This window comes from Anthonomus grandis, chromosome 11 (assembly GCF_022605725.1).
Source record: "Anthonomus grandis grandis chromosome 11, icAntGran1.3, whole genome shotgun sequence".
Taxonomy (NCBI): domain Eukaryota; kingdom Metazoa; phylum Arthropoda; class Insecta; order Coleoptera; family Curculionidae; genus Anthonomus; species Anthonomus grandis.
Window position 1 is genome coordinate 18,274,553 of NC_065556.1, and position 51,813 is coordinate 18,326,365.

The 51,813-nt window shown below is 32.7% G+C and overlaps 4 protein-coding genes across 4 annotated transcripts; 2 read left to right on the forward strand and 2 right to left on the reverse strand.

Annotated features, from left to right (window-relative positions):
* Window positions 1–13,015: 13,015 nt before the first annotated feature.
* Window positions 13,016–15,379, reverse strand: LOC126742172 (polycomb group RING finger protein 3-like). Its single transcript, XM_050448746.1, has one exon. The coding sequence runs from the start codon at window positions 15,377–15,379 to the stop codon at window positions 14,696–14,698; it is 684 nt and encodes a 227-aa protein (XP_050304703.1). The 3' UTR covers window positions 13,016–14,695.
* Window positions 15,380–15,388: 9 nt separating this feature from the next.
* On the reverse strand, window positions 15,389–29,565 carry LOC126742171 (ras-related protein Rab-37-like). The gene is made up of 7 exons (XM_050448745.1): window positions 29,296–29,565; window positions 16,371–16,587; window positions 16,109–16,219; window positions 15,947–16,055; window positions 15,785–15,895; window positions 15,590–15,731; window positions 15,389–15,536 (listed from the first exon to the last, which is right to left on the reverse strand). The coding sequence occupies exons 2-7, from the start codon at window positions 16,575–16,577 to the stop codon at window positions 15,419–15,421; spliced, it is 798 nt and encodes a 265-aa protein (XP_050304702.1). The 5' UTR covers window positions 16,578–16,587; window positions 29,296–29,565; the 3' UTR covers window positions 15,389–15,418.
* A 264-nt stretch (window positions 29,566–29,829) lies between these two features.
* LOC126742479 (E3 SUMO-protein ligase ZBED1-like) lies at window positions 29,830–32,584 on the forward strand. Its single transcript, XM_050449121.1, has 3 exons — window positions 29,830–29,841; window positions 31,145–31,589; window positions 31,638–32,584. Exons 1-3 carry the CDS (start codon window positions 29,830–29,832, stop codon window positions 32,582–32,584), a joined length of 1,404 nt encoding a protein of 467 aa, XP_050305078.1.
* A 3,853-nt stretch (window positions 32,585–36,437) lies between these two features.
* On the forward strand, window positions 36,438–50,622 carry LOC126742170 (27 kDa glycoprotein-like). Its single transcript, XM_050448744.1, has 5 exons — window positions 36,438–36,638; window positions 47,057–47,259; window positions 47,311–47,587; window positions 49,811–49,964; window positions 50,028–50,622. The coding sequence occupies exons 1-5, from the start codon at window positions 36,593–36,595 to the stop codon at window positions 50,260–50,262; spliced, it is 915 nt and encodes a 304-aa protein (XP_050304701.1). The 5' UTR covers window positions 36,438–36,592; the 3' UTR covers window positions 50,263–50,622.
* The last annotated feature ends 1,191 nt before the right edge of the window (window positions 50,623–51,813 follow it).

The window sequence follows — 51,813 nt, forward strand, 5'->3', positions numbered from 1 at the left end:
CACTTTCAATTTCACCAAAAATGTAGGACTATTTTGAAAAATTTGCAAAAAGCCTGCTTTTTTTGAAAAATGCTTAAAAAATTGAGATTGTGTTTTATTGAAATTTGTAAAAAGTAAATACTACTTTGTCCAAGCCTCTGGAAAAGTAGGCGATTCTATACAGAAGGTAATAAAATGCCCAATAAATGGAAGAATAAATGAAAAACAGTGTAGCAGCATAGCGAAGATTATTCCATCTGTGCCAACGGTTTCAGATTTTATAGAAAATAAAGTCTCTCTAACTTCCTCGAGAGATACAAGTTGAAAATCAAAATTTCCAACTCCTTCCTTTTTATTTTCGAAATAAAATGCTAAAGTTTCTGGATTTAAAGTATCTGAGCTTGCAGCATTTACGACAACATTAATAATGGTCTCGGGATCAGCTAAATGGCTAGGAATTGCATTAAGAGGTTTTGAGTGAATATTAAGCCTACCTAGAACGTTCCAGTTTTTTTTTACCTGAGTTACCTTAACACAGTACTTCTTCTCTCGGTCTATAGCTATAGTAACTTTATTCCAAAACTATCTGGCGATAGTTTTCCCAACTATTTTCTGGTTTTTATATATTAATTATGAAAAATCTGGTCTGCAGTTTCAAAACATTTGATTAAAATGTTTTTTAAAAAAAAATTGTCTTAAAATGTATCTTTTACTTACAATCTTGTTCACCAAAATTTAATATTTTGTGATAATTTTGAAATTTTTGATTTAGAAGTTGCCCAGGTCTGTTTCTGTTAGTTGTACTGAAAATGTATGTCTAATTCTTTTTTAAATCCGAAGTTTTGTGCACGGCCATTATATCAAAATTTATTGCAGTACATTTTCTTAAAATTCATTAAAAAAAAATAATATTTTTTACTCGAAATTTTATCAGAATTTTATGTATATTTATTAGAAGTTATTGCGCTAAAAATGTTCTTAGACCCAAGTTTTGTTCAGTGAAGTTTCTTAACATTGATTGAGCTAATTTTGGTCCAAATAATGTTTTTTGTGAGAAATATCTTTTTCTGTAAGTTTACTAAAGTTTCATGTCGAATTCTGAATAAAACATTTGTTTTCTTTTCATCTACAATGTTTTCAAAATTTGGTTTAAAAATTATCCTTTAACCCAAAATTTGTTTAATAGAGTTTTATCAAAATTTGACTTTTGTAGTAAAATTCAGCTAAAAAAATATGATTTTTCAGATTTCCTTCTTGGAGTTCTGATTTTGAAAAATGTGCATTATAAATTTTTTTTTCATAATTTTGCACACTGCAGTTTACAAAACTATTTATATTTCTTGAAAATTAGTCTAAAAAAACGTTTTTCACGGATTTTGTTTTTTTTTTTGGCAACATTTGATGTATATTTACTAATTTTGGAAAATTTGGCTCTACAAGTGTGAACTGTTTCGACTTTTGTCCAAGTGTAATTAAAATTTACCACTTATCTAACATTGACAATTTGCACAAAAATTTTGTTTCTTGTATATAATTTTTTCTATAAGTTTTTCAAGTATTTTACGGCCACTCTCAAGTGAAAATTGTGGTCTTAGAAATTTTTGCTATTTTAGGTTGCTTTATTACTATATCTATACTCATATTAAATTTAATAAATTTTATTTCAATCCACTTAAAAAACTTTAGAGAAGTTACTTAATGGAAATAATGTCTTGAGGTAAAAATTGTTACACTGTGTGCGTCTGGCGAGCATGACATTAATTATTGATGTTCTTGTCATGGTCATATTCATTAAGTTTAATCTTGCATTTTTTCTCTTTCAGCTTCTCATTCAGGATCGCCACCATATATTTCAGTTTTATTTTCATCTTAACATCTCTGTATCTTTTTATGGCTTCTCTTTGATTCTTATGCAGTTAACGTTGACTGATATCACTGTTTATGTGCACCATATGATAAACACCTTAATAGAGCATTTCTGGATGGAATCTTGTGCTAGTGAAGACATTTTCATTTCTTTGTTTACTACACAGTATTAATCTTGAAACATATATAATCAACAAGAAGAAAAATACAACCAAGTTGGTCATACGACCCATTTTTCTATTCCAAGAAAACTCTTAACATTAAATAACCGCTCCAAAAAGTCTCTCATTAAGAAAACTGAAAAACAATATTTTGGAGGTGTGTACCATACGTCACACTCCAACCTAGTCAGACACCCAAACAAACCTTCTGTAAGCTTTTGTAAATATTGCATCAGCTTTTTCTTCATTGGATTCACTTACAAGTTATGAATGAACCTTTTTAGCTTATTTTACTATATGATATTGTAGTACTACTTGGATGATGCAATGTTTGGTTCATTGATATGTGTTCTTTAGCTAGTATTAATTATACAGGGTATAATTGGGTTATTACAAAGGTTAATATTTGATTTTTATAGATAGTAGCGCTAATAGGGAAGTAGAGAGCGATACTTGTGAAGATGTGTTTCTGGTTATTGACTTCTTCAAGGTAAGGTAATTAGAAAATGTAAGGATGAAAAATTAAAAGAAATCATAGATCAAACCACCAACTTGTGTATTCACCTTTAGTACCTCTTGTTCTGGAGGAAAAGTAAAGTACCAGAGTAAGAAACCTCGATTTGCCACTTTATAGTATAGATTTTATTCAGTACCTACAATATTATTCTGCTTCCACATTCAGTTTATTAGTATCTTGAAAAATCCTCTCTGCTTTTTATAAGTCTTTTGCTACATTATTTTTTGTATATAAAGTGAAATAATGGTGATTTTCCATGAATCCCTTTTAATACTAGAACGTGTTTATTCTAAACATTTTCCTTTTGCAACTTTTGAACTACAGGCTAGTATATCACATCAAATCAACCAAATAATAATAATTTCGCATTATTTTATTAAAAATACGAAATCTACACATTTTTTAATATAATCGTCATTACACATAGATCGCGTCGAGATTTAGCATAAAATTTGCATTAGTAATAATAAAAATTCCTTTCGTAAACAAGATTCTCATGAATATGTATTGGAACTTAAAAACTGGACTTTCAGGAATAACAACGCTAACAATGCCCCGCGGGCCCAACAATATCGTGGCGTGTTCAGTATGCATTCTAATATTACAAGGTGGAAAACATTTCTCAATAAAATGTTAAGTAAATATTGCTTAAATTTGAATCTAATTAAAAAGTTATTAATTATTCTTATAATGGATATATTATTTTATATTTTTAGTACCCCTGTAGTTTAGGACAAGCAAATAGCTTATAATTGGAGCAACGAATGTTGGTTAAAAATTTTTCACTTAATTTATTGAAATAAGTGTATTTTAATCATGAGATCAATTTTAAACCAAGTTTGTGGTATTTACAGCGTGTCCATTTATTACTACCTTCCTCTAAAGCTACATTTTAAATTGTTTTGACTTATACAGGGTGTTGACAAAATGCGTGACAGTAGAAATTTATGTTTTTTCATGCAAAACTTTACATATTATATAATTTTTACATTCTTCGTAAAATTCTAAGAAATTTGATGTCATGCATCTCATACTAAATCAAGTAGTTTTTAAATTAGATACAGTTGATTTTTTTTAGTTTAAGAGGCTACAGAGCTATAGCTACTATCTTAAGTTTTTACGATATGGATATGTTTAAAAAAAAATGCTACTGTCACTGGTTTTTTCTTAGATGGGATGTGAAAATCATTTTATCCTTTAACTACTAGTTATAGATCTATAGCCTTTTAAAGTTGAAAAATGCTGATTTTCAACTGTCTCTAATTCAAAAACTACTTAATGAAAGTATAACATGTAATACATGAAATTATTTGAATTTTGACGCATAATCAGAATATCAAATATTATATAGGATGTTCCATTTAAAAAAACATAAAGTTCTTTACTGTATTTACTGGATATCTGCCTTTATACATTACTTGAATGGAATAGTTAGATATTTTGTGAATATGCTTTGCTACGTTATTTATCAGTGTCTTATCACTTTAGTTGTTTAAAAGTTTAAACAAGTGTAACAGTCAGTATTCCTGTGTGAAAGATTCTGCATATTACATATATTGTGAATGTACCCTAGAGTTACTTTTACGTACTGGAAGCATTTATTTATATTTAAATATCGTTAAAAATATTGCAATCTGCAGTTAATAAAAAATAATCTGCTTGTGTTTAGAACAAGACTTCTAATTTCTGAGAGATTAAAATTACTAAGCAATTAAGACATTTGTTAATTGATTTAGAATCTTTTTAACAAAGTCAACGTCAGGGCATTGAATTTTTGTCTTACAATATTTTCTTGTAAGATAGTTCTTGAATATTGTCCAGTGGTTTAGCACTTCATATAATACACTCTATATTACATAATCCATTAGTATAATTGAACAGGTGCTAAATACCTATAGATAATTAGTCTCACAGACAAGGGCGTCGCCAGCCGGTAAGCTAGGAAAGGGCAGCATGAAAGAACTAAAGACAAAAAACAAAAATTTTATTAAAAAAAAAATAAAAACCGAACAAAATATTTACATGAAAATCAATTGAAACATAATCTTCTAGGGTTCTTTGCGAATACGTCAGTCACTTTGTTAACAAAATCGTCCAAGTTTTTAAAAATGTGTTGCCTGTGTACACTCATCATAGCGAGGCCATTAAGTCGAGTTTCAGACATGGTGCTCCTCAACCAGGTTTTGATTCTCCTAAGGGAGAGCGCCCACCAAAGGGGCGTGACAAGTGACAAGTAGCAAGTAACGCGCGTCTAGCATGTTACTTTAAATGAAACCAATGACAACGAATGATTTAGAGCACACCAAAATGACAGTGGCAGTGGCATCATGCAGCTTGCTACGCCACGTCGTTAAAAATAGAGCTTGTTCTACTTTTTGCCACGTGCTACTTGCATTTTGTATGTGTGTTTGTTGACAAATTTAAATATGGAAGACAGTCCAGAATTTAATATTCATTTTGTTTCATTCATTGAGAAATTTCCAGGCATCTATGACAACACAAGTCCGGAATATTCAAACAGAAATGTCCAAGAACTTGCATGGGAAAAAATTGCGAGAGAAATTAAGGCAACAGGTAAAGAAATCATTATTTATTTATCAATAACTTTTTTGATTAGACGATCTGTTTAAATTCTTCAATGGCTAAAAACATGACATATTTTTATTGGCATGTCCAACACAATACTTGTATTGAATTATTATTGGCTATAATATGTTCTTTCAATTGGAATGCCGGATTAGTAAAAACTCCATCATGAATACGTAGAAAATTGTGTAACACACAAATAGCTTAAATGATGCTATCAATTTTATCAATATTGCAACATATTGGAGTGTCCAATACTCTGAACTTTGAAGTTAGCAAACCAAATGCACACTCAATAGATCTTCGCCCTCTAGAAAGTCTGTAATTAAATATTCGTTTGTCATTTGTTAAATGTCTTCTGGGATATGGTTTCATGACACGATCTAAGAGGGCAAAAGCTTCGTCTACTACAAAATAGTAAGGAAAACTTGCATTATCAAACATTTTCTCCTGGCAACGGTTTAGATTCGGGAAGATCAAGTTCGCCAACTACTGCTTTTCCAAATGCGCTTTCTTTGAATACTTTGCCATCACTATTTCGTCCATATTCCCCAATATCAACCGACAATAATAGCCCGTCTGCATCAGCCACAGCTAACAATACAATAGAAAAATATCCTTTGTAGTTGAAGTATGCTGACTCAGATTTCAAGGGGGCTTTAATCCTGATATGCTTTCCATAGAGCCACAGCAATTAGGCAAATTCCAAAGTTCCCAGTATCTACTCGCTGTTTTAAGCCTTAATTGTCTTGATGGTTTGGGCAGATACTCTGGCTGGAGTACTGTCCAAACTGCTATAGATGTTTCGTACACAATTTTGCGTACAGTAGTATGTCCTCTTAAAAAATAGTAGGATAATGCTTCAAACGAACTACCAGTAGCAAAATATCTGAAAAAAAAACAATGCTTGTATAAAAATATTTCAAGAAAGTATTGTTTCAACCAATAATATGTATTTGTTGTAGTTGTGGTTTGCAAAGAACGGTGGAAGAACTTGCGAGGATATTACACATGATATTTGAAAAAATTTACGCCTTCTGGTTCTGCCGCCAAAAAAACGCGATCTTACTACCTCGCTGAATACATGTAATTTCTCACGCCATTTACCAAATCCAGGCCAATGAAGAGTAATCTAGAACCTTCATCGCAACCATCTGACTATTCCTGTGCGAGCAATAGCGACGATAACGAGTCGCAATGTAAAAATGAGGAAGATAATGAATCCCAGCATGTAATGGCTTTAGAAAATGAGTCGCCTCTTCTGTCACCGGCCGAGAGCAATTATTCGACTGGCAATACTTCATCCAGTGTGCATAATTCCCAACAAATCTTACTAGCCAAAAAACCTCGGTATAATCCATAAAACTGCAGTATCGTCAGAAGAAGTGAATAAATCCGCGCTGGAATACTTTCGGTCTAAAAAGACGTCTGTAGGAAAAGCATCGACTATAACACCATTATGAAGACATTTCCCTCCTAATGAGCATGGTACCTGACATGAAAAAAATGAACGAAAACCAAAAAAGACGGTTTAAAATTCACATGTTGTCAACTGCTGGCAATATTTTGGAAGAAAATATAAGTAGTTCCAGCACCACGTGTAATAACGATGGACTGTTAACCTGAGGACAGTAACTGAGCCCACAACATCAGTCCAACAAAATTTATTGGAGTTTTTGGACTTCCAGCGACCAGAGTATAATGAATAAACGTTTCTGTTATTAATAAAGAACATATCTTTTATGTTACGATGAATAATGATTATATGATTTAATAATAAAAAATAGATCGATACCTTATTGTTATTAATAAACGTTCTGCAGGTGATATTGCATATCTATAATTTGTATCCTTTTTCGAAATTATTGGACTAATTTTTGTCAGTAATAGCTCAAAAGTTTCTCTTCTCATTCTGTAGAAGTATGTCCTTGCATCTCTTTCCAATAAGGGTGTACCCAAACTGACATTGCGGACTAGTTTTGTTCATATTGTTCACGTTTAAAAGCGTTAGCATAACTTCATCCTCAGAGGGCGACATTTTGAATTTAACTAACCTTTTTAATGTCATGCTACTTTAGTGTGCGCTACCTGCCACGCCAGTGCCACAGCATAAAGAAACTTTTTTTCGAAACTTTTTTTTATGCTGTGCCAGTGCCATGCCCGTGCTATGTCACTGCCATGTTACATGCCACGCCACTTTGGTGGGCGCTCTCCCTTAGGCTACTAAATGACCTTTCGACTGTACAAGTCGTACAAGGTAATGCAACAAGGATCTGTAAAGCCTTCTTAATATCAGAAAAGAAATCATCAGTTTCCTTGAGGATGTCCACAACACTCATTTTGACCGATTCTGGTTTTTCCTCCCATATTTTTTTCCAAAGCTCTATCTCATTTTGGATATTTGTAACACCGTAAAAATTTTTAAATTCCTTGCAAGCCTCTTCAAGTTCTTCCAAATAAAATGTTTTTCATTTGCGCAGGATGTAGTTTTGACAAAGTAAATGATGGTCTATTTTCTTCAGAAAACCTTATTTCTAGGGAATTTATAATTGAGTCCAAATAAGGAATTGTTATGGACTTGCGCCAAAATTCTAAGGGGCTTTTTGATGGGTGGTTGCTACGGTGTTGTTGTCTTTCAGCAGTACGCGGTATTGATTTCATATCCAATCCAATTTTTTCCGCAATAACAAAAGCATCTTTGAAAATTTCTTCTATTATTTTTTCGGGATTCTCACGGTGGTTTTTGATCAGTTTTAAAATACGACCAATATGCTGTGATGCCTGAACTGCATCCAAGGAGACTGATTGGAGCACGTTTACTGTTGGTTCTAAAAGAGCGGAATATTTGGCTATCAATCCAAAGCTAAAAATAAACGAAACTTTGGAAGCTGCAGCATGGAGCTGATATGCATGTTTCCTTGTCGCAATATTGCCATCTCGAGACAGGGTTTCTAGTGCCTCCATTATATCACAAAAGTTCTCTTTAAAAACTCTGATGCTCTTGTATTTCTCGCTCCACCTTGTTTCGCACAGCTTGGGAATATTGGGTATTAATTTTCTTCTTAGAACCGATTCACGAAAAAATGTAATTATATCTTTGATGGCCCCAACTGTATTTCGGATCTCCGGCAGAGCATTCAGATCATTGATTACCAGGTTGAGTTTATGTGACGAGCAATGAAAAAATAGTGCTTTCTTGTATTTTTTACGCAAAATAGCCTGAACGCCACCTTCTTTTCCAGACATCGTGGAACAATCTCAAACCAACGCATCTATCTGGATCGAGATCCTCTTTCGTCAGGAATTCATTTATTGCCGTAGCAATTGATTTAGCGTCCAAGGCTGTAAGCTCAGCAAATCCGAGGAATACTTCTTCAATGTTGCTGGTTTCCTCATCAAAATATCTTATGCCAACTGAGAGCTGTTCCTTTCCAGAGATATCCGCTGTTTCGTCTAAAATGCTCCATGCTTGCGATATCTTCACATTTTTGATGCAATCGGTCTTAATAACATCCCCACAAATACTGATAATCTCATTCTGGATGTGAACCGATTGATAACTTGAATTTTTCTTTCCATGCTCAAGATGGTTTTTTAAAATAGTGTCTCCTGCGTCAATTCGCATCTTATACAGCCCTTCCAGAATTCCATCACCATAGCTTGCCCCTCTTAATGCTAGGTCGTGGGATCCGCAAAACGCAATACAGGAAATAATCGATCTTATAATTTTCCTGTTTTTTTCAAGACTTTACTGGCACATTATCAAGAAAAGATTTAGCTGCTTCCAATGCCGTCTTATGAAAGTGAGTATCTGCGTATTTTCTGCAGTATTCATGAACATCTTTGAACTTACAAAACGGCCTTATAATGAACGAACCTAAAACACCTCTAACGGAGCTCAGATTGGGTGGAAATAGTGTACAGAATTTACAGAAGGCTCCTTTTTGTTGGCGGGAGTATGCTAACCATGGTGAGTACATTTCCAACCAGGAATGATTGAATTTTCTTTTCAGATACTGGGCGTCTTTGGCAAAGTCGTACGTTTTCCGTAGTATCCGTAGGTTCTTGGCTCAAAGTGAGCGTAATCGTTTCAATTCGCTTTTTACTTGCGAGCGCTTCGAGCCCCCGAAATGTAAATATGTATAGGTATAGTAAAGCCTTATCTTAGATTGAAGTTACCTAATAGCCTAATTATTAAGTGAAATTAGAAATTAATAAGTGATAAGTTACGAAATATACGTTTTCAAAAGTAAAGTTTCAAGTTCAATTTTAAAGTTCATAGCGTTAACCTCTAGGCCTCTAGGGGGGGGGGGCAGCTGCCTACCAAGCTTAAAGACAAAAATAAAGCATTAATAGACAGTTGATCCTCATTTCATATCTTGGATGTGACGGTTTTAGTCTTAACAATTTCTCATTTACTTAGTTATTGGAGAATTTTGTTGATGACAGTGATCTGATTAATGTTTAAAATATATTTTAACCTGTCGTGTAGAATTCATATAAAACTAATTTTATCATTTCAGCAACATGGATTTTCTATAAAATTTCGCTAACAATTTTAGAATCATTAATGGGACTTAAAATAACTGAGATGCTATTCTTTTATAAGATCTCTTATTTAATGATTAGCACACCTATTAATCCAGATATATTTAAAGCAATTCTAAATAAATACATGAGAGTTATGGAATGCACGATTATGAGCTCCTCTTGTAAAAGAGAACGTTTATTTCTACGAGAAGAAAATTTATGTATAGATGAAAGTTTTGGCCTGTAAACATTGCAAGTTTATATTCTCTCATGGTATTATTCCTGGTTAAATTAATATTCAGAAATCCTTCAATTTATAATAGCAGTCATATATGCCACTGAAAATTTATCACCGGCATCAAACCACCATCCTGCTTATGAAACAAGTATTTCTATTAATTGTGATTTTACTCTTAAGTATGATGTTTATTATTATGATTTTCTAAACTGTGATTTTATTGCCATTAATAATTACCTTGCTTGCATGAATTGGAATACTGCTTTTAATCAGAAGGATATTAATAAATGCATTGAGATGTTTGTTCCAATTAAACATTTTAAATCATCTAATTTTCCCACTTGGTTTGGTAGAAAATTACAGAATCTTGTTATTCAAAAAAAGATTGTTCATACAAAATTTAAAAATAGTAAGGATCCCATGGATTATGTTAATTTTTCAAATTTGGGGAATAAATGTGATGAATGATTTAGGTTATATATTGAAAGATTAAATACTGAAATTTCACACGATCCTTCTTCATTTTGGAAACACATCAGTAGATTACGTAGGTCTGATTCATACATAGCATGCATATGGAAGCCGAGGTTGCTGGTAATGGTCAAGATATTGTAAACTTATTTGCTAGGTATTTTGAAACTACATACAGGCAACCTGTCCGCAAGGCTCCTGACTATAAATTTGATTACAGTCTGGATTTAAATCGCATTTCTTTTTCTTTATTGGACATATTTGATGAAATCTTACGCCTCCCTGACAAACATTCTTTTGGCCCTGATGGTATCCAATCTGTTTTTCTTAAAAACTGTGTGTGCACTCTTGAGCAAGATTCTGCATCACCTTTTCAATCTTTGCTTGACATCAGGCAAATTTCCTGATTATTGGAAGGTAAGCTTTTTAACACCAATTCATAGAAATGGCGATAGAACTGATATTTGTAACTATAGAGGTGTGTGTATTCAGTCTGTAGTTCCTAAGCTGTTTGACAGGCTGTTTTCTGTGCGATTTTCGTGGCAATGTAGGCAATTGCTTAGTGATCATCAGCATGGTTTTTGTCAGGGTAGATCTACGGTGACTAACCTGTTGACTTACCAATATGATTTGATTGGTGCTTTTGAGAGGTCTGTACAGGTCGATAGTGTGTACACAGACTTCTCGAAGGCCTTTGATAGGGTTGGTCATGAACATCTAGTTCGGAAGTTTGGGGCTATGCGCCTTGGTAGGACTTTGGTCGAATTTTGTCACAGTTTTTTGACTGGTCGCACACAGTTGGTCAGTTCGCATATTGGACCGGTCTTTTTTAACTTGTTCATAAGAGATTTGAGTGATGTAATTGTTCATTCAAAACATCTTGCTTTTGCTGATGATTTTAAACTGTATTAAGCCATTGAGTCATATCTTAATGCTGAGCTACTTCAATTGGATTTAAATAGTGTTGCTGAGTTGTGCAATAGCAATAGTCTGGAATTGAATGTAAAGAAGTGTGTATGTATTTCGTTTGGTCGTTCTAATAAAATTATTAATTATTAATACACAATCAACAATAACGAACTCAAGTTAGTTAATACAGTTAAAGATTTAGGTGTTCTTTTCGATACCAAGTTAGCTTTTTTGCAGCACATTTTGGATATTACTAACAGAAGTATGCGTAGTCTTGGTTTTATCACTAGAAATAGTGTACATCTTTCTTGAAAAATAGTTACACCTTATTGTTTCAAATTACTTTATTACTCTTTGGTACGTTCCTTGCTTGAGTATGCGTCTGTCATTTGGTCCCCTTATTATGATTCTCATATTGAACGCCTTGAGGCTGTACAAAGAAGTTCTTAAGATCCCTTGCTTATAGAGCTGAAGTTAATATTTTTGGTAATTATTACATCGACTATAATGCTATGCAGTGTCCAACTTAATATCCCTAATCTTGAAGTCAGACGGCATTATTCTGATGCTTTAATGTTTTATAAGATCTTAAATGGTTTATATCATTGGCCTACCATCTCGGAAGCAATTCCTTTTAACACCTATCAAAAAAGGATCAATTCTTCTATGTTTCGTTTACCCTTTTATTCGGCCAATTATGGGTTTTTTTCTTCACTGACTAGGACTTTGCGTTTCTTTAATGAAAATAGTTTGGATCCATTTTCCGGCGGCTTACGGTCATTCAAATCAAAAATAAATAATCTTACACTTTAACCTACGTTCCTTCGATAGTGTTAAGTTTTTAGTTAAGTTTTTAGCCCTGTCGATGATTGTTTTTTCAGAGGTTTTATCTTGGTATATTTTTTTTTGTAATTCTAGTATTGTATTTACATTGTTATATTATCTATTTTGTTTTTGTAAACTGGCTCTGCCGTATATTGAAATGAATAAATAAATAAATAAATAATTCTTAAGGCACGAATAAAATATAACACTTAAATAAATTTGAAACTGAAATGGTCAAATTTTCAAAGTCTGACATGTTGCAAATTGCTTTTAAACTTTCTTAAGTTTCTAAACTTTCCTTAAGTCGGTTCAATTCATATACTATGACTATATTATAGCAATAAATTTTATCGTTACCACTGGGACCCTTGAAGATCTTACACTCTTACAAACAGGTGATGCCATCATATTACTAATTCATAAACATTTTTAGTGGGTTATTAGCTTGATAGTCATCCAATTATTAACTTATGTTCCTAAGGTGGATGTGCAAATATTTATTTGGCTTTACTTTGCCGATCATATTTAAAACATTGTTGATCAGAGTAATAACATCTAAGTTCATCTAGATTAAACATTTTTACAGCAAGCACTATGGTTGTACGAAAATCATTAAACTATCAATAATTTCCCTAGATATAAGCATTTTATAACTATAGTTCTTCAAAAGGTGACAAGTCAAGACCTTTGTTTGACTGATGAGCTACATGACTTTATATTGACCCATAGTGATTAGATAATTCTATTTTGGCTTAGGTAGAGTAGAACTCTTCTACTCCTTGGCTCATGTAAAAGTATCTTCTGAGAAAATAGTTAATACACCTGGTGTTCCAACGGTCACATCTACAGAGTGATTAATATAGTAAATCCAAATAAGATAATTATTTTATTAATTTTTCTGAATGATAAAAGGAAAATAAAACACACTTTTTTACTATCTGTACAAACAAAATAATTACATAGTGTATATTTATAAAATTTGGTGTACATCTATATTGTCAGTTATAATACAGTACTAGGTCCCTCCTGGTGTATTTTCTAGTTATATTATATACATTTTTTATCTATTAAGCCATATTTTAGGTAACTATGAATGTTTCTTTATTAGTTTAGAAAAAATATTGCACTAATGTTGTCTTTGTTTAAATCTTGAAATTTAATAAACTCTTAGCTGTCAAACACGATAATGTTATCCTGCAACTACTACGATAAATCTTAATTCTATATAGTTAATGCACTTTTTCACACATATTTTTTGATATGTTGTATATTGATGTTTCACGCCTCATATTGTATTATTTTATATAATTTGTCTATATTATAAATATTATTTTATATTTCTAAAGTATTGCATCAAAATTATAATAGAGATACATATATGTATATTAAATATATTCGTAAAATATTTTACAATTATGCCACTTTTCTTGTTCAGAAGAACCATCTGAGTCATGTTGTGTAAATTTAAATCTATAGAAGTATCGGAGTCTGAATTACACTAGATCCTTTATTTTGATAATATGGCAGTTTCCCTTTATTATTAGTTTAACTATTTCTTCTTAGTCTCATGTTTTATATTCTCTCTTATCATTTGATTTAAAAATGACCTACTAAATTAAAATGAGAAGAGGAAAGGTTAGACTAGGAAGCATTACATCAGAATGCTTTATGATCTACACATCTCAACTTTTTGCTAAATGTCATTTCTTCAGACAATATACAATATTTCAATTTGGAACACTTTGCAGATGACACTGCAATACATGCAAAATCAAGATCAGAAGAAGCAGCCAGGGTAGGAGGTTAACAGCAGGTCTATGAAATACATAATAATATATCCCAGAATCCCATGAACTTCCTTAATCAATAAAGAAACATTGGGAGTTCAACAAGATTAAGAATCAGCAATACAGAGAATTAGGACCAAGACCAACATTTTGAAGAACCGGATTAGAAGCTAAAGATAAATCCCAAAGGTATATATAGACCAATATTGGAATCCAAGTTAATATTTATAGCTACGCTTAATAACCACAACTTATATTAAGGAAATAGGAACAATAGACTGACAAATAATCAGAGTCACAGAAGAGAATTATCACACACTCTACTAGAAAGTCAAGGATCATCCCATTAATGATGGGTCAGACATAGTTTCATTACCAATATAATCTACTATATTGGTCACCGTGATACAGAGGCAGAAACATGTTTCTGTAGCTATAGAGATACATCATTGAACGACAAAGGAGAGTAATTTTATCAATAATTAAATTTTACCAATAATCAAATGATTAAGATTCCAGGATCTGTATGCATCAAGATCTGATAAAAAACGAAAAAAGCTGCTCACTATGGCAATATGTAGTTTTTATAAAGTAAGCAATGAAGTCTTTGGTGCTCTTAAGATCAACTTTTGCAAATATATGGTCTATCCATGAGAAAAACGAAACACTAGTTAAATTGAAATTTATTTCCGTCCTTGGAAATATGATTAATATGAACGTTTTATGTACCGCTTTTATAAAAAACTGCTAGCATATCATGCCTAGCAACCAAAGCTAGCAAAAGAAAACTAAAATTTGTAACGTAGTTTCTATTCTCCCTAAAATTCTAAATGTCAATCTTGGGACGATATTGCAATATTATAGGAGGATTCTGAAATCTCCATCTAGTAACCACGACAAACTTCAAAGTGTGATCTTTCCCTAGAAGTTCGTCGTTGCAAAGTATATCAACCTCTCTATACTTCTCTGTTCCATTCAAGATTTTCATCGCAATAAATTTCTTTAAGTGTAAAATAGTTGCCTGAGCGGAACACCTTATGTATCTCCTTTTAAGCGATTTTAAATTCGGACTTATGCATTCTAAGCATACGTTAACCTGTTCGTCTTGCCTGTGATAATCCGATGCTGCATGCGGATCGTTCTGATCTTCTGAGTTCAAGTCTAAATTCTGTAAAGGTATGTCTTTGGGGTTAGGCAGACCTCTCACTTTATAAAACTCTCTTTCTTTACTAGTTTCATCTTCCAACAAATTTGGTACCAATTTATAAACAATATCTTGCATAGTTCGGTCAAAACTAATGTACTGCAAAGGGTGGGACTGGTGTATGACAATATTGCATGTAGGGCAAGTATTATTTTCCTCTAAATGCTTCACCAAACAGTTCTTGCAGAAAGTATGTAGGCATTCCGTTACTGTAGTAGCATCTATAAGATAACCTTTGCATATTTTGCAAGTTATGTAACTGTTTATAGTTCGGAGTTTAATGCGCCTTTCTGCTAACTGAGCCATGACTCTAAACTTTTCTTTAATAAAATAAATTAAGATTGTTTAATAACTACAAGGCGGACACTGTTGAGCTGAAGAGGTCTCTGCTTGTTCTCGAATGTAATCTTGTACGTTGAATCTCTGAGGATCGCGTTCTCCATCTTGTCGGTATTTCAGTTCCCTGGAAAGCAGTTAGTAAATAGAGAGGGTAAAAATGTTTTTGGTTATACTCACTTGGCAATAGCATGAAACGCAAGCTCAACATTCTGTCCACTTTTGGCAGAAGTTTCCATAAAAGTCACGCAGTATTCTCTAGCCAATCGTTCTCCTTCTTCTCTCCTCACTGCTCGTTGAGTACCACAGTCTGCTTTATTACCTGGAAATATGAAAGTTATTATATATTTACAAGACATGGATTACTGAGGTTACCTAAAAGCATAATAGCAACGTCATCTTGAGCATATTCTTTTATCTCGCCCAACCACGCTCTTATGTTATCAAAACTGTTTTTGTTGGTAACGTCATAAAGTAGCAATAAGGCTAAAAATGCGCATGCTGTTAATTGAGACCCAAACTAAGCAAAAAAGTTACCATGTGCGTCTCTGTAATAAGCATGCGTTACACTTCTAAACCTCTCTTGCCCGGCAGTGTCCCAAATTTGGAGTTTTACTTTAGTATTGTCAACGTCTACTACTTTGCTCTAGAATAAATCATATTTAAGATAATGTTGTTAGATAACATATTTAAACTCACAGTAAATCCGATGCCTACAGTAGCAGAAAATTTTCCAGATTCAAACTTTCCAGTATCAAACTTGACTAACAGCGAAGTTTTTCCGACTCCACTATCTCCTAGCAGTATAGTCTATAAAATAAAGGTTTTATTAATTACTGAGTAAATTAGGTCACGGAGTTTGTTAATGAGCAAAATGATCGTCTTATGATTCAATTCTGAGATTTTACATTAAAATTTGAGCAAATTTTCATCTATTATTCTGTGCTGATATGGGTATCACCTTATGTATGGGTATCTCAACGTCATCTAATAAGTTAGTTCGGCACAAATTTAGGACCTCAGGTGGCGGCTGGTATCCTTTGTATCCCGTGGGAGATTTGGTGTTTGCCTTTCTGTCAATATTCTCTTCCAGATATTTTATTTTTGCGTCTACGTCTTCTTGCGTTTCAAATACGTCATCGTCCATAGAGTCATCCGTTGAGGTCATATTTTATTTGCTGAAAGAGAAAATACAGTGAGGACATTATAGCTACAGTGAAATTATAACTTCACGTCACAATGAGAGTTTTATATAATATAATATATATTTTATATAATATATAATATTTTATATACTATGAATCGAATACTCTTGGTACCAAATAGTAGTGGGGATGCGCCACACTTGCCACAAATTGCGTTAGGATTTGTGACGTGTAAAGGCGCGTTTCCACCGGAATCGGCTGATCGGCAGAGCCGATTCGCAAAGCCGAATCTGTGGAAACGTGTTGCCGATCGTCATAAAAAGGCGATCGGCTTACCGAACGGCGAACCACTAAAAGTCGGTCCGGATCAAAGGAAGCCGAGCCCAATCGAAGTGGTGGAAACGCGAATCCCATCGGCACAGAGATTTTGGTGCGTTGTCAAATTATTATTTTCCAGTTCTCTGGCGGAAGTCACGGATGTATGTACTGCGCTGCGAAAATAAGTAATTTTTGAATAATGAACTGGAGTAACGAACAAGTTTTGGCCTTGATAGAGCTCTATCATTCTCGAAATGTACTGTGGGATTCCAAAAGCCCATTTTACAAAGATAAAAATAAGAGACATGACGTCTTCATGGAAATTGCTCAGGAGTTGAATGCAGATAAGACCGAGATTGAGAAAAAAATTCGCTATTTGCAGAGTCACTTCAGCAGAGAATTAAAAAAAAGTAAAAAAATGTAAATCCGGCGATGGATTAGAGGATGTTTATACAAGTAAATCGTTTGTATTTAAATCCATGATGTTTCTAGCAGACAAAAATAAGCTTAGGGAAACACAGGAGACGGAGGTAAGTAGAAATACAAACAGCTTTATTTTTAAACGATTTTATTTAACTCCACAGAACCTGTCTAACTTATTTATTTTATTATTATTATAATTTTGAAATCAACAAAATAATAGTTTATTGTATTTGAAGTTCTTCTAATAATATTTCATATATATGATGGATTTTTTTTGGACTGCCCATGTCGTCGACTTAGTCTTTAACACAATTGATATTGCCAGGGAACCTCACCTTCTGGTGTTACAAAATAATCTTTAAACTTGTCCTTCACGCGTTGAGCATGTAGTGCACTTCTTCTTGATATGCTACGTAAATTAATAAAGGAGGTTTGTTCTGACGCATCACGTCTCCAAATTCCTGGGATAATCATTCCCGAGTCTAAGCATTAAATGTCGAATGACCCGGGGGATTATATATATTGGACGATTCTTTCCTGAGAAAATTATGTAAATAAACTATTGCCATCGCTATACTTTTCTTGTTGTTTCTGGCTGTAATAACATAGGTTTCCGCAATGATCTGAATATACTACACATGATTCCAAACACATTTTTCGACACTCTTCTGGCTCGGCTCAGACGATAATTGAAAATTCTCGTTTGTGATCCTTTTTTCTGGATTCCTGGATAAAGCTTCATTATATTTACTGTGAGTGGAAATGCATCGTCGCCCATGAAAACATAAGGTGCAGTTTGATTACTTCTTGGAAGCTCAACGAAAAGCTGTCAGGGGGAAGGTTCAATTTTCCACCTTCAAGTAGTTTGCTTATTCTAGTGTCACTAAAAACACCTCCATCAGATATGCGCCCTTGACATCCCACCTTGGCGTAAATGAAATTATAATTTGCGTCGACCACAGCAAAAAGCACTAAGCTAAAGTAATGTTTATAATTAAAAAATTCGCTGCCACTATTTATTGGAGCTTGGATGGCTATGTGTTTCCCGTCCATTGCACCTACGCAATTTGGAAAATTCCATCTCTTGTAATAGTCCTGGGCGATTCTTTTTCATTCCAACTCGTTTCGAGGCATCTGAAAAAAAGTAAAATTGTATAAACATATTGAAAAGTCTAATGTTTTAAAATTTTGTTACAGGAGCAGAACATTACACAGCAAACTACCAACAGAACATTCCAAGATCATAGTACAACAAATTATAAACATTACTCTTTTCGAGGCCAAACTAGGAAAATACAACGCGCGAACATTCTCCTTTTCACCTACGCCATCTGTTCCAAATTTGAATATATCCACGACCCAGTGGCCCCAAAATCACTTACCCTCTTCTGAACCATCTGTACCTTTTCAGAGCTCACATATTTCAGCACAGCCAATTAAGACCTCATATTTCTTGGGCCAGACATCATGTTCTTCATATTCAGTATCTTCTGCTTCACCGCAGTATGTCGCCACTCCTCTCTCATCATCCTCAACAACAGAAAACGAAGTAACCAATGATTCCCTACTGCTTGACTTATAGTTTAAGCTATTAAAACTGTTATTATTAATATTTTGTAAAAAATGTTAAATATTATAAATAAAGTACTTGTTCCATTTCAACAAATTATAACTTTTTTCTCAGCACACTTTAGGAAATCTATTTAATCTAAAAAATCAGTTTTCTGCAGCTAATAATTATAACTGTACAAGATAATATATGATAATAATCGTATCTATTGAAAGGAATAATACGGAGGAGTAAACCGCTGGGGAAGTCTGGTGCACAAACTTATGAATTTCCAGGATATCCAAGGAATGTCCGGAGATATACTTTAATACACAGGTTTTGCGCAGCGGTCTACCTCCCGATTAGGTAATACTTTAATGAAACAAAAAACTTACCTTTACATATTCCTGAAGCACTTCAAAAAGTGCTGTACATAATGGTTCTTGAAATAACTGCGGTTAATGTTTTAAAAAGATACATGATGAGTGAGTGAAGAATCACCAGTCGCTAAAAACGTAAAGTTATAGCTAGATGATCTTGAGCAGAGATGGCTTTTCGATAATTTGTGTCCTGCTTACTAATCATAGGTCCTATATCATTTGAAGTGGGTGTTCAAAGGCACTGCTAGACATTCGGAAAAAGTTTTTGAAACCACCGTTACTTCTGTATTCTAAATTTAACACATTTGTATCGGTAAGTTCTTTATTAAATCACTTGCACTGTATTTTTTTCAGCTTTGAAGACTTGGTCTAACCCAAAATCTTGGTCGTCGACGACGCTTTTTTTGAGCTGCAATAATTATGAATGCTGCAGAGGCAAGAATGGCGTCGTCGTCATCGAACATTTCGATGTCGAATGGCTAAATAATGTCAATTGGTGGAAACAGTAAAGAGGGTTGTAGGCTTTGCAGATCGGCTTGGCGATCGGCCCCGATCGGCTTTGCCGATTCCGGTGGAAACGCGCCTTATCGAATCATATGGAATACTTTTGATTAACTTTCCGGAGTTCGCACGCGGACTCTCACTCCGCAACTATTTTATTTTGTCGTTAATTTCGACAATCGACAACCCGCAGCGCTGTAATATTAAGTAACTTTCTATCCCGGGTTCTCCTACAGTCAGTGCTCATTTGTGCGTTGGTGTGTGCGTTTATTGCCAAATTATAGCCACTGCAGACTGTGAGTCCGCGCGCGAGTGTTCAATTTAAATATTTTTATGCGTTTTTTTTTTGTTAAACTTGTTGTGCAATGGTGAGTGTTAGCTTTTATTATTAAAATTTAAGATAGATTATTATTATTTGTACACTTTTATAGATGGCGTGCTCCTGGAGTCGAGAGGAGGCTCGTTTGCAAAAGCTCATGCAAGAATGTTTGGAAGATGATGAGGAGCCAAAGAGTGATTTTGAGGACCAAGAAGTGATGGAGAAGAAGACAATTTAGAAAGGCAAGATTTAGATAGTGATACCGAACAAGAAACTTCGGAGACGGAAGCCACTGATGAAGTCGCTAGGGGAAATTACCCTGTGTTTATTGGCAAAGATGGAACTGAGTGGACCAAACATATGACGAAAAGAAATGTGAAAACCAGGGCGGAGAACTTGATAAAGCATCTTCCAGGGGTAGAAAGACCTGCGAAAGACCTAAAAATAGAAATTGACATTTGGAAGCTTTTTTTTACAGAGTACTGTAAGTACTGAATTCGATAGTCGAAAATAAAAACAGACATATTGCCATGAGTAGAGGCAATTACCAACGTGAAAGAGATGCAAAAGACACGGACATATTAGAAATACAAGCACTGATTGGATTGCTTTATTTATCTGGGGTATTGAAATCTAATTGACTTAATATTGAGGAGATATGGAGACAGAATGGTACTGGCGTCGAGCTTTTTCGACTAACGATGTCCCAATGTCGGTTTCGATTTCTGCTAGATCAGTTACGTTTTGATGATTTGGCAACTAGAGACGAACGAAAACAAACTGACAAGCTAGCCGCCATCCGGACAGTGTTTGATACAGTTGTTGGTAACTTTGATTCAGCCTATACACTTTTTGAATGGCTAACAATAGACGAGAAGCTAGAAGCATTTCGGGGGCGTTGCAACTTTAGGCAGTATATACCTAGCAAACCCAATAAATATGGGCTAAAAATATTTGCTATGGTAGACGCCAAGATTTTCTACACCTGCAACATGGAGGTTTACGTAGGAAAGCAACCTGATGGTCCATTCCAAGCGAGTAATTCTCCCACTGCAGTGGTGCAGAGATTGTGCCAATCAATAAAAGGAACCTGTCGTAATATTACAGTTGACAACTGGTTTACCAGTATGGAGCTACTTAATTCCCTTCAGTCCGATTTCAAGCTAACTTTATTAGGTACAGTTAGAAAAAACAAAAGGGAATTACCACCTGAATTTTCAAAACCTTTGGGTCGTCCACTTTTATCGTCCATGTTCGCCTTTCGTCATAACTGTACTTTAGTATCATATACACCAAAAAGGAACAAAACCGTGCTGCTTTTAGCAAGTATGAATTTTGACGATAAAATAGATGCTTCTACTGGAAAACCAGATATGATATTGGACAACAACTCATCTAAAGGAGGTGTTGACTGTGTGGACAAGCTATGTGCGTCTTATAACTGTGCACGTAATACAAGAGGATGGCCCATGGTTGTGTTCTATTAGTTACTCAATGTATCGGGAATAAACTCTTTTGTTGTTCATTCAATGAATAATAATGAAAGTATACGACGAAGAAAGTTTTTGCGATCTTTGTCATTTCTATTAGTGGAGGGCTATATTCGGCGTCGAATGACGCAAACTATTCCTAAGGCTACGCAGTTGAGAATAAAAGAACTTTTCGGATTGGAAACACCTACACCTGAGCCCCTACCAGCAGGACAACGTGGACGTTGTTCATACTGCGATACAAAAAATATAGACCAATCAATGTATTCGATGAATAAAATCTTAAAATAAATAAAAATTAACTTTTATTGCCAATATTTTTTAGAAATATGGACATTTGAAGACTGCGGACTCTGAGTCCGCATGCGAGCGTCCTTTCCAAAATACTTAGCGCGAGCTCCGGAAGGTTAAGAGTGGTCGAGATAGTTGTAAGACCTACAGGAATTGTGTTGAATAAACACATATTAAAAAAATAGAGTAATATGGAAAAATATTGAAAATCTTATTTAGATAGAAAAGGCGTCTATTGGATCTGCTTCAGGGTTAAATTACAATCTGCCAAGAGTTTAAAAAGAAGATTCTGAAGGTGAATCTTTTATTCTAATATTTTATCTTCTTTCGTATCTTTCAATCTTTAGTTCTCTATTCCAGAGAATTGATGTAAATTAGTGAAATGGGGAACCACAGAATATCTGCAATGTGAAATAATGTATTAGAAAACAGTTACAAAACGAAAAAACAACTTCCTGCCCTTAATTATTCCTCAAACTGCTGAACAGAAAAACCTTGAGTACAGCACTATTATTCAAAGTAATTATTTAGTTTTTAACCCTATGTTTCACCTAAAGCCAATGCTAGAATAAGGATCTTTCACGCGAGAAAAAGAGAGCAAAAAAAACCCGAGTGGACTTAAAAGATGTTAAGAAAAAGAAGGAAAACTGTTTAAAAAGATTACTGGTACAATTCTTTTAAGCATCTGTCAGAAGTTCTTAAAGTTTACAACGACCAAAAACTGAGAGAGAATGGAGTTGGTATTTGTTGAAATGATATCAACAGTGTCTATCAATATTTTCTTGACATGTATTGCTTGAGCCCAAGGTGAAGACCATTCCATAGCATGAGATATAGTAGCTAAACTTTTAGTTTCAGATTTAAACAGTAAACTTAGAAGAACATATTTTGTGGGGGTATTGTAGGAGACCAACTGATCGAACCATTTTTTATGAATCAAATCAGAATTTAAATAGGGCAACTTTTCAAGGAACTATTAAAAAATATTATTAATCCTTTAATAATTAATTTTCAGAATAGCTTCAATAATTATCATGCTGTCTGAAAATCAACTTAATGGAAACCTCTTGCTTGATGAGTTTCTCCTCATTATATTCTTTCAGGCTGGTAATAGTTAAAGTTAATTGAATAAGAAGTAAAGAGTGGCCCGATAGATCACCTGATTTGATTTAATTAAAGAGTGTTTCTATTTATAAGAGGATCTAATTTAAAAAACTAAAAGTCAAGTACTCTAAGCTACATATATAAACTAGCATTATTAACGTTTTATTTATCATATTTAATAAAATTTCATTTTTTTTTCATAAAATTAGTTACTCTACAACTATAGATACCTGTAATCAATTTGGCATGATGTGCACAGGCTTATCAATATAATTTTATTATTTTGATAAATATTATATCTGACACGCTAACTCACTGAACATGATAACGCTATTAATTTAAAACTATTTGTGTATTCGCATTTAATTAACTTTGTTTATTTCATGGTAGCTATAGCTGTTTTAATGATACAGTTATTAAATGGTTAAAAGCATGAAATTTGGTTTTTAAATTACTACTAATTTTTTAAAATATTACTTAGCAAATAAAGTAAATAGAACAAAAAACACTATATAGAAACATAGGACCGCGTACTAGGCGCCAAATTGAGGGTATTGAGGGTACCAGATAAATGTCGATGTCACACCATGTCACCCTCAACTTTTTTGGTAGCAACTAAAATTTTATTTTGGCGGTAGATTTGATTCGAATTTTTTGAAATTGGGGTTAAGATAGCCCTGAATTATAGTAAATCAGTTTATTTCAATAGACTCAAAAGTAATCGATAACATTTTTGTTGTTTCATAGTATTTAGGCGTACGATTCTGAATAAGATGTCTATTATTACGCCTTAGTTTATTTAATTCTGGTTTATTTTTACCAGAAAGTTTTTTAGTCTGATACGTTTATATTTGCTAGATTGGCAGGATCATTGCGTATTTTAAGTACTCATAGGCGATTTCTTTAAGTTGCTTGTCGATAAATGTTACAGTCGATCTCGCCTACCGAAGAATTGAAATACAAAAAACTTACCAATTTTTACCGACAAAGCTGGAGTATAGCAACTTACATAATAAAAAATAAAATACAAGTACCTAGCGAAAATGCTTAAATATATTAGAGCAAATCCTTATTTTATAAACAAAGAAAACCAAAGAGATATTATAAAGTCAAATGCAATGTATCAAACGACAACAGCAGGAAGACTTAGGAGTACCTCATAGTGTGTCTCAGTAGAACTCTTTTCAGCTGTAGTATGCTTTACTGAACAGTAATTTTCTGAGTCTAAAGACGAAAACGGTTTTAAGATATTTATGGATTTAAGGCTACTAAGCCTGTAGTACATTTTACATTTGACGTAGTAGTAGTACATTTTACGACTCTCATATAAGAGATTTCTTAACCTTTGGTTTTAACCAAGGTAGTATTTTGACGAATATTATCAAGAGGAGTAGGAGTCTGAATCTTGCAGCGATTTCTAAAAAGGTAAGTAGATGTCTTTAGAATAAAAAAAAACATGTTAAGGTTATAATTTTTTGAGTTACGAAATGTGGCTAACAGGAATTTTTCTGATTTATGTTGACAATAAATCGCAGTGCTTTCTTCTGGAGAACAAAAAACAAGTCCCTGATTGAAAACACCCAAAAAATGGGATACCATATTTAAGATAGATCATTTCGCCTTAATTCTGGTGCTAATTCCTCCCTATCAAGTCTAATAGCAAAACAGCCAGATGGGAGTTTCTTACTTAAGGTTAAAATATGGTCTTCAAAATTAAAAATTGAGCTCACCATCAATTAGCACATCAATAGCACACTGAAGTGTTCGGAAAACCATCTTCGTACATCAGCTCTCAAGTGAGTTTTACTCAAGTTTAAGCAAATGCAAGTAGCATTGAACCATTCTTTAATAAGTTTCAAATCGTTTACTATAACGTCCTAAGCTTTGCCAGATCACTGTTTTTCCAGAATATTGAGGTATCGTCAGCAAAAATGGTGAAGAGTCAGGGTTGGCAAAAATCTGGGTTTTTGTATGCTCTGGGTGGGGTTTTGGGTAGTTGTGCTGGGTTTTTGTGTTTTTCTTGGGTATTTGGGTATTTGTTGGGTATTTGTCATTTTCCGGAACTCTGACCTCAAATTATAGAAAAATAACATTAATTTTGAAGTTTTGACTAGACTGGTTGTTTTTTGGTGTTGTGTTAAAACTTTACACAACACTAGTAAAGTGTTGTTATAGTAATAAAACAAAATGTTTTAGTGTGTTTCTTTTTGATGGGTAAACTAAAAATTAAAAGGTGAGTTTTACTTTTTTTAAACTATAAATATTTTCAACATGGGTTTTTCTTGCTTTTATGGTAGAAAAATATGGATGGTAACACAATAAAAACAAACCTAGTTGAAGTTATCCTTGAAGATATACAACTTGAAGAAGTGGTAAACTCAGGAAACGATATGAATAAAAATGACAAGATGGAAAACGGATGGAAGACTGTAACACCATCACAACAGTCTTTTGATAGTCTTTCATCAATACCATCCACATCAATACAAGGGAATTTTGTGTCTAGAAATTTGGATCAGCCTGATCACGAGGTCGTCAACATCTTGGATGGATCGTCGGAGATTTCAGACAGTGAGATTGAAATGGAGCAAAACTTGGAGAAAGAAGAAAACGAAGTTACGACAAGTGCAAAGGTAGCTAAAAAGCAAGACAATAAAGGAAGGGTTAAAAAAGGTGGGGACTATTACGGAGGGGATCGTCACAAATCTGTGGAGTGGGAATATGTGATTCGATTGACAGATGGTACACTCAAGTGCAAATTTTGTCCTCAAAAACTGACGGGAAAAATAGAGAGGATTAAAGCACATCTTGGAAAGTGTTCGTTGTATCTGGAGAGCCAGGTAGTTCCTTTGCGATTATCAGATGATGACAATAGTTCTTTTTTCCCGTGCCCTACAACAGAGAGCACAAAAAAAAAACAGGAAAATGCCAGAACAAGATAGAGAATCCCCCCAATTGAGTGACAGTGACGGTGTTACAGCTACAATGACTCCTAAAAGAAGAAAACAAACAGTTTTGGACAAAGTAGTCGTGAAAACATCAAAGGAAGAAAAACATAAGTTGGACCTCAAAATTGCAGAATGTTTTTATACATGCAATCTCTCATTTTTCACTGTGAACATCCATCTTTTATTAAGATGATCCAATCCCTTCGACCAAGTTATACACCCCCTAACAGGAGACAAATTGCCGAAAACTTGCCGGATGAAGTTTACGAGGTATATGAAAAAGAAATAAGGGAAGTTCTAATGCAGACCGAGGGAAATAGACCAGTTACTCTGATGTTCGATGGATGGTCTAGTGTTAGAAACGATCCAATTATATCGACAAGCATTCACACCGGAAATATAGTTCTTTTTTGTTATCTTCATTAGATTGCGTCGATGACAAAAAACATCTAAATATCATTTTGAAATCGCTGAAGGTGCGATTAAACAATGTAAGGAATTATACAATAAAGACGTTTTTGCAATAGTAACCGACAATGAAAATAAAATAAAGAAATTTAGAAAAATGATTGCAGAGAAATATCCCTCTATACTAACCTATGGATGTAATGCACATTATTTAAATCTATTGGAAAAAATTGTTTCGCCACAAACTGTCCTCAAACACTTGGTAGAAATACAGACATATATCAGAAACCACCATAAACCTCACGGAATTCTTAAACTTAAAGGGGGTTAATGCCTCAAATTCCTAATGATACCCGTTGGAATTTGCAGTTGGCCTGTGTAAGTACCTTTAATGCTAACTACCTATGTACCGAGAAATTTCAAAAGAACATCCAGAGTCTCTTGATCAGCATATTATAAGAAAAATTGACGACATTAATTTATACAAAAATGCACTTGACTTAGAGCAACAACTACAGGCAGTTGGTACTGCCTTAGATAAATTCCAGAGTGACCAAACTACTCTCGCCGATGCCGTCAACATCTGGCTAGATTTATTAAACAAACCATGTCCAAGCCCCTACATTGAAGACATAAAAAAAATTTGAGGAGGCAATACAACCCTTCCACTTTCTATGTTTTTTAACTGATCCTAAATATATAGACAAAAACTTAGAAAAAAAATACCAGGATGAGGCAGAGGCTTGGTTACTTGAGAATCACGAAGATTTTTTCGAAGGTTATCTATTATTCCGAATAAAGGATGAAGATATTTATCAATCATCACTGTTTAAGGAAAGCGTGATAAAAAACATGTCTGCATTCAAATGGTGGTCAATTGTAAAAACTAAGATTACTTCTACAGCTCAAAATTCAGATTCAGATCGTATTTTGATGAACATGGCCACATTTTTTGCAAACTTACATTCTTGCCCTGCTAGTTCTGCAGCTCTGGAAAGAATCTTTAGGAATAAGAATATTAAAGACTGGTCTATTAGTACCTTTCTGTTCTGTTTCCAATTGAAATTATTTATTTAATTTTGTTCCTTACGAAAAAGTGAGAAACCCGATTTGTTGATAAAACTTAGGAATAAGAATGTCATTATATTTTGATATTTTGTTATTAAATACTATATAAAAAGTATCTCAATTTTGTCTCATTTTTCATTTTTTTTAAACATCTCAAATTCTTTGGGCTTTTGTATGGGTTTTTGTATAGGTCGTTGGGTAACCTGTGGGTTTTTTAAATGGGTTTTTCGTTTTGCCAACCCTGTAAAGAGTTCAGAGATTTTAAGAGAGACAAGATCATTAATATAAAGTAGTAATAGAATTGGACCCAAAGCAGAGCCTGCGAAATTCTACAGTCAATTTCCAAGACAAGGAATATCTCTCACCTGAAGACACCACAGCCTGAAAGTACCCCTTAAGATACGATTTAAGCCAGAAGTGAGCCACATCCCGAAAGGCATATCTTTTAAGCATTGCGAACAGGTGATCTACATAGTCAAAAGCCTTGGACATATAGAATACCGCTGCGTCTGTCTTACTCCGATAAAACCCAAATTAAACTTCGCCAAGGAAATTGTAAATGGCTTCATTGGTCCCTTTCGATCTTGGAAATTGTTGTTAAAAAATTCAAATGTCTTATTAGTTACTAAGTTAAAAGACCGAAGGTAATGCAAGTTTCTCTACAACTTTACATAAAGTTGGGAATAGAGAGAGTGGCGGCCTGGCATTACCAAAGATGACTTCAGGCAAGCAGGAAACACTCCCCCTTGATCAAGACTCATTGACACAATAAAAAAGGACATCTAGAGCCCTCTGAAGCAGCTGCAGTTGCAAAGGCAACTGCAGCTGCTTCAGCAGGGATTTTATGGTGTCCGAGAAGGTTTCAAAATTCTTAGTCTTTCCAGACTTTTTCTTTCATTTTCCTTTTAATCAAAATCATTACCTTTTTTTTTTGGCTTAAAAAAAGTCAGTAAAGTGCGTATTTTAAGAGGTCAGTTAAGGTTTTTTTAATAATTTTTCCACGTAATAAAAGTTTTTTTTTATTATTGGAAGTTAAATCAATAGTAATGATAAAGCCTCCATGAATTTAAACTAATTCTACTTAGCCATTCTTTAATTATCAACGGTTAGCACCAGGTTTAGGTCTTATCTAAATGCTTTTTTTAGTTTTTTTGCTTAGTGATTGTGAAGTGTTTGTTTGCGTTCTAGATACTTCTATTTAACCAATGGAAAAATAAAAATTGATTTGGATTGGATTGGCAACTTTCAAAAGTAATTATTGCACATATTTCCAAAAAATTGGCTTTTTGGAAATGAACTGTGTGAACAAAATAATAATATATTATCTGGAAGAATGAAAAATTACCTTCAATTGAAAATTTAATTTTAAATGCTGGAAGAACAAATTAAAAATATAAATCAAATGCCTGGAAAAACTAAAACAGTTCTTCAAATGTTTTGGAAAATAAGATATTGGGTCTAACTGCCTAGAAAGAATATACGAGTATATGACTACTTTAAATGGCTAAAACCTGGAAAAAAATAGGAAAGTCATGAAGGTATTTTTTAATTATAGGACATTTTTGCCTCACTTGGTTACTTGGTAATACAAATATGAAAATTTACATGGAAACTAAAAACAAAATTTTTGTATGGAAATGAAATTAAGTTTCGTCTTCCTGAAACTGACGACGTTTGGTGAATTTTCTTAAGATTACTTCTTCAGTTTATAAAAAAAAAATATGTAGAGCTCTAATTGACAAAACCCGGCTTTAGTTAAAAGCTATTATTAATATAATCTTTGAGTTATTTATAATTAGGGTGACTTATTTAAGCCTAAAGGTCACAGAATAACTTTTATGACTTGTTGCTTTGCCTAACCCTCATAATGTTCTATGGCTGTTACACATAATAATTTAAATGCCACATTCTTAGTACCTACACCTCACTACTAATTACATACCTCTAAGTCCTTAAAATCACCACCCCATTGGCCAACCAACGCCAAAGTCAAGCAACATATGGCCATAAATTTTTCACAGAACTGGTCTATATATAACCCCCGTTTCGCTCCATACACCACCTAGCTGTCACACCCGAAAAATAAAGAAAAAATACATCAACTCCGATCGCAGCAGTTTATCGGGAAAAACTAAGTCGTCGAAAAATATACCGTATTCGACCTTGGCGTCCGAGAGAATATCCCGGTGCATATTCATTAATAAGGGAACTTAGGGAACGGGATAACGCGGGTTAAGGGAACGCGAGAGGGGAGGAAGGACTGAGGATCAATGAACGGTGTGGATCTGACGTCATCGACCAACCACCGATGGAATAGGGATGATAGAAGAAGACGCTTTATATACCGGGTGGTTTTATAGTATGTGCTTTTGGATAGTAACGACAAGGTCATTTATAGAGGTCCTAAAAGGACTTAATAAAAAAGGGTTTTATGAACCCAGGTAGGTTCGCAAATAATCTGGTTTTAAGATACAGAATGATTTATCAGGTAATGTATTGAACCATTAAGAATTTTATAGTGTTTATTATTAAAATACTTTACTAACACATGCTGAAGCGTGTGAGAATTCGTACAGCGTTTTTTTGCATACGAAAACTTTTCAATGTGCTCGAAGAACCACCCCCGAAAGTGATACCATATAACAATTTCGATATATATAAAATAAGTCACCTATAAGTCATGTAGCAGCATTGAATGCTACATTTAAAGTCTCTCTCAAAGTTTATAGTGCCAATAGTGCAGAGGAGAGAATTTTAGAGAGAGGATTGATATGCGGGCTTCAGCTCCAATTTTCTTCAACTTTTAAGACCCAAACACTATCAGTAGTAGAATGTTCAGTACTAACATAAAGTTTTGGGAAATTTTTGAGCATCAAATATTATGGATGTGCAACAAAATGTGGTAACTATTTTAATTATATTTCTGTATATCAAATAAATTTATCGATGAACAAACTTAAGGCATCATTATATTTTTAATCTGCCAACAAAAGCAGGCACCAAAAAATACACAAAGCTTACAAAAAATCTAAATGAGCTCCTAATTTTCAAAACCAGTTTACCAAAATACCAACTATAATACTATACTTATAAACTTCAAAAACTCTAAGTGAGCATCTAATTTTCAAATTCATTTTAGCTAAAATATTATATAATCATCAATTTTTTTTCTTAAAAGTTTTTATTTTGCATTCGGCAACAGCTTTCGTTACAAAAAATTCCAGCAACGTGCGTTTATACTGGAGCGACAGTTAACTGCATTTGGGATTCCCATACTTATACGTTTATTGGTTATGGTGTATATAACATTTCAGTAGTATAAACAGTTGTTTTATGCACCGTTTTATTCGTTTTAAACATTAAATAATCATGGAACTCGATACTGTTTTACCCGGGAATAGTTCTGATTAGTGATGGGAGTACTCGGATACGGGAGTCGAGTAGTATTCGATTCCTAAGAGAATCGAAAGTAGTCGAGTACTTCAGTATGGAATCGATTCCGGTACTCTGAATTTTTATCTGTCTATTTGTCGGCACGCAGATAACAGATTCGGAGAAAACGTAAAAGGAGCTAAGCCTAATTTTTTTTTTTCAGTTAGAAAGACAGTTTTAAAGTTGCACATATTTAGTTATTTTAGTTTTGCTTATCTGCTTTTGCTTTTGAGACGTATAGGAAAAAATAAATAACTGTGTTTTCCTATTAGATGAAGAGTTTTGTTGTTGGTTAAAAAGTTGAGTTTGTTTGTGAGAGTTTTCTTCGAGTTTTCTTACGTGTATAATAACATAATTAGGTCCATTGTGTGGGAAATTTTAAGAAACAGGATAAAAGTGTAGCTATTTGTTCAATTTGTAAAAATAAGTTGAAATTTTATGGAGGTACTACAAATTTAAAAAAACATCTGACCCGACTACACCCAATCCAGTACAAGCAGCTCACTGATAATTCAGAAGCTTCAACGTCAAACTGTGAACCACCTGAACACTTTGCAGAAAATAGGGAAGAAAATGGAGAGGATAGCACAAATATTAATATTGATGCAAGTGAACAAGAAATCAAAGAAATTAAAGTGAGAGAAAAAAAGAGAGCGTTCGGTGAAAATTCTGAGCCATCGCAGCCTCAACCCAAAGAAAAGCTGTTAAAAATGATGGTCCTAGATTTTCAGCCACTATCTTTTGTTGAAAATAAAGGTATTAAGGACTTTGCTAACAGCATTAACGCGCTTTATAAAATCCCTAGTAGGAAATATTTCACAAATACTCTCTTATAAGACAAATTTGTTAAAGTAAAATCAAACATTAAAGCAATGTTGTGTGAGGTGAACTATGTTTCAGTGACTACGGATATATGGACATCGGATAGTAATATTGCTTATGTAAGTTTAACATGCCATTTTAGTTATAAGGATAAGTTGAATTCTCAAGTTTTGTCTACCGATGAGATTTCTGGGTCCCATACTGGTGAAAATATTGGTCACACATTAAAAAAAATATTAAATGAATGGGGAATTATAGACAAAGTCGTTACAATTGTATCCGATAACGGAAGTAACATAAAAAATGCAGTAAATGTACACTTGAAAAAACACAATCACCCTTGTGTGGCACACACCTTAAATTTATGCGTTACCGACAGCATAAAAGAAAACGAGGATTTTTCATTAATTTGCAGCAAATCTCGAACACTAGTTTCGTATTTTAAACACAGTGTACTAGCGACCGAAAAATTGAAAACGACACAGGTTCAAATGGGGTTTCCAGTTCTTAAAATTAAGCAAGATGTTGCCACAAGGTGGAATTCGACATTATTTATGTTAGAACGCCTTTTAGAGATTAAAGATGCATTGTCCGTAACATTATCCAGTTTGCCTCAAGCTCCACTTAGTTTAAACGCTATGGAATGGAGTATTGTTTGGGATTGTGTGCCAGTTCTCAAGCCTATCGAAATTATGACGTCAGTATTATCGGCTGAAAAATATCCAACGATATCTACAATCATATCACTAATTAGAGGACTACAACACACTTTACAACATATAAATCCAACAACGGAGGTTGGCATAAAATTAAAACAGTCATTATTGGAGGTGATAGGAAGAAGGCTTGCTCCGCTCAAAAGGGACAAAATTGTAGCAAAAGCGACATTTTTAGATCCGAGGTTCAAAGGTATAGGCTTTGGACTGGAAGAAAACGCTAAAAACGCCGAGTCTTGGGTATTAGAAGAAGTGAAATAAATCGTTTTAAAAAATAGCACTGATTCTATGCCAGAACTTGAACCGAACTTTTTGCCACCGATATCAGGTCCATCTAAAGATCTTTGGACTTTTTTGATGACAAATTATTGAAAAAAAATCAATTATAACAAAGACAACAACAGCAATGTTAAGTATAAGGCAATATTTGCAACTCCCAAATTTGAATAGAACAAAGTGTCCATTTCAGTTTTGGAGCCAAAATAAAACTATGTTTCCAGAACTGTACCAATTAGCCCAAAAATATTTAAGTATTCCTGGAACGTCTGTTCCATCAGAAAGAATATTTCCTAAGGCATGACAAGTAACTAATGTTCAACGAAATCGCTTACTACCTAAAAATTTAAATCAGATTATTTTTTTTAATTATTATTTTTTTTGCTTTTCATTTTTGTTTTTACTTTAAATTTTAGAAATAATGTGTTTTTTTGTTTTTAAATAAATTTTTGTTTGTGTATTTTTTAAATTATATAAGTTATTTTGTTTAATGAAACAACTTATAAATATAATATAATAAGTTTTTTGTTTTTATTAGTTTAAGTTTTAAAAATGTGTGATATTTTATGTACCACAATATGTTATATGTTATAAAAAAATAAATGTCGGATTTAGTTTTTTTTAAATCATGTAAATTGATTTATTCAATAAAATTAAAACAGTTATCCGGATCAGTACTCAGTAGTCATTTAAGTATTCGATTTTAAGTTGTACTCGATTCCCTAAAGTATTCGATTCAGCCCATCACTAGTTCTGATGACAATATTCAAATGGAGAATGAAATAGAAATTCCTTCATATCGTTCGGACAGTGATTCGAAGATTGAAAAATTAGAAACAAAAAAAAGCGTGGTGAGCGTTAAGCGTGTGTTAAAGAAGCGGAGGAAGTTGTTTGTGCAGAAAATACTTGGTCTATTTTAATAACACATATGACTGAAGAAGGAAAGAAAAGGTTTTATCGCTGTAACATAGTAAAACGTCGTGGCCCTCAGTGTGCGGCACAAATTTATTTACTGTTTGAAGCTACATCAAATGCTGTTTTGTTCTATCGTGTAGAGGCGGCCCATAACCACGAGTCGAATGGAATTCGTTCTGATTACGGAATAAGTCAGAAAGTTAAAACAGAAATAAACAAACTGTTTGATTTACATTTCAATCCTAAAGCTATTTTAAAAAGTCTTAGTAAGATGGAGAGAGTAAAATTACCATCAATGAAACAATTGAACAATTATCTATCAAATCGTAGACGTGTTAAATACGGTTTCTCAACTATAGGTCTAGGAGAACTGGAGCGATGGATATTAAATCATACAGCAGTTCCCGAGGACATACACCAAGTATTTGTACTTTCTTATTATATATTCAAGGATCAACCAATGTCCTTTCGCTTTGCATTGTCTACAAAACATTTACTGGGGTTAGCAGAACGTCATGCAAATATTATCCATGCTGATGCGACATACAAGTTGATTTGGCAAGGGTTCTTGGTATTAGTTGTAGGAACTACAGATAAACATAGAAAATTTCATCCGATATGTCTAGGAGTTTCGACAAACGAGCGTCAGGAAGATTTTACCATGTTATTTAATAGTTTAAAAAAACACGTTTTGTTTGTATACGGACATTCTCTACAACCGTCGGTATTAGTTTGTGATACCGCAAAGAGCATCCAAAATGCTTTTACAGAAGTCTTTGGTCCTGAACCCATTGTGAGAATGTGTTGGGCACATGCAAAAACAAAAATGCAAACCAGGGTTGAACAAACTTGCTCAGACAAAAACGCCCGAAAGAATATATTACAAGACATTGATGCTTTACAGTCCGTTACTTCTCCTGAACATTTTAATAGCGCATCACAGCTTTTTATGAGGAAATGGAAAACCCAAACTAATTTTATTAAATAAGTACTTCAAAGAAGAGTGGTTAATTCAAAATCGCAATTGGTACCTAGGTGCTGCCCCAGGATCACCAGCCACAAACAACGCACTGGAATCGTTTAATAGAACCATAAAAGATAGCAATACATTACGCGAAAGATTTCCTTTGTCTCGTTTTCTGGTTATCGCATCGGAGATGGTTAACGAATGGTCCTGCAAAACTACGGAGGAGTCCTTTTCAATTACTCCGCTTATTAAACTTCCTGATTGGACAAAAGCATATCAATGGGCAAAATTAGACAAAAAAATAAAGGTGTTAGATGCTGACACGAAGAACAATGTCTATATAGTACCAGGAGGTCAAGTATTGGATGTTCAGGCTGAAAAACCTTGGGAAACCTTGGGAAACTTGATGAATTCAAAGAATTTTTTTTTCCACTTGGAGAGTAACAATTCCCAAAGAAAAAGATGATTGGATGAATGGTAGCTGCAATTATCCCCAGTTTTTTAAGATGTATATGTGCAAACCTCTTCTGGGCCTAGCAATTGGATTAAAATATACAGTTCCGCCTGTAGAGGCAAAAAATATCCGTATTGGACAAAAAAGAAAGGGTGGACGTCCATCAAAATCCAAACCTGCTTTGGTAATTCAGTGATGTTTTTAATTTATTGAAGTCTTATTAATAATTTGTTTAATGTTCACTCTTTTTTGTTTTGTGGCTTAAATACTGTTTTAAAAATGGCATTTTTGTTCTTTTTGTTTTATAAATAGAAGACAATAAAGTATATTTGTGATGCCTATTTTTGTTTTATTTTATGCTCACTAGCTTTTGTCATATTATAAAGTGTGAAGTTCAAACAGTTTTTAGAAGCTTTATTATTTAAATAGCTATCCAGATTAGTATAAAACAGTTGACAATATTAACTTTATTAGATGCTAAAGATTAGATGCTCAATAAGTATTTTTGTTGCTCCACCCAGTTTTTAAACGTGCTAAAAAGTATAAAAACTGATGTTCGATTAAATACTACCCTAAAGTTTTTGAGTTTTGTCAACATTTAAAAGCAGATTATTTGCACAAAACCAGCTTAGGGACCACTTATTGACTAATAAAATTGCAGAATAAGTAAACATCCCATGCTGCTGTGGTAACGAATTTAATAATTCATATTATTAACTAAAACTCTCTGCTTTCTATATCTTTAATTGAGTTTGGACAACCGAATTTTTAAATGAGAATCTCCTAACCAATTCAGTCAAATGCCTTTGAAGTATGGTACACTGATAAAGACATATAAGACCCCTCTTAAGGGATAATGGAAATGCGCTAATAGTTATTAACATCATCTTGTTTGGCCTTTTTATACAGTGGTAAAACCTTAAAAAGTTTAAGTTGGCTCGGAAATATACCAGTGATCATGCAGCAGTAATAAAGGTGTTCTAAAAGTGGAAATACGAAATATGCAGTTTCTTTTACGAGCTTACAATTGATATTATGAAGGTCTAGGTAGATGGATTCTTTAGCTTTAAAATATTATCGTAAGTTATTTGCAGGGAAAATAATTGTTCTGGAAATTAAACTAACTGGAAAACTTTCAAAAATTACGTATCAACTAGAAAACGAAATACGTCTTTAACAAATCAAACATCAATAATAATTTCTGAAGAAAATGTAAAAAATCAGTTTAAATATCAGAAAAAAACAATTTACTTAAAGTAACCGGTAGAGACCAAAAATAATTTTAACTCTTACTATTCGCACAAAATAAGCAAGAAAAACTCGATTAATAAACCATAACGTTATACAGAAAAAAAAATATTTACCTTTATTCATTTTTTTAAATAATTTAGCCCTAATTATTAAGTCCTCCATTCAAGACTATCATAAGAATCTGATAATCTTTTACTAATTATCTGTATACCGATAAAACTTCGGGCACAAAAACGAGACAGAGAAACGAAACGACTATCGCAGTACACTTCGGACTGATTAACGTCTACAGAGTAGGGATTCTACCTGCTCATTAGGCACCGGAAAATAGTAGCAGTATCCGACAGACGGGCAGTACCTTAGATCACCTCGAAACGTTTTCTAGTTTAGTGGGGAATTGAACAACATGTTTCGAGTTTTGGCAATTCTGATGGTATCTGTGTTGGTTTTCGGTAAGTACCATTTCTATTTATAGGAAGTTTATTATCATGAGTCAAAAATCATGGTCATTATTTCACAAAGCATTTTATCTGTTAATCAGATAAGTTTTTTTTATTATTTGTGACGAAACTTATCTACATTTTGGAATATAAAAAACCATCATATCTTGATCCTTGACCTATAACTATATTAATTTGCGAAATATTAATTTTAGATACATAGGTGCGAATATCAATTTTTTTTACTAGTTGACTGTTGGACTTCTATTAATATTTTATTTACCCCGATTTGTATACATGTACCGCGTGCAGCAAATACATAATTGTTGCACCCACTAAATACGTGTGTCTATATTATTCTATATACATTTACAGATGTTTCCAAAAAACTATTTATCTATTATTTATAAGTGCATTCAATTTAGAAAATTATATATTTATTATAATGTTTTAGATAAAAATATTCTTAACATTTTACGCCCAGTGTATGTTTAGGTATGTGTGATGGGATGAGTGGTATATCCTAGGACGATACTGTAATAATATGTTAGATGGAAGATGATTGGAACAAAGGTTGTAAAGGAAATATTTAATATTTATTGTTGAAATCCATTTTGGAAGTGGAGTGACTAAGATGTTTTCTAAAAAGGAAGTTTAGCTTATACTTAAAATTATAAAGAAATTTATTGCATTTAGTAGTCCTGAGGCCAATTTCTTTCTGCAGGAGACGGTGCCTAGTTCTTAAGTGGTGCGTTGAAAGTTGCTGCTGATTTCGTTTGTAGCCACTTTATTTAATGGGATAATTGGTCAGCTAATACTTAACCTCCAGTTATCTGAAACAATGATTTTCGAAGAGTGAACATAATATAGAAGATGATTAACTTTGGAAGTAGCTTTTGTAGGTGTAGAACTTTATTGGTGCTAGAGATTGGAACGAATGTAAGCCTTTCCTGTTTATACCTTAGGAAAAGCTGCAAGGACTGTCCTTGGTTGAATATTTATTGAACCTTATAACAATGACTCCTAGATAAATAAAAAAGAAAGTGGAGTCTCCATTAGTTTAGGATTATGAAGCCATTAACACAATATACTGTATGCGCTAACTTTGGTTTTTACCTGCTGGACATCGCTTCTAATATTTACAAAAATAGTAATGCATCAAGATATTGTAGTAGTGTCTTACTGAAAAATTATATGGATGAATATGTATAGTAATCAAAAATTACTCTGGAAGTCCCATGTGTCAAGAAAAAGTAGGTTAGCTGTCTTGATAATTAGTCTCCAAAAAATGTATTAATTTTAATGATCATACCTCGCACTTTTGCCTTAATATCAGCATCTGAAGAGTTTTTCGGCGGAAAACCTGACTAAATAAGTAACTAATTGTATACATTTATTTATGTTTTATGTAAGTGTTGAGCCTGACTATGATGACTTATTTCATCGAAATGCATTACTTTTAAAACAAAATTGGCACTTATTTTGTGAAGAAAATACTTTTTTACGGAAACATATTTTTTATTTATTTTTTGGTGGTTTTTTAAGTCCCCTCTCATTATTTTTTTCACATTAATATAGTTAGGTTCTTGAGGACGGATTGAAATATGAGATTCTAGATTAGGATTTTGGTTTTTCTCACCCAAGAGTTTCATTTAAGAAAATTTCTTGCACCTCAAGTTATTCTAAGTTATAAGCAATTTTGTCTTCAGGGTCAAATTTAAAACTCTCAAATGTATAGTAAAATACTTCGTTTAAATAAAAGAATTGCCCAGGATAGGTGTGAAGTTAAAAACATCGTCGTAAATGAAGTTGCCTTTCAATATAAACATCTTAATTTAATATAAACATCTATGGATACCTCAAAAACTGGAGGATTTATACTAAGTTGCGGAAATGAAAAAGAAATTTCAACGGTACAGGCAGAACTTCAAAATAAATTTGGGGAAAATAATGATATAAATAGACCTAAAACGCACGATCATATGATTAAAGTAGTCGGAGTAAATTATTGTGAGTATAAAACTGATGATGACAATTTTGTAGATAAAGTTATAAATCAAAATTGTTTTGATGACATTGATAAGAATTAAAAAATAAAAATAGGTAGAAGGACAAATACTATAAATGGAAAAATTAGTATTATATTTGAAGTTGACTCTAATACTTATGAAGAATTAAACAAAGAGGAAATTTAGGCTGGAACGGATGATAGGTTTTTAACGACTACGAACATAATTCAGATGTTGTAAATATAATCAATATAGCCATTTGCAAAAAGATTGTAAAAATAATATTACATGTTCTTGATGTAGCGAGGGTTGTAAAATTAAGGAATGCTTAGCAGGTAATTTACTAAAATGTATACGGAACATTCAGCTTATGATATTATGAAATGCATAATATAAATGCATATTCTAACATACAAATGAATAGAACCTTTGCAGAAAATAGATTGTTTTTTTTGTCGGAAAGTCAAGTAACTGATGATATTTCTGGGACGGAATTAAAAATATATAGATTTCTAAATGGTACAAGTATTCACATCAAATAGAAGGACTGGTAGGATGGTCGTTCTAATCAAAAAAGGCACTAAATAAAAAATCGTCAGAAATCAATGCTGTGAGAATAATTATGTCTGGACACTGTCTTTCGAATTAATATGAATAATAGCAAATATTGCATCTTCCTCAAAAAAAATGCTAGATTTATGGAGTATTATTCTGAATATTTGGATACATTGAGCGCTTTTGATAAAAAAACCATGATATTGGGCACTGAAGATGGGTTTGAAGTTAAAAAGTAGTCGTGAATTAAGTGGACTTTGAATATAAACGTCTTAATCTAATATAAACACCTATGGGTCGTACTACAAAAACTGGAGGACTTATACTCCGCTGTGGAAATCAAACGGTACAGGCAGAAATTTAAAGCATTGATTGAAAAATAGATATATTAAATTAAAATTATTAACTATTATTATTAATTAATATACAAGGTGTCAAGGTGTAATTTTATTGACAGTATTGGTAAATGTACAGAGTGTCTCAAAAACAAAGATTTAATTGTCAAGTCAGTTTTTTGCAATGAAAGGCCTTGTATATTTTATCAAATTTTTACTTCATTTAATTCTACATCAAAAATGTATAATACACTATTCATCAAATATTTACGGTTTTTGAGATAATTACTTATTATGATGATATTACTTAATTCTTATTTAATATACCATTAAAACAGTTAAAAATGATTATAAAACTAGAATAATTAAAAAAAACTTTAGTAAATCTTCAAACTGCCGACCGTTCTCGGTTTGACAGAGTTCGTACCTTTTTATTAATTCAGTGGTACAGGCGTTTCTTATAACTTCTTCCGAAATTGCTCTACAAGCACGTGTAATTTTGTTTTTTTAAACTCCAAATTTCTTAGCTCTTCAGTCCCTTTACAAGAAACAATCTAGCGGTGTTAAGCCAGGTGATCGGACTGACCACCTGACAAGACCTTTATTTCCGATACAGTACCTTCCAAATCTATTGTCAAGGAAATTTGATACAATTTGTGACTCCACCTCATAACTCGCATCACATATTGTTGAAGCCACATATAACGTCGTTCTGCTAGAGGAACTTCGTCCAGCAGCGTTGAAATTTAATCAATAATTTAATAATTTAATCAATATTTGATCTATAGTACACTATACAGGGTGTCCCGGTTCATGCAGGAAATCTCTCGGATCCAGGTAGAACATCGAAAAATAATACCGAACGTTCCTATAAAAAAAATTCCTACAGGCCTTCTTTACGAAGATACAGCCTCCTAAAGGACGCTGCTAGAAATTGGTTTTTCATAGATTACTTTTAAACGACCCGGTAGAATTTAATAAAAATTTTAGGTGATGAACACTATTAGGGACCTCTTAAAATGACATCCTTAAAATACATTTACCTTGTTTACTTTACCAGGGGCGGACTAGGTTGTACACTTTAATGCGTATATTTTTAACTTTTTATTTTTAAAAAATTGCCAATAATTACTGCCCAGATATTTATTGATTATTTGAATTTTTTTAGTTTTTTTTTATGTTTAGTTTTTATCTTAAGAATAACAAAAAAGAAATAAACGTATAATAAATAAGAAATATTTTGTAAAAGTATTTTTTAGGACACCACTGTATTTTTAGGAACATGTATTTTTTTTTAAATTAAATGACTTGCATCGAAATTTTCTGGTCTTTGAATAACTGACGTACTTATCTCATTTAAAAAAAATTAAAAAAAAAAACATTGGCTCGTTTATTATTTTTTTTCTCCAAAACGGTGCATTTTATCGATAATGAACAAAAGTACCCTTTTTTAGCCTAGGGTTCAAGGTATCCAAATTCATTTTTTTCAGACTTTAACATACATGGTGTTAAAAATATACGCATTAAAGTGTACAACCTAGTCCGCCCCTGGTAAAGTAAACAAGGTAAATGTATTTTAAGGATGTCATTTTAAGAGGTCCCTAAGAGTGTTCATCACCTAAAATTTTTATTAAATTCTACCGGGTAGCTTAAAAGTAATTTATGAAAAACCAATTTCCAGCAGCGTCCTTTAGGAGGCTGTATCTTCGTAAAGAAGGCCTGTAGGAATTTTTTTTATAGGAACGTTCGGTATTATTTTTCGATGTTCTACCTGAATCCGAGAGATTTCTCACATGAACCGGGACATCCTGTACATTTTTGATGTAGAATTAAATAAAGAGCAAAAATTAAAAAAAAAACTTGACAATGAAAACTTTGTTTTTGAGTCTTTGTTATCACTACGTACATTTACCAATACTATCAACAGAATTAGTTTTTCCAAATAAAGACTTTTTATCTTACCTTTTTTTTATATCATATACAGGGGCGAAAAAAAATCGTGTAAATAGAGTTTGGACACCGTGTATAATAGTAGATTGAAAAATACCTACTTTTCAATCAACGTTCAAAGGAAACTGGGTGAAATTTATGAGGTAAATAGACCTTAAACACAGGATTAAAGTAGTCGGAGTAAACGAATGTGAGTTTAAAATTGATGATAAAAATATGATAGATAGAGTTATAAATCAACATTACTTTGATGATGCAAATTTAAAAATAAAAACACATACAAGTATAAATACTATAAACGAGAAATTTAATATCATATTTGCAGTTGATTCTAATTCTTCTAACACATTGATATGTAAACAAAGAATGGATTTAGGCTGGAATGAATGGTGAGTTTTTAATGACTACGGACTTATAAGATGTTATTAATGTAATAAATATATTCATTTGCAAAAAGATTGTACAAATAAAAGTACATGTTCTCAATGATGTACATGTTAGCGCGGGTCATGATAAAAAACGTTTATCAAATATAAAATGTATTATATGAAATCAAAAATATGGTATTTATTTAAACACTCAGCTTGGGATGTAATGAAATGTAAAACACACAAATGAATAGAAACTTTGCGCAGAAAAATAGATTTTTGCAATAGTAATTAAATCGAAAAATGAATTCAGATATGAGCTTTATTATGTTGTGTTTTAACTGTCAAGGTTATTTGAATAATAAGGATAGTATGATGACATTTATAAATGACTAGAAACCCAAGTTATTGTTATTTGTTGCAAACTCATGTAATTAATGATATTTCTGGGACAGAATTGAAAATAGATGGTTACCAAATGGACTAAGTATTAACGTCAAATGGCTCTATGAATGCTGTAAGAATTAAGTCTGAACACTTTCTCGATGATTTAATATGAAAACTAGCAAGTATTATTGTTGCATCTTCTACCACCCTCCTCAACAAGAAAATGCTAAATTTATCGAGTATTATTCTGACTATTTGGATACAGTCAGCGGTTTTGATGGAACAATCATAATCATGGGTGATTTTCATTTTGATTTGCTAAAGCCTTATTATAATCAGAAAATATTTAATTTTCATAATTTTAAAATCCAATAAGAATAACTAATACAAGTTAAACGTTATTAGATTATATGATAAGCAAACGTATTATAAAATACATTTGACGCCGAAGATCAGTGATCACTGCCTTCTGTCAAATTATGTTGAATACAAGAAAGCAGAAGCAAAAGATATCATATGAAATATGTAGAATTATAAGTGGGAATTATTGCAAAATAGTATTATCGATGAAACATGATATGATACTTCCAGTGATGCAAGTTTATTAGCAAATTGTTTGACAAATAGCCTAACTGTTATCATAAATGAAATATATCCAAAAATAAATATTGAAATTAGTCACAAGTAAAAAGATATAAAAAATGGATAAATGATATTATAAAATTGATGAAAAATAGAGACATGATTTATAGAATAGCGATATATGAGAGAAGAATAAAAATATATGGATGAATACAAAAGGATCCGAAATTTAATTATCTTTGACAAGAATAACTATTATCAAGAAATTGTTGATGATAAGAAAAATAACCCATATGAACTTCAGGATTTTTTTTAAGTTAAATAATAATTATATAATTAAAGAAGAACTTTCTATAAATGTAAAAAGTATAGATGTTATAGTAGACTTAATAAATATTGACAAAAGATTTATTCTTGTTGGTGTAGTAGAAAATAGTAAATTGAAAACTATTAGCAGACGAGAAAATAACGTCATGCAAGAGACTATAAATAATGATCTTATGATTAAACTTAACTTTTAAATTATTGAAATGTATGCAATCAAAGACGCAAAGAAAATTGTATATCAGAGTAACATTAAGTATTTGAGGGTAATGTTTGACCCCAATTAAAACTTTTACAGTCATGCAGTTTACACTATGAGAAAATTCTATTCTTAACTTTTTTTATTTTAATATATAGAATAAGTCGTTATGTAACATCGTACACACACTTCTGTTGTATAAAGCTGCGTCCACACCGTCTATGTCTATCGACGTTGAAACATTAGCGACAAAACAATCAAAGGATGTGTTTACCATATTTGGTGAAGAAGTGGCTGTGACATTGCGAAATTTGCCCACTACTTATACTCAAGCTACAGTGCAACACAAAATAAGCACACTTCTGTTTGAAGCAAAATTGGGAAATTACAATTATCCCGTAGCACAACAACCACAGCAGCAGTATTTTTCTCAGGCTCAGCAACAACACTATTATCCTCAATCTCAGCATTCTCAGCAACAGAAATATTTTCCCAGTACAGCAAATTCAGGTGGCTTACTGACGACCTCACCGATGCATTCCCCGGAATCATATTCCTCATTCTCTCCTTTTAGCAATCCCCCTACTTCGGCACAATCAACTACTGACCTTACAACCGATGAAGATGAAGCTGCAGATCGTTTCATCACCCAACTGCAATCTCCAGGAACGCATACCTCATAAGCTCGGTCATAAGTATAGATATGCGCACAACTATTCTCATTTAGGGTATAAATTGTTTTAGTTATAGTTTATTTTTACTACTATTGTGCTTATTTATTCTTTATTATGGTTATGATTTAAATTTGATTTAACAAGTAGCTATAACTATATTTTCATATTTATATAAATCTCGTTAAATCTTAATAAATAAAGTGCTTACCTTAATATAGTCTTGTAATACATCAATAAGGGCATTGCATACCTCCACAACAATTTTGGAAATTGCCTGTTTTGAAATTTTGAAAAGATACATTAGTGAGTGGTACGAATCTCCAGTTGATAAAAATCGTAACGTTACAGCAAGACGCTCCTTTATGGGAGTGGCGGGTCTATAATTGGTGTCTTCTTTACAAATTTTTGGCCCGTTTTTTAGTAATAAATATTCAAATTCACCTTCTGTCAACTCGGTGTAAATGCAGCTTAATAGTATAGCCGCATCTCATTGTGATTCTAAACTGTGATAGATATACATCAATTGATTATTTAATAATTTGACCCATTTTATTAAAAATGGTACTAGTTTAGGTACATTTAAAAAATAATTAAAATGTATTAACTTACCTGTAATTATATATGTATTTCTTCTGCTTTTATATGTAGCTCCTAGCTAAATAAACGTATTATTTATTTATTTTATTTTAACTTAAGGATTTAAATTTACAAGCTCTCTGCTAGATGGAAAAGCTATTATTAAAAAAGGTTAATAAGAAATTAAGTTACAAAATATTAAAAATATTCTTCAATTCTAATTTCAGATAAAAAAATATATACATATTTTTCTTTTAATCTTGATATTTATCACTAATTCATAGAAGAGAAGGTTCTAACAATTTATTTATTTATTTAATAGACGGGATCAACCCCATTACAAAAAAAAAATATTACAAAGTTCAATAGTTACACCTAACCATAACTTAAAATAGCTAAAATAGAAATACGTTTTTACAGGCTAACTAACATAAAATTAACAGAAGAGTTTACACAATCTCTCTAATTTGATTCCTAAAACTAGACAAGCCAATGCCCACAACTTCAATATCCTCATGGTTGATAATCTTTAAGGTTCTTTCGATAGACGAGTGAGTGGCATAGTTGGTACTGTGAAAAGGCAAAGCAAATAGTCGGTTTCGTCTCAAGAGTCTTGAGGGGACATTGAAGCTAATTCTACCGAGAAAGTCGAGGCATACAATCAGACCATTAAGAAGGTTAAATCACCACGAATACGTCTTTCTCTCAATGTTGTCATAGCCAGCACTTCCCGTGCATCATCATAAACATGATCGTTCGGTATTTCCAAATTTAATTTAAATAGACAAAATCTTAAAAACTTTTTCTGAATCCTTTCAAGGACCAGACAGCTGTTCATGTAATAGGGGGACCATAACATTGAGCCATACTCTTTGTATGGCTCAATGTTATGATCCTTGATTGTATCAGAATACTGAACAGGGCTTTCCTCTATATTGTATGATGTTACAACTTTTTTACTTCTTTTGTGAAAACTAATATAATTACATTTCTTTATGTTTAAGAATAAGATATTGTTGACACACCAACCATTTAGCCTATTCAGGTCATTCTGTAACAAAATTTGGTCTTTGGGAGTCTGGATTACTCTATAAAATTTCAGGTCATCATCTGCAAACAATAAAAAGGCACTTTATTCAAAACATGTAGCTCATTAATGAAAATGTTAAAGAGCAATGGTGAGCAGTGTCCACCCTGAGGTACACCAGAACATACATTGATATTGCTGGATCTAGCACTACCCAATCTAACCTGCTGAGTCCGGCCTAACAAGAAGCTTGTGAACCAGGCAACTATATGATTGGAGAAACCAAACACTCTAAGTTTCTCCTGCAAGATTCTGTGATCGACTCTATCAAAAGCCTTGGAGAAGTCTGTATAAATCACATCCATCTGACATCCCCTCTCCGAGGCATCCAACAGATCCTGCTGATAGATCAACAAGTTAGTGATCGTAGATCTGCCCGAACTAAACCCATGCTGCTGATTGAGCAACAGCTCCTTGCAATAGAAATAAATATAGTTGCCTATTTGGTCATTATCATCTGATTTAAATATTGGTACCACAAAACTATGCTTCCATAATGACGGAAAGAGTGCTGAGCCAAGGGATTTCTGAAAAAGGAAGAATAGAGGGCGGGAGACAGTACAGACACATTTTTGTAAAAAATAGTTTGGTATTCCATCAGGACCTGAACTAACTTTGGCCTTTAATTTTAAAATTTTATCAAAAATCAAGCCAACAGACAGTTGGGGATTAGAAATTGTCATATTCTCTCCCACCTGTTGACCCATATAATAATTGTTTTTTTTTATTTATATTAGTATTGTAGACAGTTGAAAAAAACTGGGCAAAACCCTCTGCTATCTGTTCGCAACCAGAAAATTCATTATCACCATAATACATTGAATTTGGAATTTTATTTGCTGCCTTCCTACTGTTGAGGTGATACCAAAAGCTTTTAGGGTCAGTACACAGTTTAATTCAGAAATCCTTAAATTCCTGACAAATGATCCTAAATGTTCGCAGATATTTCAGAATATTGGTTGAGTTCTAATTTTGAAAAGAAAACCTTAATTCCGATATTCTCTTATATCTTCTCCTACTATGTTTCAATAATCTAGATTTTGCTCTACCACACTATGTTGTTTATTACCACTGTAACAGAGGAATTATATTAATTTATTATTCTTTATTATTAAATTATTTATTATTAAGTAGGCGTATTTTCTTAAATTTCAAAAGTTTTTTTCCAAAGTTTTAACTTGAACTTATTATGGTCATTGGCCTTGGCAATCATGTCAGCATATTTGCCGTAATTCCTTGGAATATAAAAATATTTAACGCAAAAATTACTACTTTTATTTAAGCGAAAATAAAAGTTCCAATTAAAAAAAAAATGATTACAGATTATTTTCATTGGTATATTTAGTACATACAAACTCTTTAGTAAATATTTCTTGCTTTTTAGGGTCAGTTCTCGGAGACATATCGCAGGACCCCTTGAAGATTAACAACTTGGAAGATATGCAATCTGACCTGGAAAAGAAACTACAAGAAAACGGAATCGATATTCCTTTAAACGGAACTAAAATCGACACAGAAAAAATCGAAAATGCCCTTAAAGAAAAATGCAAGAACGAAAATGCTGAAGATGCCGTTGACGAACTAAAGGTTAAAAAATAATAAATTATGAATATTTTTATATTTCAAATGTTATTTCAGGAACAGCAAAACGTCGTAAAAGACTGTGTCACCCAATACATAAACGGGACCCAAATAAACGAGGAACTGGAAGAAGCGAAAAAAACCGGTTCAATGGACGAAGTGTTTACAAAATATTGTAAAAAATGGCCCGATGTCTACAGTTGTTTTAATAACGTCACCACGACTGTCAAAAAATGCCTCAATGAAAAGGAGGAAACTGTTCTGGACAAATCTTTAAAGATCGTACAGGATTTTCAGGAGTTTATGTGTTTCAAGGAGGGCGATAGATTGGCAAGTAAGTAGTATTCAGCAAAAAAGGGTAGACCTCTGGAATCTTAAGTACCTATCTAATTTATAAGGTATCAATAATCGCTAGCCTTATTATGACTTTGGTATTACATTTGGATCCAGATGTGGCCCTTGGTTCTCTCTATGGGTCTTTGTGAGTAGATTAAAAATTGAGACAATCATAGGGATGAGGCTTTATTAATTTCTCATAGTCTTCACTTCTACTACCAGCTCAGAGTGCTAGGATAAGTCCTCGTTTTTAGTTTTTATTATGGTGCTGCTCAGGTTTCACCATAGTATTTCTTGACGATTTCGGTATGAGATTCCACTGAAAAGATCAAACAATATGGCATTTTATTTAAATATTACATGAGTTTCTTTAGCTGAGCCACATATTCTATATTTTGTTATTCCTAAGATTCTTTTTTTTTATTTAGTTTAGTCTAGTTCTTTATTACAACTATTTCATTCTAATATGCCTAATAATTTGTCCGAAACTACTGCCTTTGGTAGCTAAGGTATTACATCTGGGTTCAGGTGTAATATATATCCTGGTTATCTTTATGAGGATGATTGCACCAATTGAAAGAATCACTGTGTTTCAATACGCCTTGTATGTAGTTCTTTTCATGTTGATTTTGTCTTCAGTCTACATAGTTCCTTTATAGTATTGATAGATTTTACTATAAAGACAGATCTACAAACATGCAACTTATATAGTAGAAATCGGGTAGGAACAAGGGTAGAAAAGACTTAATGCCGATCCTATTCATTTCAGTTCTTCCCTGCTTTATTCGCATAATATTTCTTATCAATGCGTAGAAGGGACGTTTTGATCTACAGCTACCAACCTAGCACCAACTTTCCAAAATACATATGAAGCTCTAAATTGCAAATAGCAACTAGATGTAGTCTATAAAGATTTTGAAAAGGCTTTTGATAAGATGGACCATGGAATTCGTATTTTTTGTTTGTAGAGTTCAATGTAGGAGCAGGAGGGCATTCTGTTCTTTATGGGGCATTCGATGGTTGTAGATCTAAAATATGCCATAATATTTTAGAAAACTTTATATTTTATAACATTTTTATATGCCTTTCTTATTACTCCTTTGTAAAATATATCCTAATATTTTTTAAACAATAGTTTCCTAGTAATTAAATTAGAGAATGAAAATTACTCTATGTAAAATATGCTACAATATTTTAGAAAATCCACGACAATTTTGGTAAAGTATATATAATTTAAATATGACATTTTCAATTAAACCTTTGAAAAATATTTCATATTTTACGAAAATCAAAGGTCCTCCCGACCTCTTTTTCAACTTAACCCTTAAAAGTTAGCAAAATGAAGCACTCAAAATTAATTAATTTCTGGATCACATTGACAAAAGAACTACACAGAATGGGATTTCTCCAGGATATAAGAAGTACTTCAATACTTGAAACTCACATCTTGAAAACATATATGCTAAGTGCTTTGAAGAAGGCGTAATATAGGTCGAAACATTGGCAATAAAGGAAAGAAAGTTTTGAAGAGCTTGGATTTTAATTGACTTCTTATCCAAAAAAAAATATATTTCTATGTAAACATGCTGCTATATTTTAAAAACTTATTATCAACAATTTATATATCATTTTGGATCAAATATTTATATTGCCTCAAGAGGTGCATTTTTATTAATGATGTTTCCATGAGTTGGAAATTTCTACTATTTGCGGATGACATGAGGTTCTTTCACACTGTAAAAAGCTATCAGGATTGCAAATTTCTTCAAAATAATCCTGTCCATAAACCTTCTAACTGTTACTATTTCTTTAGCTTTATTCCCCGACATTGATACAGTTAGAGATTCAGCTTTGAAGTCCCTTGACTTTATAATACGATCCTTAGAACACTTTAACTCTTCACTATGCTGTTCATATTGCTAGGCATGTTTCACTTCAACAAAAATTCTCTATACATATGTCAGTTTAAATATAGATGGAGTATACTGTGAAAGAGGATTCTGTCAGCAGCTATTACTTTTAGGACTTAATGCAGACTTCATCCAGCTATAACTTGTGCTAGTTTAATGTTTGTTTAAGTGCTATAATACTCAAAGGGACTCTTCACAACTTTTATGAGCTTTGAACTTTGCTCTCTCCTTTTAGACAATAAAATTTTCACTATTGATGAGATTGAGATTCTTTAGGATGAACGTACATTTCATGACATTTCTTTCTCTAGTGTTTGTGGCCCAAGGTGGAATTGAATGCCTTGACCAACAGCAGGAAGGTATGAAAGAATGTTTCAATGCCACAATCGGAGGCAGGTTACCTGATCAGGATACCCTTAGTGTTGCTACGTTGCCAACATTCTTATTTGAGGAAAAAGACTGCGAGTAAGTAAATTCACTGATATGTTAAAAAAAAAAAATAGAGACGAAAACCAGTTTTTACTGCAGGGACTTCGAAAAGATTCGCCTATGCGTCAATGGAGTTTTGGAAAAATGCTCAGACACCACCCCAGCGAATCTGGTGGATGCCTCTTTCAAATTCATAAGGAAACAAATGGAGTGTGCTGTACCTACAGTAGATGCCAAAGCTACAGCTGTAGGAGCAAGTACGAGCTCTGCTGCCACCTTTAGGTCTGTACTGGCTGTTACGTTTAGTGTGCTATTGTTAGGAAGAGTTTATTAGGTTTAGTGCAAAGAAAAGTGTTTGTTTTTGATTTCTGTCGGTATTTGTTTATTTATTTTTGTGATTATCAATAGGTAGTCTAATTACTCAAAATCAATGCATTTAGCAGCTAAGCAGTGAAAGTAATAAAATACAATATGTATATATGATAATTAGTTGTGTAGGAAGTTGATTCTTTTTAAAGGGTTTTGGGTACAAACCTTTTTATACCCTTAATTTTTTCAAGAAAATTTGATAAAACATATTCAATATGAATTCCATCTGAAAATATTAGTTAACATATTTAAATAATACGTAATGTAAGTTTTATAAGAATCTGTAACATATTTGGTTAATAATAAACATTATTGTGATAATTAATTGCGACTAGTGTATTTTTGTATATAAATGCAATAAAGGTAAGCTTAATAGAGCTCAATAATAATAATAATAATAATAATAATAATAATAATAATAATAATAATAATAATAATAATAATAATAATAATAATAATAATAATAATAATAATAATAATAAATACTCAATTTGTACAAATTGAGAAATCAGATAAAAAAAATAAAGTGATTATTCAAAAAGGCGAGGTTTAGTATGTCAGATTCTAAATCTAACAACTGTTCAACTAACCTTAACTCTACTAATTGACGACTGCAAAAGTAAATACTAGAAAAACTTTTAATTTAATTAATTTGTATGTATCATATTACAAATTTTAAGTGTACAATAAAAAGAAAGAAGATTGCCATTGATATACTTTCTCAAATGTCGATACACCTTGATTGCCCTTAACTTGCTGATGACATATTTTTTGAAATTAATCTGCAGGAAAATCATTTAGCCGTTTCGCAATAAGATATGAAAAGGATCGTTGGTACAGGGACGTAAAATGCACTGGAATTGTTAGGATACCCTTAAACCTTATGTTTATTTTATGGATATCAGTTCGAAATCGAATTTTATTATATAAGTATGGCGGACATTTAAGTAATAAAACATTGTGATATAAACATATCAAATATTTTCTCTCACTCACAAACAACCGTCCTAATTGGTAGAGAGCCTGACTGATGTTTAGCGAATACTATGTAATAAGCAATACCTACACTAATTTTGTAATTCCTGTAGTGATACAGGGTCCGTAAACAATATCACAGTAGTTTAAATATGATATTATTCAGGAATCGCGCAATAGCATTTTACGGTTTCTATTGAAAATATTCCGTTGTTGATAAAGTAATTTTAAATTGAAATATGCTTTTCTTAGGGACTGATTAACATGATCAATAAAGCGTATGCAATAAGTTCATGATCCATATAAAGGCCTAAGTTCTTCGTAACTTGTTTTTAACTCCCAGATGTTATTTCCTAATTTAATTGACTTAAAATTATATAAAAAATTTAGTTAAAAAAACTATAAGATTGCATTTACAAAGCTAAAAGGAAAGATATCGTATAAAAAGCGCAACCATAAGAATAAGTTAAAATACCCAATCAAAAACAACTCTTCATAAAGGTTTTATTTTTCATAATAAAATGCAATTTCAATTTATTTG

Bases quoted from the DNA above. Each gene is read 5' to 3' on its own strand.
- LOC126742171 (XM_050448745.1), bottom strand. From the start codon at position 16,577: ATGACCTCAACGGATGACTCTATGGACGATGACGTATTTGAAACGCAA. The intron at 16,056-16,108 runs GTGAGTTTAAAT...GATTTATTCTAG, and splicing joins CTGTAGGCATCGGATTTACT to AGCAAAGTAGTAGACGTTGA. The intron at 15,537-15,589 runs GTGAGTATAACC...ACTGCTTTCCAG, and splicing joins GCGTTTCATGCTATTGCCAA to GGAACTGAAATACCGACAAG.
- LOC126742479 (XM_050449121.1), top strand. The intron at 31,590-31,637 runs GTAGGAAATATT...AATTTGTTAAAG, and splicing joins CGCGCTTTATAAAATCCCTA to TAAAATCAAACATTAAAGCA.
- LOC126742172 (XM_050448746.1), bottom strand. From the start codon at position 15,379: ATGGCTCAGTTAGCAGAAAGGCGCATTAAACTCCGAACTATAAACAGT.
- LOC126742170 (XM_050448744.1), top strand. From the start codon at position 36,593: ATGTTTCGAGTTTTGGCAATTCTGATGGTATCTGTGTTGGTTTTCG. The intron at 36,639-47,056 runs GTAAGTACCATT...CTTGCTTTTTAG, and splicing joins GGTATCTGTGTTGGTTTTCG to GGTCAGTTCTCGGAGACATA. The intron at 49,965-50,027 runs GTAAGTAAATTC...TTTTTACTGCAG, and splicing joins TTTGAGGAAAAAGACTGCGA to GGACTTCGAAAAGATTCGCC.